At 37.0% G+C, this 72,089-nt stretch overlaps 1 protein-coding gene and 1 pseudogene across 1 annotated transcript; one reads left to right on the top strand and one right to left on the bottom strand.

Moving 5' to 3' along the window:
* Positions 1 to 3,189: 3,189 nt before the first annotated feature.
* LOC125812352 (60S ribosomal protein L5-like) lies at positions 3,190 to 6,111 on the bottom strand. Its single transcript, XM_049491855.1, has 9 exons — positions 6,005 to 6,111; positions 5,681 to 5,750; positions 5,507 to 5,598; positions 5,158 to 5,284; positions 4,987 to 5,066; positions 4,779 to 4,895; positions 4,260 to 4,394; positions 3,937 to 4,106; positions 3,190 to 3,535 (listed from the first exon to the last, which is right to left on the bottom strand). The coding sequence occupies exons 1-9, from the start codon at positions 6,005 to 6,007 to the stop codon at positions 3,424 to 3,426; spliced, it is 906 nt and encodes a 301-aa protein (XP_049347812.1). The 5' UTR covers positions 6,008 to 6,111; the 3' UTR covers positions 3,190 to 3,423.
* A 52,063-nt stretch (positions 6,112 to 58,174) lies between these two features.
* On the top strand, positions 58,175 to 68,866 carry LOC125812362 (uncharacterized; annotated as a pseudogene).
* Positions 68,867 to 72,089: the final 3,223 nt, after the last annotated feature.

Raw genomic sequence — 72,089 nt, 5'->3', positions numbered from 1 at the left:
TTCTTTTTATTGGGTGCTACACTAAATTGATTTGCATCCGCTGTTTCATCCATGTCAATGATGATTTTTTCTTCACTTACTAACATCGTGATTTTCTCCTTCAAGATAAATCATTCACTTGTCGGGTGGCCAAGAACGCGATGGAACTTGCAGTATTTAGTATCACCAACCTTATTGATTTCTTCGGGCCTCTTTGATTCTGGAAGATCAATGACTTTCGTAGCTAGCAATTCATCAAGAATTATAGGTACGTCTGAATCTGGAAACGGGTAGACCTTGGCCTCTAACTCTTTCAAGGTTGGACGTCGCCTCTCCTCCTTCAGATATTAACTTGGGGCTTCCTCCTCTTTTAGTTTCTTCTTGGTGGTGACCTTTACAGAAGTTGTTTTCACCACCATAGATTCCTTTGTCTGGATTTTTGAGGTCATACCTTTCTTGAACTCCTTCTTTTCTTTTGTTAGATGAGCAATAGGAGATGCCTTCCCATGACTTGCGGTGCTTAACTCCATGTCATGTGCTCGTGTAGTAAGTTCCTCAAAAGTTTGTGGTTTGATTCTTTGTAGTATGTATAGAAGTCCCCAATGCATACCTTGAATGCATATTTCCACAACAGATATATCAGAAAGACAATCTTTGCAATCCAGACTCAATGATCTCCAACGGTTGATGTAATCCACCACAGGCTCATCCTTTTTTTGCTTAGTGCCGGTCAACTCTATCATGCTTACGGTTCGGCGAGTACTGTAGAAACGATTGAGGAATTCCTTCTCGAGTTGCTCCCAACTATCGATGGAGTCGTTTCCCAGGTCGATATACCAGTAGAATGCATTCCCTTTCAACAAACGAACAAACTGTTTTACCAAAAGGTCACCATGTGTTCCAGCATTGCTACAAGTTTCAACAAAGTGGGCGATATATTGCCTCAGGTTTCCCTTGCCATCAAATTGTTGTAGCTTTGGTGGTTAATAGTTTGTCGGCATTGATAGGCAAGTAATCCGTCTGGTATATGGCTTGGAGTAATACAAGGAACTTTGTGGTGTTCCGCCATATTGATCCCTAATAGCGTTTGTTATCATGTCTTGCAACAGTTGGATAGATAACGCTGCAACTGAAGCAAATTGTTTCTCATTTTGAAATTTTGACTTCGCTAAAGATTTCTCAACGTCCTTGTTTCGTTGATCAAAACTAGGTGGAAAAGTGGGGATATGACTTGACTCTCCAAGTGTAAAGACCTCCAACTTGTTCATAAGTTGAGCAATATGAAGATTTTTGTCATCAACAGATTTCTCAAGGATTCAATGGTTTGCTCCATCATTGCAAACTTCTCGTCCATGTCAATTGAGTCAGCCATCAAAGCATTGACAGTCATTGAAGTTGGAGAATCCATCGAATCATCAGATTCACCAAAGTTGGAGCCAATTTGAGAAAGTTCTCCAAAGAACACGGAAGCAAGATTGGCCCCAGTTGTTGCAGTTACAACCATCGTATTAGAGTTGTTGTTTTTCATCTTCTCCAAAGAAGTGAAGTATTCATATCTATCCAGCCCACTGTTCTTGAACTTACGCCGAGTAATCAGTCCAACATGACTGAGATCAGCAGATACGACATCAGTAGATTCCTTGTATGAAAAATCACTACTCTTTCTAAAGGCCATTGCAGTAGTTGCCTTTGGAGTTTCTGATTTGCAAGAGAAAGAGATGAAGAGCAGAATAGGTCCCACTGAGCGTGCCAAATTTGTTCGCATCAAATTTCCTTAAGCGCTAAAATTTAACTGCAAACAAAATAAATAAAAGAAAAATGTGATTTTTATTAATGAATCATTGTGAGTACAATTATGTTGTTCTCTTGATTCTTCTCTCCTAAACTTCTCCAAGATTCAAGGGCCTTTAGTAGCGTATTTCTCGAATTGTTGGATGATGTAGACCTCCTTGAGATGTGGTTGATCTCCGGGAATGTCGGGAAGCGCTTCGTCGTTTCAAGTCGATATTCGGGAAGAACTCCGTTGACCACTCCTTCTAAGAGCTATGTAGTTGGTATTGTACCTTCCACTAATGGCAGAATATTTGTTGAAGAGTTTTCTTAATGCCCTTAGAATGTCATGTACGAGACTATTTATAGTTGTAGGGGGTGAACAAGGTTGCATATGATTGGCAAAAGGATGTCATTTTGACATTTGGCGGATTGTGATTGGTTCTTGTACTTGATTGGGACTACCACCTCATTTGGACACGTGGCGCCACCTTATTGGTCTTGGATGCCTAGTCACTGTGACACATGGCATGAGTTTGGGCTTCAAGGTGAAATGAACCTTGAATTTGAATTTAATAAAATGACTTTATTTATTTGTAAAGCCCAAATGAGCATGGATTTAATTCAAATTTTGTATGAATTGAATTCAATAAAATTTATGTATCTACACTCGAACATGAAGAACGTAACTAAAAAAGACCATACTTGCATAGGCAAATTCGAACCGGTAGGAGTGAAAAAGAAACCTCCACAGTATCAAGCCACGAGCCTATTCTTGTTTCCTTCCCTACCATGGTCAGAATTTACTAACATTGGGTCTAACTCGTCTACTCTTAATTAAACTGTCTACTCAAGAACAGGAACAAGACTAAATTGAGGCCTGCAAGATTTCAGTTACTCTTAATTAAACTGTCTACTCAAGAACAGGAACAAAACTAAATTGAGGCCTGCAAGATTTCAGTTACAGAGGCCAATCTAGTCTTAAATTACAACTAATCAAAAATTTCATCTTCGGAAGGCAAACAATGACAAGTAATCCAAAAACCATCTTTACATTGTTAACTTTAGAGAAGGACTAGATGATGAAAAGATATTATGCATTGATACTTCAGACAAGACCACATCAACAACGTACTGAGGAAGGTAAGACGTACAAAGATCATACTCCTACCTTTGCAAGGAAGAAGTTGTTTCTAGTAAACCCTCGACTCAAAGAGAACCAAATTATTTGAAGCAAGGTTGCAAGTAAAATATGACAGGAAAACATAAAATAAATCGTAAATTATAAGACCAGGAGATTAGCAAAGCCCAAGTACCTCAGCCAAATAGCATTCTTCAGAAATTTGGCACAGTTATCTCCCCAACATTAATAATGTGAACTTCATAAATCCTTGATTTTCATCGATAAAGAAACCAACCATTTCTTCATAAAAACAAAAATAATCAAAAAACATTTCACACTGCATTTGTAGATCCAGAGAGATGAGTTAAGGTTCCAAAATTACTGATTGCTATTCATTAGTGTGCTTGATGGGATTAGTGCACACTTGCAAATCTAACCTCCACACTGTCATACAGTAAGAACAATTGTACTAACGCATACAGAACTGAGATTTCTGCCTAGGAAGAAACAACAGTATCACAAAACTATAAGCACCAAAATTTTATAAGTCTTCACTCATCATCATCCTCATCATCATCATTTCCAGCAGCTGAATTCAAAGCATTCAGTCTTTCAATCAACTTAGCCTTCCTTTCCTCATAAGTCAGCTTCTTCAAATTGTACCTGTAATAGAAGCCCAAAGAATTAGATGCATGGTACGAGCATAAAATAAAGAGACAACATAGAAGTGAATCAGTTGAAATGGCTGATAATCAGCATTCTAATTCGTCTTGCCTACTAACATTACATATAATTAGACACTGATAATCATAGAGCATTTTAATTGGTCCAGTCAGTTAACATGATATATGGCACTACAGAATTGATAAGATTCACTAGAACACACTTAAAAAGAAGTCCCGTGTTCACATAACATAAACAGGAAGTATAGATCCTTCAAGCACACAGGAAACAAAGCCAATGCGCCTGAGGACTTAAAAACACCTGACATTTGTGCACTTCAATGCATTATAAACAAAAAATAATGGCTTATAAGGTTAAACAAACTAAACGTATAATCAGACCTCTTGTGCTTCTTGGGAGGCTGCTTCTCAGACTTCTTTGGGCTTGGTTCAGCACGTATGGCAGCATGAACCTTCTTGTACATCTCTTCAAGATTATCAGCCTCAAGACCCCGCTTAATGTACTCACTAAAGTGAGACTGATATTTCTCAGGTTCATCTTCTATCAAAGTCTGAAAACACACACCTTCAACATTTTAGAGATGGACAATAGGAAGACACCAGAACCCATCAAAGATGAACCTCACTAATCCAGATTAGCACAAAATATTGTCCAAGGATTTCGTTATGAAAAAACGATTCAAATATAGTCCTTTTTGTTTCACCTTCATATATGTTGCAACATGGCCACCATAGATATACTTGCGGTGAACATCAGCATCAAGTTGCTTGGAGTCTTTGCTGAATCCAGCAAACCTCTTCTCACCATGAGGAATATCAAGTCCACCATCCAATGCACCCTGGACAGAAGCAGAGAATAGAAAATGTGTATAGAATGAATAATCAGTCAAATGGCAAGACAAATCCTTCAGAGACAGGATCCACTACAAGAGGAAAGAAGACTTGCAGTTGAAGGCCATCTGCACATCAAACAGACCAACTAACCCAGCAGTATTTAAATTGACAACCAAGAACTCTTTAATTTCCACAAACAATGGCAACCATTGTTTGTAATATCATTTTATGGGTTTGTGCCAAGTTGAAGCCGCCATTCATTAAAGGTTGAAGGAGGTTGGAAGAAATAAACAAAGGGGCTGTTTCATCAAAAACTTCTCCAAGCCATAACTTAATCCAATATGGAGTTTAACAGAGTAAAAGAGAATGAACAGCAAAGCATTAGTTACCTTGAGAGCACCAAACACACGATTTCCAGTAGTAGTTCTAATAAGACCAACATCCAAGAGAGCACGGAAAGGTCTCCTGCTTTCAGCAGGTTCAACTGAGTAATCCTCTCCACTGGCCTGTAAAGATTCATAATACCCATTACTAAATAAAAACTGGTACTACAGACAACAAAACCGCATGCACCTTGATATTGTAGCTGCCACTTACCTCAGGGTTCCCTTGATACTCCTCATCCATTTCGAGTTTTTTGAGAACTCGTCTTGCCAAGAGAAGTCCGGTACAGTATGCTAAATTAACATTGAATCAATTAGCACAGATCCGATAAGAGGTACACAATTTGAGGTGAGCTGACCCAACAAGAAGAGGTTATGTAAATACCAGCAGCATAATTTGTGAGTCCAACTTGAAGGCCAAATTGAGGCAGCTCACGAGCATATGCAGAGGCAAGAATCATGTCACCAGCTATGCTAGCAGACACAATTTGGGCAATTATGTCCTTATTAGTCTGAAGGAAGGTTAAGGTAAATACAGCAATATAGGACAGTAGATTTCAGCCCTTCCTGCATTACACACTAACAGGAAATGATTAGGTGTAATAGTTCAGACATCTGAGATCTTTTTATTGTTAAAACATGATCTTGAATTGGATAAACTGTCAAAAATAAATACAACATCCCCATAGATCAAAGTCAAAGTTTTTAAATATAGAGAGGGAGTATTAGGATACAAATCGGACAACAAAACGATATTTTGGAGTGTTGTACTTGTTTTTGTCCTGATTTATCAAGCGATTCCTGGCTCTGTAGTCAGTCTTTCCCTCTGCACAATAGAATAGAAAAAATTGATGAGCTGCAGAGAAAAGAGGTGTGATAGTGAAAAATATAATGGATAAAGAACACACCTCTCCTTCTCTTGAATTTAACCTGGAAACGCTTAAAGTAAGCCCTAGTCTTCTGGACTTTGATGAATGCCTGCACACAATTTTAGATTAGCACAAGTGAGAAAAATTTACACCCAACAATATTGAGTAATAAGGAATGCTTCAATTTTGGATATGTATTTCAGTGTAACGTTCTAGTAAAGAAGAAAGAGATTATTTCTTCTATTAACTTCAATTCCTAAGACGTTTGTTTTACTACCATTATTAATGCTTAGCAGTGACTAGACTGACAACATTAGAGAATTAAAGCATCGAAGGGGAAAATGGCAAAGCAGTATATGTTACCATTGTTCCTCGTGGATTAGCTTCCGACGGCGGTAGGGAAATGAGAAGAAGCTGCTTGTGAACAGAACAAATACTGCTGCCTCAAATACATAATCAAAAACCCTACTACGTCCATTCTAATAATATGTTTGACCTTATTACCCTTCCACCATACCCCTATTCCTTTCAATTTGCCTTTGTTTTAAAACAAAACCAAAAAATAATCCTTATTTAAATATTTCATTACATACCAGTGAAATTGAATAAGACAAAATATTTATATTCAAGTTAGTATAATGTTTATTATGATACATCATTTCAAAAAAAAAAATTGTTTGTTATGATAGATTTTCTCATCTTCTTTTAAGCATATAAAATATATTTAAAAGAAATTGAATTTCTTAAGAGCAAACTATTCATATGTATATACTAGAATAAAACATTTATCAAAGTGAAGTAAATTGAACAAAAGATAATACTTTGAAATAACAATATATTGTATTGTTATAAATATTTTTACCATTTCATTACCACTATATTTTATAGAAGTACTGATTCTCTAAACAAATTTTGATTTCGTAAAAAAAATTGAAGTATTGTTTCTTTTTATTACATTTGTCTATTATATTTTTTTAACATAAATCAAATATTTATAAATATTATGAAAATGAAACATACAAAAGTTATGAATAATATTTGTACTTGTTCCTTTGAGTCGAGTCTTCATTCTCTTCTTAATACCATCTATCTAAGCCTCCATTAATCATTGAGAGATCCAATATATATCCTAATCTTAGCTCTTAAATTCACATTTTCAAATCAAAGTAAAGTCAAGAGGAAAGTTCAAAGGTTTTATTCAGGGTTGTGTATCGGTTGGTTTGGTTCGATTTTGAAGTTTAATGGTTTAGCTTATTGGTTATCCATTTGTAGAGATGCTAAACCGTTATAAAACCATTAAGATATTGGCTTATCGGTTATTGGTTTATCATTATTTGATCGTTATCGGTTCGGTTATCGGTTTAACCATTAAGATTTGACACAAAAACAAAACATTGAAAATCACTTAGAAACAAGGTGACAAACCAAATAAATCATTCACGTGAGTTTACAAGTTACATCTTACTCAAAAGCAAACACTTTTACATTGTAGAATAATCAAGTGTTTGAGACAACCAAAAATAAAAGTAGGAAATCAAACTCTAAGTCAAAGACTTTATATACAAAATGGTATAAATATAATTATTTAATTTACTATCGGCTTATTGGTTAACCCGTTAAGAAAAAATCTCAAACCATTAAGAATTGATAACCCGATAACAAAAAAAATCAAAACCGTTATCAAAACCGCTAAACCAATAACTCAATACTAATAAACCAATAACTTTTTTTCAGTTCAGATTATCGATTTCGGTTCGGTTTTGAACAACCCTAGTTCTACTTCATAAACACTTATGAAACCTTTCAAATGTCATATATATATATATATATATATATATATATATATATATATATATATTATACCTATGTGTTGTAAAAATAGATGGTCATGTAAGCTTCACATTGTGGCAAAATGATGACCAAGTAAAAATACTGTAGAAAAATTCCTTTTTCAACTAATGTATTACCCTTTTGTGTCTATAAAAGACAATGGACATGGTTAATGAAGACACACCTAAAATAGTTACTACTCTTATTTCTACTCTTTATTTTCTTCTTTCTTTGCTCCTTTTATTTGATTTTTAGTATTCTATCTATATTTTATAACACGTTATCAGCACGATTGTTCTTTTTATTAAGAAATATGTTTAAGCAAGTTGATCTAGACATATAATTTAATAAAAGATTTTTTGCTTTAGAATGACTATAAATCAACAAATAAGTTTGATGCATAAATTTGGTGTTAAGAGTCTTACTTAGCTTAGGGAGCTCGCTGTTAATGGAAATCAAAGGTATAGGCTAGTGAGGCCAACATCCCTTGCTAGGGAAGTTGTCAAAGATTCACTTCCGATACTAGATTTAAGAGGCAAACAATCAGACTTAGGATTAATGGATGATTTAATTGTAGAAGGTCATTATGAATTATCATACCATGTCTTTCTGAATCTCTATCATCATGGGTAAGTGGAATCTTATTTTTGTTTTTGAGAAAATTGAAGGTATGTAATATGTTGCAAGTATATATTGATAGAGTGTTTATCACTTTAAAATAATAGTTTGTCAATAGAACATATATGTGGATTAAAGACAAAAAGCACTTGTAGAATAAATGTGTTCACATAACAAATTGTGAATAATGTTTAGTTTTTCTGCGGTTAAAACTCCGATCATTTTTAAATTAGATGAAATTTATTAAGTTCCAAATTAATGGTTACTAGTTACTAGCCTTTAACAATGATGTTAGTATCATTAGTCAGAGAAAATCAGATAAAACATATCAATACTATTCCATTTTTCTAGATCTATGAAATTCTTACAACTTGAAGCTTGATGTTTTGATATGAAGTTTGAAGTAATTTTGTAATTTAATTATGAACAGAAGAAGAGATACAATGCAATTTATTTGACTATAATTTGGCTAATACATATTAATATTGTTAGAATGGTGAGCATTTTTCATGATCTACAATATGTATCATCTTGATCTGAAAATATTTTGTTCGTTATTCATAATACATTAGTGACAAATGTTATATGATTTGCTACTGCCATTTGATACATACCAACAATAGAATTATCGGTTGCTTTAATCACTCATTTTATTTTTAAGCTTCATGGATCATTAAGAGTTTATGTCATTTATACTAACAATATTTTCTTTGTTATTATTATATATGGTTGATTTGTTTAAGGATTTCAAATATGAATCCTTAATAATGGTGGTTACGATAAAAGTTTGACAAAACTCAAGGAAACACATGATTGTCCATAATGATAAATTAAAGAAGGCTTGGTGGTTAGTTTTGATGTACTTTGACATATTATGTCATTGAATGATGGTAAGACGGTGAATTCAAGTTTCATCGCACCAAAAGGGTAAGACATCGATTAAAGTCTCGATGCGTCATGATGATAAGATTTTGGGTTCAAGTCCCATCATATTTTGGCCTAACACGCCTTTATATGAATTAGAATTGGGTTAAAGTCCCAATGCAATATATTGATGATATAATGATAACTGAGCAAATTGATATTTTCTTGATAAAAAAAAAGAAGTGAAGCCCATCCCATTGAATATGCTCCATTCTTTGAGGTGAATGTGATAATAATACATTAAAAGTCTTAAAGATGACCAAAATAATTTTATGATTAAGCATATGAATATGAACGTGAAGGGACAAAATTATAATAGTCATCACTGTGAAAATTATAAAAGAAAGAACATCATGAGTCTCCAAATGGCCTTTTAAAGAGTGGAGGTAGTTTTTTGTCATCAAAATGATATGAAAGGTCATTAGAAACATGTTTGTTATGAGACCTAATAATTTGATAATTTTATAAATCCTCCTTCAAAGAAAAGGATGAAAAGGTGGTGATACACTTGACTTTCAAAAGTGATGTTGAGGTATTTCATATGAATATGATAAATTTCAAAGCATGACAATGAACTTCTAATGAAAGGAATAATTATGAAGCATGTGTATATGATTATAGTCAATTCCTTGAAGAGAATGTGACTTGTGATAAGTATCATAAAAAGTCGATCATTCTTGAAAGTGAATGTGTCAAGAGATGATGAAAATTATAAATAAGGGCATACTCATGTATGATTTAATAAATACCACAACTCACCCCTAAGGGAGGTTAGAGAGAAATAAAGAAAATTTATTTTGGTATAAAAGATCATTGGTCAAGTACTTTTAGTACATCACAAATATTATGATATGTTTTATTATGTACTACCGAAAGGGCAAAAGAAGGAAATATATTTTTGCCACAAAAGAAATTGTCATTGATTATGTATCTCTGTATGCGAAAAATATTTTGTCAAATATTAAATAAGAAGGGAGGAGATACTAATGACAAAAGTAAATCAAGAAATCAATTTTTGCTTGTAATGATTTTGACCATGACAATAATGATATAAATGTCTCCTTAAAAGATATGTTTACCACTCAAACAATGTTATGAAGTATGTGGTAGTATCCAATGTTAATTGTGAGCTTTGGTGAACTACTGTGCTACTACTCAAAGAAATAAAATTGCTCATGATATTGAAATTGTAGCAAGTCTCGAAAGAAACTTTTTAAGTTTCAAAGAAGTAGTCAAAGAAAAATAATAATATTGAGACTATAAAATATGGAAAGATTTAAGATCCTTATATTACTACAATCAAAGTGGATTATAAATATTTATGTGAAAGATTACCTATTTTTTCATATTGTTTGTGGTAACTAAATATGGGCATGATGATGGAATCACATGCAAAATAAACTAGAAGTTTATTGAAATAAATATCAGTTGGCATAACGGGTTGACGACCATCCCCATTTAAATATGATACGAAAATAAATGAAAATTTATGTGGTTATATATATATATTGAAGAACTAATAAATTCTTTAAGAATTTTCTATGTTGTTTGTTCTCGTGATAAAATTATCGTTGTACCAGCTAAGGTTGAGATTGTATCTCCTGAAATTTTGAAATGTATAAAAAGGTGAATATGGGCCCGTTCACCCGCCATGTGGATCATTTACTATTATATAGATGCATCTATGTCATGGTCACATGTGCTTTATTATCAACTTGCAATTTGATTGTTACAAAAGTTGTTTGCTCGAATTCATAAAACAAGAGCACGTTTCAAATTATAAAACTATATTGATAATGTTGGTATATATCCAAGTGGTTTAAGCAAAAATTATATGCCTCCAATTATAGTTATACCATTGGTTATGAGAACAAAACTCCCGAAAGAAATTTGGTATGAGATGTGTTATTTAAAGTATAGCAACACTTGTATGTATCAAGCCAACAAGGTTCCCCTATCAGAATTGGTTCAGGGTTAGGAACCAAATAATTCTCATCTAGAAATTTAAATGTGCGGTATATTATCGCTCCACCATTACACAATGCGCAAAGATGAGTCCCCAAATAAGGTTGGGTGAATGTTAGATTCGCTAACATTAGGGGGGATAAGCAACTGAAAAATAAGTTATATATAATGAATTATCATTGGTATGATCCTCATTAAAGAGATAATTTAAGTCAATTATCAGACGCATTCGCTGATTCTATGTTATAATCTAGTTATAAATGCTCCAGTGAAAAGTCCTTAAATGACATCATTTATGGCACGCATGAAGCGTGATAGATAAATCGATTCGAAAGATTAAAACTTCTTGCAGAAGAGGAGCAAATGACTAAGATGGTCATAATAATGAGGCAAGTGTTTTAGAAAGAGAACCATGGCATAATACTTCATAAAACTTTGGCAAAGGTTCAGGTACCTGAAAATGATGAAAAATAAAGAGAGTTTGATAAGTTATGTCACATTAAAATTGATATTAAAATAAACCGTCGACGATATCTTTAATATAATAAAGCGCTCAAAATTATAAATGGTGACAAGGATCTTGATATTAAATCTGTCGAGAGTTGACAGATAAATGATTGGCCAAAGAACATACAATTCAAATATATTTTTTTTAAAAATGATGTTTTGGACTTATTTTGTCCATATACCAAGATATAATGTCAGTGGGGGTACAAATGAATTATTGTACGATAATAAAGTTATAAAATATAAATCATGACTTGTTTATTTGAAAATAAAGTTTCGCAGAAGTCCTGACATTATTTTACGGAGATGTATTCTCCTAAGGTGGATGCAATGAGGTTTCTTTCAGTCTGACAATATATGAAAAACTTGAATACGCATAATGAATGGTTATTATGTCTAGCTAGATAGTAAATATTATATGAAAATCCATGAAGTATTTAAAAGGTTATAAAGCGATTTCATTGAATAGTACCCCAATGATTGTAAGATCGCATAACATAAAGATCAATTTTGATCTCATTAAAGTTGTTAGAAAGTACAATGACATAGTACAATTGGTGCGCTTATGTATCCTGTTATTATTATTCATGGTAATTTTTTTTATTAATAGGCATACAAAGTATAACATCACTCTTATCGATAGAGATATTAGAGTGAATCAAATATCAATATAAATTATTTATTATGTTCAATTGTGTCAAGGTTTATTGACCATGAAATTGCAGGAAATTATGAAGTTTGATCTCAAGAAAGTTATCTATTTTCATTTGAAAATACTGTCATATCAAATCTTTCCACAAAGCAGTCAATTTTATTGAAAGTGTCTGTTAGTGATGTGTTATTGTTGTTGACAAATCAAACGAGCAATTCGTCTACACCGACAAGAACACAAATTGAGTGATTATCAAAAATATATTCGATTGAGATCAATAAACATATCCAGAAAATATGTGACATTTCTTTGAAAAGAGATATTCCAACAACTTTATATGAAGACAATGTTGCATGTATAACTCAACTAAGAGGAAGACACATCAAAGAAGACTGAAAAATATATATTTCATCAAAATTCTTCTTCTTATTCATGATCTTCAAAGGAAGGATATAGCCAATGTTCAACACTTCATATTTCCCAATGAATTATCAACTTCAACCTTTGAGAAGCTGAGATAAAAGATTGGAATGCGTCATTTTTGAGTTGTTAAGTGATGTTTTAATCAGGGGGAGTATAATGCGCGCTGCACTCTTTTTCCCTTAGCCGAGGTATTGTCCCACTGGTTTTCCTGGTAAGGTTTTTAATGAGGCAGCTCTCAATGCATATTTACTAGATATGTGTACTCTTTTTCCTTTACTAGGAATTTTTCCCACATGGTTTTTTCCTAGTTAGGTTTTAACGAGGCACATTATCTATTGATGAACTCCAATGAGTAGTAAATACATCATATTGTGATACCATTACACAATATCCCTAGATAAGCATAAAATCAAGAAGGCGACTTACAAATAGATCCGCAAGCAAATACCTCTATACAACTTAGAAGAAACTCCGCAAACTGATTCCTATAAGTAGCTCACACAAGCAGGTTTTTATAAGCAGCTTACAAATAGGTCAACAATTTTTTGACATGGACATCCAAGGGAGAGTGTTGTAAAAATGGATGGCCATGTAAGCTTCACATTATGGCAAAACGATGAACAAGTAAAAATACTGTAGAAAATTTCCTTTTCCAAGTAATGTATTACCTTTTGAGTCTATAAAAAACACTGCACATGGTTAATGAAGACACACCTAAAATAGTTACTACTCTTATTTCTACTCTCTGTTTTCTTCTTTCTTTGTTCCTTTTATTTGATTTTTAGTATTCTATCTTTATTTTATAACACTATATTGATTATTGGACTTGAAAGATAAGTTCATAAGTGCATGTTCTCAAGAATGTAAACACGTCCAATGTTTCGAAAAATATTTCAATAAAGTAAGAAGTCCATTCCTTGTAATGGGTGAATTGAGAATAAAGTTAAACAAATTATTTTGGGAGTAGTATCAAGCACCGAGTTGGGTTAGAGTCTCTTATGATTCGGAAGTCCCATAGAACTACGTAACCAACGTAGGATAGGATAACATTAATTCTTCATGCAACTCCTCACTGCCTCTGAAAAGGCCAATTAGATGGATTCATAGTCATGATAATATCCTATGCCACGACAAAGTATATGATGGCCCTTGAAACATGAGGCGAAACGTTGTATCATTGCTAGGCATATGGTAATGGTTGTCGGTTAGAGAAACTCCCCACAAGTAAAGTATATTATTTTCATATTGTTTTCATTGTACATTATGTTTTAAAGCATAAATGGTTTCCATTTCATATTCATGTATTGATCCAGTTATGTTGCTTTCAGTCATTCAAGCCAGTAAGTTGTTTACTCTAACCTTATCACTTACCAGTACATTCAATGTACTGACGTCATTCGACCTACATCATTTCATGATGCAGATACATGTACTCAAGATCGTCAACAAGTGCTTTGTTGAGATCACTATTCACTCATGTACAGATTTTGGTGGGACCTATTTACTTCTAGGAAACTCCATTTCACTTCAGGTAGTAGCTTTTGGAGGTGTCACGAGTCTTGTATCGACATCTATCTTACAATGTTAAAAGCTATATATACAGACAAAAGTAAATGTTCCCAATATTTTTCTCAAGATGTTTTGTTTGACTCATGATTCATGTTAAGTATTTTGCAAGACATTATTGTTAAGACTTTCTTAAACGTATGATTGTTCACCTATTTAAGATTCCGCATATTGTTTAAAGTCATGTAGTCATGCCAATGATTTCCTTGGGGGGATCAGAAATGGTTCTCAAGTGCCAGTTATTCCCAGGGTGTAGACTTGGGCGTGAAAAACTTGGTATCAAAGCCAGAGTCCAAGAGTCCTAGGGTTTCTATGAAGCCATGTCTATAGAGTCCTGATTATCGGTGTGAAGTGCGTCACATATATAATTATGAGGCTACAACATTTAGGAAACACTTCACTTTCTTCTACTCTTTTTTCATGCGATAAAGTTAAACTCTATATAAGTTTCTTTCTAATTCGTGCTTGCACGTATCTTTCAAATCATGCCTCCACGAAGAGTTGTTCAAGGACGTCCTACTAGGAGAAATGTCGATCCTCAGAACAAGGGATTCCTAATGCATCGAAAGTGCAACCACCTCAGGGAGATGTCACCAATATTGAGTTCAAAAATGCAATTAAGATGTTGACTCAAGTGGTGACAGCACAGGTTGGTCGCCAAGGAGCCGGACATCAAGATGGGAATGATGCATCCAGAGTCCGAGAATTTTTTAGGATGAATCCCCCGAAGTTCACTGAGTCAAAACTCATTGAAGATTCAGAAAATTGTGTGGATGAACTTCAGAAGGTGTTTGAGGTCATGCATGTTGTTGATGCTGAACGTGTGGAGTTGGTTGCTTACCAGCTCAAGGGAATTTCTAGAATATGGTTTGATTAGTGGAAGAAGAACAGAGTCAAGGGGGCACTGCAATTGACTTGGGTCGTGTTTGAAGATGCTTTCTTAAAGCGTGTATTTCCCCGCGAGCTAAGGGAAGCGAAGGTAAGAAAATTTCTGAATCTGAAACAGGAATCTATGAGTGTGCAACAGTACAACCTCAAGTTTACTCAAATATCTCTCTATGCTCCGGAGATGGTGGCTGACATGAGGAGCAAAATGAGCTTGTTCGTTTCTTGACTATCCCACTTATCTAGTAAGGAAGGTAAGGCAGCTATACTGATAGGAGACATGGACATAGCCAGTAGGTTGAGGAAGAAAAGTTGAAGGACGTGGAAGAGTTCCATAACAAGAGGGCTAAGACAACAGGTCATGAGTCTGGTCAACAGAAGACTGGAACATGGACCAATCGTCTTTTCAATAGAGATCATCTGGACCTACTTCATCGTTAGCTAGTATGCTTGCACCAAGGAACAAGAATGATTACAGGTATCAGAACTCCCAGAATTTCAGAGTTTAAGGTTCTTAGTCACAGGGAAGTGTAGCAATAGGGTTCCCTCGCAATCCACTCAATGGTAAGTGTGGTAAGCTCCATCCGGGAGAATGTCGTGTTGGTACGAATCTTTGCTACAAGTGTGGGAGGATGGGTAACTTTTCTAAGGAGTGACCCAAGAATATGTAGGGTAACGGGGGAAATAAATCCTAATCTTCAGTAGCTCCAGAAGATAGAAATACCTAGAGATGAGCTACTTTAGGAACATGCAGGGGGGTACAAATCATATGTATGCTATAGCTAGTCGCTAGGATCAGGAGAACTAACCAGATGTGGTCACATGTATTCTCAAAGTCTTTACTTTTGATGTTTATGCATTACTTGATCCTGGTGCGAGTTTGTCATTTGTGACTCCCTATGTAGCCATGAAGTTTGACATTTCCCCGAACAACTTCTTGAGCCTTTCAGTGTTTCTACACCGGTTGGTGATTTTATTCTAGAGAAAAGAGTCTATCGTGGTTGTACCATATTTGTCAATCACAAGGACACCATGGATGACTTAGTTGAGCTAGATATGGTGGATTTTGATGTTATTGTGGGTATGGACTGACTTCATGCTTGTTATGCCTCAATTGATTATAGAACTCGAGTATTCCAATTTCAATTTCCTAATGAGCCAGTTATAAAGTGGATGAGTAGTTAAGCAGTGCCTAAGGGTCGATTCATTTCATACCTTAAGGACAGAAAGTTAGTCTCTAAGGGGTTCATCTATCACCTAGTCTGAGTTAATGACTCTAGTGTTGAGACACCGCTTATTCAGTCAGTTCCAGTTGTGAATGAGTTTCCAGATAATCTTCTCAGAGTCTCTCCTGAGATAGAAATAGACTTTGACATAGAAATTCTTCCTGATACTCAACCTATCTCCATTCCTCCATATAGAATGGCTCCAACTGAATTAAAAGAGATAAAAGAGCAATTGAAAGATCTTTTTGATAATGGTTTCATCCGACCTAGTGTCTCACCTTGGGGAGCTCTGGTCTTATTTGCGATGAAGAAAGATGGTTCCCTTAGGATGTGTATTGACTACCGCCAATTGAACAAGGTCACTATAAAGAATAAGTATCCTCTTTCGAGAATTGATAATCTTTTCGATCAATTTCAAGGTTCCACTTGCTTTTCTAATATATACCTCAAATTTGGCTATCATCAGTTGAGAGTAATAGAAAGTGATATCTCGAAGACAACATTCAGGACCCATTATGGTCATTATGAGTTTCTTGGTATGTCTTTTGGCTTGACTAATGCCCCTGCAACGTTCATGGACCTTATGAACAGAGTATTTAAGTTGTATCTTGACATGTTTGTTATTATATTTATTGATGACATACTGATTTATTCAAGGAGTGAGGAGGATCATGCTAGTGATCTCAGAATAGTCCTTCAATGTCTCAAAGATAAGGAGTTGTATGCCAAATTTTATAAGTGTGAATTTTGGCTTGAGTTTGTGGCGTTCTTAGGCCATATTGTATCTGGTGAGGGGATACGAGTTGACACTCAAAAGATGGAAGCGGTGCAGAACTGGCACAGACCCACATATCCAATGTATATTAGGAGTTTCTTGGGATTTGCTAGTTACTATAGGAGGTTTGTCGAGGGGTTTTCATCCATTTCATCCTCATTGACAAAGTTGACACAGAAGACAATTAAGTTTCAATGGTTTGAAGCTTGTGAGAAAAGCTTTCAGAAATTGAAATACCGGTTAACTATTGCCAGTGTTGACCCTACCGGAGGGTCCACAAGGTTTTGTTATGTATGTGATATGTCCAGAGTTAGACTTGGTTGTGTATTAATGGAGAATGGTAAGGTTATAGCCTATGCCTCCAGACAACTTATGATTCATGAGAAGAATTACCCAATTCATGATCTAGAATTGGCTGTTGTAGTATTTGCTTTGAAAATATGGCGTCACTATCTTCATGGTGTTCATGTAGACGTGTTCACTGATCACAAGAATCTTCAGTATGTTTTCAGTCAAAAAGATCTTAATCTCAAACAATAAGAGGTGGTTAGAGTTGGTCGAGGATTATGACATGAGTATCCTTTATCACCCAGGTAAGGCTAATGTTGTTGCTGATGCTTTGAACAGGTTGTCTATGGGAAGTACTACCCATATTGAGGAAGGCAAGAAAGCATTAGCCAAATATGTGCACAGATTTGCATGATTGGGAGTCAGGTTGTTGGATTCCAATGAAGGCGGAGTGGTGGTGATGAATGGGGTTGAATCATCACTAGTGTCTGAAGTGAAGGAGAAACAAGATCAAGACCTCGTTTTACTTGAATTAAATGTGAATGTTCATAATAAAAAGCTGATGGATTTTGAACAAGGCGGAGATGGTGTGTTGAGGTATCAAAGTAGATTATGTGTGCCAAAGGTGGATGATCTCCAAGAGAGGATCATGGAGGAAGCTCATAGCTCCAGATATTCGATCCATCCCGGTTCCACAAAGATGTATAGTGACTTGAGGGAAGTCTTTTGGTGGAGTAGTATGAAGAGGTGTATTGCAGAGTTTGTTGCTAAATGCCTAAATTGCCAACAAGTCAAGGTAGAGCACCAAAGGCCTGGTGGTATGAATCAGAATATAGATCTTGCGGAATGGAAGTGGGAGATGATCAATATGGATTTCATTATCGGCTTGCCGCGGTCTCTTAGGCAACATGATTCGATTTGGGTGATTGTAGATCGAGTGACTAAATCAGCCCATTTCTTACCGGTAAAGACTACTTATTCAGTAGAAAATTATGCCAAATTATATATTATAAGAGACAGTCAGACTTCATAGAGTTCCGGTGTCTATCATTTCAGAAAGAGGTGCACAATTCACTACTCAGTTCTGGAATTCCTTTCAGAAGGGTTTGGGTTCGAAGGTAAATTTGAGTACTACAGTCCATCCTCAAACTGATGGTCAAGTGGAGCGTACGATTCAAACTTTAGAGGATATGCTGAGGGCTTGTGTGATTGATTTCAAAGGTAATTGGGATGAACACTTACCTCTCATAGAGTTTGCTTCAATAGCTATCACTATAGCATCCAAATGGCTCTTTATGAGGTCCTTTATGGGTGAAGATGTAGATCTCCTATTGAATGGTTTGAAGTTGGTGAAGCTGGGTTGATAGGACCAGACTTGGTTCATCAAGTTACAGAGAAAGTGAAGATCATTCAACAAAGGTTGAAAACAATGCAAAGTCATCAAAAATCCTATACATATGTTAGGAGAGGAGACTTGGAGTTTGAGGTGGATGATTGGGTTTACTTGAAGGTTTCACCCATGAAGGGTGTTATGAGATTTGTCAAGAAGGGGGAATTCAGTACCCGATATATTGGTCCTTACAAGATATCCAAGAGAATTGGCAATGTAGCTTATGAGTTGAAGCTACCGTCAGAGTTAGCAGCAGTCCATCTGGTATTCCACATTTCTATGTTGAAGAAGTGTATGGGTGATCCCCACTTATTATTCTCTTCTGAATACCAGCTATCTAAGCCTCCATTAATCATTGAGAGATCCTATATATATCCTAATCTTAGCTCTTAAATTCACATTTTCAAATCAAAGTAAAGTCAAGAGGAAAGTTCAAAGGTTCTATTTCATAAACACTTAAGAGTTTCAAATGTCATTTATAAATATATATATATATATACCTATGTTGATTATTGGACTTGAATATTAAGTTAATAAGTGCATGTTTTCAAGAACCTAAACACATCTAATGTTTTGAAATGTATTTCAATCAAGTAAGAAGTCTATTCCTTGTAATGGTGAATTGAGCATAAAGTTATACAAATTATTTTGGGTGTAGTATCAAGCACCGAGTTGGGTTAGAGTCTCTTATGATTCGGAAGTCCCATAAAACTAGGTAGCCATCATAGGATAGGATAGCATTGATTCTTCATGCGACTCCTCATTGCCTCTAATAAGGCCAATTAGATGGATCCATAGTCATAATATCATCCTATGCCCCGACAAAGTATAGTATGGCCCTGGCAACGTGAGGCGAAACATTGTATCATTGCTAGGTTCATGGTAATGGTTGTCGGTTAGAGAAACTCTACACAAGTAAAGTATATTATTTTCATGTTGTTTTCATTGTACATTATGTTGTAAACCGTGGTTTTCATTTCATATTCATGCATTGATCCAGTTATGTTGCTTTCAGTCATTCTGTAACACCTCGAATTTGAGAAAATAGAAAAAATTGCGGCTTTCTAGACCTGGTGCAAGAACCACGGAAGCCACCGATGGTCTGTGGTATGACACACGGTCCATAGGTGGGGTCCATCGTTGAGGACCAAATATTTATGGTCTCTGATCCCACCCACGGTCGACCAGTACGGTCCATGGTTGGACTTACGGACCGTAGGTGAGGGTCAGCAGCCAGTTAGAGGGAAATTGTTGTTGGGTCAACTTCAAATGGTCATAACCCTTAGCACAAAAGGAATTAGGTGGCCTATGACCTACCAAATGATATATAAATGAATCCTCTTTCCAACGCCACCGAGTTTTCTAAAATCTCATCTCTGAGTAAAAAGTTATGCTCGTTTTAGTGAAGCCTTGTCGGGCAGACTTGACCGATGACCCCACCTACTGTTGGTAGGTCGACCTACGACCAGTAGGTCCTTCCGTGGGTGGCCTTTGGTAGATTTTAAGTTAGGCATGCGTTAGGCACTTAAACTTCGTCGTTTTATTCCAAAACTACGTCGTTTTATTCCAAAACTACGTCGTTTTACTCGGTCTAAGCCTAATAACTTAGTCAAACTTACCCAAAACCCTCATTTACCTAAAATCATCCAAACTTGGAGAAAAAAGAAGAGGAAAAGTCGACCAAAACTCCCAAGAACAAGCAACAGGGTTCTTCAAAGTTTCAGCCCCGAAATTGAAGGATTTCACCGTAGATTTCGTCACCAGGTGTGTGAGATTTCACTGGTGGATTACTTTCGTCCACTAGGTCCAAGATGATTCCTATATCTTGCTTAGACTTAGGGTTTTGATATTAGTTGTGATTTAGCTATTAAAGTATTCCTAATCAGGTTATCATGTTTTCGTATAATCATTGCTTAGTTCTTTGTATGAAACTCAGAACCCTAATTGTGTAGATTCTCTTAGATCATGAATTACACATGGGGCGTATACATCGAATAATCATGCCTTTATACCCCTAGCAAGGTATCTTGGGTCCTCTCGATGGGGCATATACATCAGACTCCACGTTTAGTTCACGTGGTTTTATGTCGATTAATGGTAGCTCCCACAGTCAGACTTCAGTGCATTTGACCAGGTCTTCAGTTTTATTTTAGCATTCAGTCTCAGTATGTCATGTTCAGGATTAGTACTTGGTCATTGCATTTAGCTCAGCCTTCAGTATATTTTGACATTTACATTCAGTTCAGATTATGTTATTGCTCAGTATGCTTTGTTCAGTTATGTATTTTATTAAGCTATACTCTATGTCCTGCATGCTCAGTACATTCCAAGTACTGGCGCATACTCTACGGTACTTCCTTTCATGATGTAGGTTTAGGTACTCAGCATCCAGATCACGTATAGATCGGTTCCCGATCTCCAGTTCAGCAGCTTCAGTGGAAAGTCCTCATACTTCGAGGACAATAGACATGCGTTACACTTTAGTCTTTTTATTTAGCTTTCAATTTTGCTAGAGTTAGCTGGGGGCATGTCCCAACAACTTTAGTCAGTTAGAGGCTTTTTCATACATAGTACTAGATTCATTTTTAGTTTTGAGTTTGATCCTCCAATTGTTATTAAACTCATAGTCTTTTATATATTCAGATCAGTATTGGGTATTCCCCACTTTTAGTTATCACTGTTTAAGCTTTCGCAGAGTATATTTATTCAGTAATCTTTTAGTATACTTATGATATGCCAGCTCAGTTTTAACCTGGGGTCACTCATGATCCTAGGTCCCGTGTTTACGTCCAGGGGGTAGCCTCGGGGAGTGACACATTCAAGCCAGGAAATTATTTACTCTAACCTTATCACATACTAGTACATTCAATGCACTGACGTCATTCGATCTGCATCATTTCATGATGCAGATACAGGTACTCAGGATCATCAACAAATGCTTCGTTGAGATCACTATTCACTCACAAATAGATTTTTGGTGAGGCCTCCTTGCTTCTAGGAGACTCCATTTCATTTCAGTTAGTAGCTTTTGGTGGTGTCGCGATTCTTGTCTCGACATCTATCTTACATTGTTAGAGGCTTCATAGATAGACTGAAGTAGATGTTCCCAGTATATTTCTTAGGATGTTTTGTTTAACTCATGATTCATGTTAAGTATTTTGCAAGACAACATCGTTAAGACTTTATTAAATGTCTATTGTTCACCTATTTAAGCTCCCGCGTATTGTTTAAAGTCATGTAGCCAGGCCAAGGGTTCGCTTGGGGTTAAGAAATGGTTCTCAAGTGCTAGTTATGCCCAGGGTGTAGGCTTGGGCCGTGACAGTATGTCTCTAAATCATATACATAGCTTTCCAAATGTTGATATTGGTTGTGTCTTTGTGACCAAATAACATTCCTGAAGATGTTGTATTTCTTGAGCTTATCCAGATATATCATTTTTTATCTCTTGAATATGTTGAGTTAAGCCAAATACATCCTTGACAATCACTTAGTTTGTGACCTCGTCGGTGTAGACAAATTGCTCATTCAAATTGTTTGTAGCAATAGCCAAGTGACATAAACTTTCATGATAATAAATTGTTTGTCTTGTAGAATGATATGGCAATATTTTCACATGAAAACATATAGCACTCTTGAGATCAAACTTCATATAAATTAAATGATTTCTTGTAGGTTCATAATCAATAAACCTTGACATGACTGGTTAGAATAAACAAAAATCAATATTTGATTCACTTTGATATTTGTATCGAGAAGAGTAATGTTATATTTTTCATGCACATTAATAAAATTACTATACCATGAATAATAATCACAGGGTACATAAGTGCACATATTGCACTGTGACATGGTACTTTCTAACTATTTTAATAAAATGAAAATTGATCCTTATGTTAAGCGATCTCATAACCAATGGGGTACTATCAGTGGAGTCGCTTTAAGACATTTTAAATCCTTATGAGATTTTCATATAATATTTACTGTCTAGTTAGACATGATAATCACTCATTATACGTATTTAAGTTCTTCATGTATTGTTAGACTAATTTTTTTTTCATTACATCCACCATAGGAGAAAACATCTCCATAGAAGAATGTTAGGACTTAGGCAAAAAACTTTATATCCCAAGGCACAAGCCGTACTTTTTATTATACGATTTTACTTATCGCAGAATAATCCATTTGTACCCCTCACTGACATTATATCTTGATATTGTGGATGATAAGTCCAGAACATCACTTTTCCCAGTGAAATAAAATATACTTTAATTGCATATTTTCTTTGGCCAATCATTAATCTGTCGATACAATTTGACATATTTGAATTTAAGATCCTCGTCATTTACAATTTTGAGTGCTACATTATATGAAATATATCATCGACGTTTATTTGATATCGAATATAATATGACATAACTTACCGAGCTTTCTTTATTTTTCATCGTTTTCAGGTACCTGAACCTTTGCAAAAGTTTTATAAAGTGTTATGTCATGGTGCTCTTTCTAAAGTACTTACCTCATTATTATGACCATCTTTATCATTTGCTCCTCTTCTTCTTCAAGAAGTTTTATCTATCACAGGTGTGCCATAAATTATGTCCTTCAATGATTTTTTATTGGAGCATTATAACTGAATTATAACATAGGGTCAGCAAATACGTCTGACAATTGACTTAAATTATCTTTTCAATGGGGATCATATCAATGATAATTCATTGTGTATAACTTATTTTCCAACTGCTTATCAACTCTCCCCCTTGTATTAGAGAATCTAACATTCACCCAATCTTATTTGACGACTCATCTTTATGCATTGCATAGTGATGGACCAATTGAATAATATACCACACGTTTAAATTTCTAGATGAGAATTATTTGATTTCTGACCCTGATGGGGATTCTTGTTGACCTGATACGTACAAGTGTTGTTATATTTTAAATAACACATCTCATACCAAATTTCTTTTGGAAATGTTGTTCTCATTACCAATGGTTAAGCAATAATTAGAGGCACATAATTTCTTTTTAAGTCACTTGGGTATAAACCAACATCATCAATATAATTTTATAATTTGAAATGTGCTCTTGATTTAACAATTTGAGCAAACAACCTTTGCAAATATCAAATTGCAAGTTAATAACAAAGACCATAACATAGATGAATCTATTAAAATCAGATAATGGTAAATGGTCCACATAGCGGGTGAATGGACCTATATTGTAACACCCCGTATCTTAGACAGACCAGAATGCAGATTCCAGAAGTTGCAGGTGCCACCGACGGGCACCACCCATGGACCATAGAGTGACCCATGGGCCATAGGTGGGGTCCGTGGATCGCCACCTGCAGCCCCTCCCTAGAAAGCCCAGAAAATTTGGCTAAGGGTAGACCCACACCAGGAACTATGGACCGTAGGTGGAACCACAGTTTGTGGTTCAGACCCGCTGATTTCCATTCTCTAAAGCCAACGACGGTTGACAGGACGGACCGTGGGTCAGTCCGTTGGTTGGCCCCTGTCACGACCCAGGGGTACCCCCTAGTTGTGACACGGTGTACAAGACTCCAAAAAGTCTCATACAAACCTCTTAGCGTATCATAACATAAGATAATAGAAAATGGTGCGTAATTTTAAAACATTTTTCAATACAATTGAAGTCTCATAAAATGAAGCGAAAGTCTATTACACTTGTATCAAGCCATCTAATACTTGAAAAGAGTTAGGGACACAGCCCATACAAAAGTCTAAACATAAAAACAAAGACATAAAAGGAAAGGGTGATCAAGTCCTCGATGCTATGAGGACTTACCAAAGATTCTCTTCTTGATCTACTATGAACCTAGCCACGAGAATGGACCATGTGAGTTTACATGGAATCCGGTGTTACCCACAGCGAAAAGGGTTGTCCTACTTGCATAAGGAAGACCATTATTTGTTAGCTTTAGGTGGATCCACTAGCTAATTATCCTATGGGGGCATGTAGTTTATGGGATAAGGAGATTGCTACTAGAAACCCGACCTTTCTCACAAAAGAACTTCCATCTCAAGAGATTGCTTCAAGGAACCCGACCTTTCTCACGGAAGAGTTCCCATCTCACATCAATATCCACTCGGTGCTAAGCATCATTCCCACAAAGTACTTATTAAGTCATAACTTGATTCATGTCTTATGGAAGGATATCCTTGACAATCAATCTAAAAGAGTTCATTAGGATAGCTCTTAGATCATGTGTGAGAATAACCTTTCACCGTCCATGTCTACATTTAACATTACATTAAATTAGGGGAGAAAGCCTTTCAACCTAGAATCTTCATCATGTGAGAAAACCTTTCACATCATGTTCATTATGTGTTCATGAGAATAGCCTTTCAAGCAACACAACAACATTATCAAAATCATGGACACTTCATTCATAGTCATGCATAAATGTGTATGTGCGAATAACCTTTCAACAACACCACAATTACATCATAGTAATAATCACTTTATCCTCAAAGTGTTCTTAAAGCATATACATAACCTTCATAAAACATGCATAATATCATATATTGCCCTTTCAAGGGTCAAAGCTCATATCAAACCAACATATTTAGAATGACTACATTAGACATGGATATAATCACAATTCAAGTAATCAAATCACTACATGCATAATATCATATACTCATAATATAGGTCATATGGGTAAAGTCCTTCCACTATAATATCATATACAAATCAACATACATAATAACTTCACTCTTAAAGCCTTAACATTCCTAGTTCATTCGTATTAGTTTTTACCCTCAAAGCCCTAGAAATCACATTCATACTACAAGCCTTACTCTCAAGCAATACTTCACATGATCATCATATATGCCAAATTATCAAGACAATCTAACCACGTGCTTCATTCTTAAGCAATTCTAATCATATATCATCATATAAACTCAATCTCAATCACCACACATCACGATTCATCATACAAGCCCTAATCACATTCAATTCATGTCTATATACTTTACTTTTAAGAAATTCATATCTAGGTGCTCTAATATCAAGCAATTCATAACGTAATTCATCAATCTTAGAAGGTCACATCTAAGCCCTCAATTTCCCTTTTCATGGCATAAAACCAAACTATATCAATTTCACCCTAGAATCTTAGGTTAATCAAGAATACATGTATAATCATACTAAAAACATGTAATTTCATCATAAAAAATCATAAATAACCATTTTCCACTCGATTGGATCAACATACAACAATACACACAATATAGAAAGGAACCCTAACTAGAATTGGGGATTCACCTTCACAATTGGGGGAAACATGGGGGCTTCATGGATGAAGGGAGTCCATGAATGAATAAGCCATCATACCTTGATTATAAAGCCTAGAAAGCTTGAAACAATGGAGTATTGACTTGACCTAGCTTGACCATCTTCTTCTTCTTCTTCTTTTTCTTTCTAGAGAGAGGATTTTTTAGAGAGAATTGGGTTTCTTTTGGGGATTTTGAAATAATGATTTAGGATGACTTAATTAAGAGTATAAAGTCTTTATATAGGTTGCCTAACCTAGGGTAAAACAACGTCACTTAATACTTAATTAATTCCAGAAAGTTCCATTAATCCCTCACTTAACTGTTTAAAACTACCTACAGCCTCACCCACGAGACCACGCCCACAGCCTGTGGGTGGATCCATAGGGCGTGCTGGTCAATCGTGGGTTGATTGGCTGGGGCTTTTTTTGGGACCCTTACCCACGACCCCTCACTTACGGGGCGTGGGTCCCTCCGTAGGTCTACTATTTTTGGGGCAGATTCTAGGGTCCTTGGTTGGTTCTTGAGGGGTTGTACCTTGACATTCTAACCCGAAACCCTTCACTTTAAGTACGGGGAGTTATTCATGACTCTAACCCTCACGTCAAGATCTAGTTTAGCCTACTAGTTTCTGGGGTGTTACAACCCCGACAACTTTTAAGTCAGGGTCGTTTTGATCTTTTCCCTATGCGTTAGACACCTAAACTATGTCGTTTAACCCTTAAGCTACGTCGTTTTAGTCAGTTTTAGCCTAGTAACTTAATTTGAATTTACCCTAGTAAACTCATTCTTCAAAAAATTATCAAGTTGAATGAGAAAAGGGAGAAAGAGTCGACCAACCCTCTCCAAGAATGCAACAAGGTTTCCTCCAGTTTCAACCCTGAAATCAAAAGATTTCTCTGTGAATTTCATCACCAGGTATGTGAGATTTCACTAGTGGGTTCCTTTCACCCATTAGGTCCCTAGAATTCAGCTAGATTCTAGATTCTCTATATCATGTTTAGACCTAGGGTTTCTAGAACTTTAGATTTATGTTGTGATTCAACTCTTAGAGTAATCCAAATTAGATTATCATGTTTTCCTAGAATTGTTGCTTAGTTCTTGCATGAAACTCAGAACCCTAGTTGTGTAAATTCATTTAGTTAATGAATTAGACTTGCTAGGTCAGTTTATTCAATTATACATGCTCAGTTAAGAATGTTTCATCAACAGTTCATTAATGTTGCATTTTCATTTAGCATGTATGTATTTTGAGCTATTCAATATTTACAGAAATTCAGTTATAATGTGTTACTTACATAATTAGTTGGGAGTAGGCTTAATATCGAGTGGACTAAGGGTCAGTCACCCTCATAGTCCCTGAACTATGTGCCCCCGTAGGATAAGTCCCCTCTGTGGGCAACATATTTAGTGATCACACCAATCACGCCTCTATACCCTGGCAAGGTATATTGGGTCCTCTCGATGGTGCGATACATCAGACTTCACGGATAGCTCTCATGGTATTATGTTGGTTCCCATAGTCAGACTCTAGTGTATTGACCAGGTTATCAGTTATACTTCAGTATTCAGTCTCAACATGTTTATACTTGGTCACTGCATTCAGTTAACTTAGTATTCAGTATTTTTCAGCATTTACATTCATTTCATATATTATCATTTCTCTTATTGCTTTGTTCAAATATGTATATATTGTTCAGCTTGATTCTATCCTGCATGCTCAGTACCTTTCAAGTACTGACGCATACTCTGCGCTACATCTTCTCGTGATATAGGTTCAGGTCCTCAGCATTCAGATCACGCATAGATCAATTCTCGATCTCCAATTCAGCAATATCAGTGGTGAGTCCTCATTCTTCGAGGACTATAAACATGTTTCCCTTTTTACATTCAATTTTTCAGTTTCAGTTTTGCTAGAGTTAGCTGGGGGCATATCCCATCATCTCTAGTTAGTTAGAGGCTTTTATTTAGACATAGTTAGATTCAGTTTTAGTTGAGTTTGATCTTTCAGTTGTCATTAAACTCATTTTTATATATTCAGATTTAGAATGGGTATTCCCTATCATTTTCCCCTTTATGTTATGTTTTAAGCTTTCACACATAATTATCTTATTTAAGTTATCTTAGTATGCTTATGATATGCTAGTAGGGTTAGCTTGGAGTCACTCGTGATCCTTAATCTCGTGTTTACGTCTTGAGGGTAGCCTCGGGGCGTGACAAACTTGATATCAAAGCATTAGGTTTAAGAGTACTAGGATGTCTGAAAAACTGCACTAAGTAGAGTCCCTTTCATGAGTGTGAAGCGCACCACATTTATGAAGGGGAGGCTACGAAGTGTTTTAGGAAAAACTTCACTTTCTCGATATTCTTATCGTGCGTGGTATGATCTTCTTTTCTAACTCGACGTTATACGTTTCAGATCATACCTCCTCGTAGAGCTTACCCCAGGAATGCTAATCCACGCAACGCTAACGTAGTTCTTCCCGTCCCAGATCAGGAAGTTTTGAATGCAGAGTTTCAGAATGCCATTCAATTATTGGCCTAGATGTAGTTAACCAGAACAATCAACAGGTTCCAGTTCCTGCAAATGCTAGTGGTGGAGCGACGACATCTAGGGTCCATGATTTTGTTAGGATGAATCCACCTGTGTTTCTAGGGTCGCAGGTTGGTGAGGATCCCCATAACTTCATTGATGAGGTCAAGAAAATCTTTGGAGTAATGCAAGTGACATGAAATGATAGGGTAGAGTTGGTGTCCTACCAGCTCAAGGATGTGGCTCACATTTGGTTTTCATAGTGGAAAGACAACATGGGTGAGAATTTAGCTCCTGTGACTTGGGAGTGATTTACTGGAGCTTTTCTGGACAGGTTCTTTCCAAGAGAGTTGAGAGAGGCTAAGGCTCAGGATTTCATGAATTTGAGGCAAGGTTCCATGACAGTCCAAGAGTATGGACTTAGGTTCACCGAACTCTCCAAGTATTCTCCACACATGGTTGCCGATTCCAGGGCTCAGATGAATAAGTTTCTATTTAGGGTATCTGACTTGGTAAGAACAGAGTGTAGAAATGCTATGTTGTTGGAAGATATGAACATCTCTAGGCTCATGACTCATGCTCAGCAGGTTGAGAGAGATAAGCTTATGGAACATGCTAAGGATAACAAAAGGGATAGGACATGCAACTATGAGTAGTCTCAGCATAAATCGGGTGGTGGAAATCGCTCGCAATTTCAGCAAAAATCTTCAGCTCTAGCACCTTCATCAGCTAGTGTTCCATCCTCCAAGTAGGGCATCAGGCTCTAAGTCTTAGGGGAGTGTTTTAGGTACTAGAACTTACCCAACTTGTCCAAAGTGTGGTAAGAACCATCTGGGTGAGTGCCTTGCAGAGAAGGATGGATGTTTTGGGTGTGGTCAGACTGGTCACATGTTGAGGGATTTCCTTTCTTCTAAACAGGGAAAAAGAGGTAACAATGGTAGGGTTCAGTCTACAACTTCAGCAGCACCAGTAGGTCACCTGACTCAGCAGGGTAACTCATCTGGTACAGATGGCGGTCAGCGCCAGAACATGTTGTATGCTTTACAGGCTCGCCAGGACTAGGAAGATTCTCCTGATGTGGTTACTGGCACATTGCGAGTCTTTCATTTAGATGTTTATGCTTTGTTATATCCAGGGGCTACTCTTTCCTTCGTAACTTCTTATATAGTAGTAAACTTTGGTATCAGTCCAAAAACTCTCTCAGAACCCTTCTAAGTCTCTACTCCAGTCGGTGACCTAGTTATAGCTAAACGGGTATACAGAAATTGCCCTATCACAGTCTCTTAGAAAGTCACCTCAGCAAATTTTGTAGAGTTAGAAATGGTAGACTTCAATGTCATTGTAGGAATGGATTGGTTACATTCATGTTATGCCTCAATCGATTGTAGAGCTAGTATCATTCATTTCCAGCTTCTACACGAGCCAATCTTAGAATGGACGGGTAGTAGCTCAGTGCCTATGGGTTGATTCAAATCTTACCTTAAGGCCAGAAATGTGATATCTAAGGGGTATCTCTATCATCTAGTTCAGGTTAAGGATTCAAGCTCTGAAACCCTAACTCTTGAGTCAGTTCTAGTAGTTAATGAGTTCCCTAGAAGTGTTTCCAGAAGATATTCCCAGAGTTCCTCCCGAAAGGGTATTTGACTTTGGAATTGATCTCCTTCCAGATTCCCAACCTATTTCTATTTCTCCTTACAGAATGGCTCCAGCTAAGCTTAAGGAATTGAAAGACCTTCTAGATAAGGGCTTCATCAGACCCAGTATTTCCACATGGGGTGCACCAGTGTTGATTGTGAAAAAGAAAGATGGGTCGCTCAGGATGTGCATTGACTATCAGCAGTTGAATAAAGTCACCACCAAGAATAAGTACCATATCCCCTGAATTGATGACTTGTTCGACCAACTTCAGGGTGCTAGTCATTTTTTCGAAGATAGACCTCAGATCTAGTTATCATCAGCTCAGAGTCAAAAATAGTGACATCCTAAAAATAGCCTTCAGAACTCGGTATGGTCATTATAAATTTGTAGTTATATCATTTGGACCAATCAATGCTCCTGTTGCTTTCATGGATTTGATGAACATGATGTTCAAGCAGTATTTGGACTTGTTCGTTATCGCCTTTATTGATGATATCCTCATTTACTCTAGGAATGAGGAAGAACATGCGACTCATTTGAGGGTTGTCCTGCAAACTCTCAAAGATCGCCAGCTATTCGCTATGTTTAGCAAATGTTAGTTTTGGTTGCAATCTGTTGCTTTCCTTGGGTATATAGTATCTAGCGAAGGGATTCGAGTGAATTCTGAGAAGATAGAGGCAATTAAACAATGGCCCAGACCTATCTCTCCTATAGATATCAGAAGTTTCTTGGGTTTGGTTGGTTATTACAGAAGGTTCGTGGAAGGATTTTCATCCATAGCTTCTCTATTGACTAAGTTGACTCATAAAAAGGTTAAGTTCTAGTGGTCAGATAATTATAAGAAGAGCTTCTCAGAACTGAAAACTAGGTTGACTACATCTCCTGTTTTGACTCTACTAGAGAGTTCAAATGGTTATGTGATCTATTGTGATGCATCCAGAGTCTGCCTAGGCTGTGTGTTGAAGTAGTGAGGTAAGGTTATATCATATGCTTCTAGATAGCTTAAGGTGCATGAGAAGAACTATTCGACTCATGATCTCGAGCTTGCAGCCATAGTATTTGCCCTTAAGATTTGGAGACATTACTTGTATGGTGTTCACATAGATGTGTTCACAGACCATAAGAGCCTTCAATATTTGTTCACCCAGAAAGAGTTGAATTTTCGCCAGAGGAGATGGCTTGAGTTCCTTAAGGACTATGATATTAATGTGCTTTACCATCCTGGTAAGGCGAATGTAGTAACAGATGCTCTTAGCAGACTATCTATGGGTAGTGTCACACATATTGAGGAAGAAAGGAAAGAACTAGCAAAAGATGCTCACCAGCTTGCTCGCCCGGGAGTTCGCCTTATGAGCATATCAGATGGTGGTGTAACAGTTCAGAATGGGCTAGAATCTTCATTGGTAGTGGAGGTTAAGGAAAGACAAGACAGTGATCCTATATTGCTTCAACTGAAGGGTGCATTTCATCAGTAGAATGTTGAGGTTTTCTCCCATGGGGGAGGTGGTGTGCTTCGCTATCAGGGTCATTTATGTGTCCCTAAGGTGAGCGAGTTGAGATAACAAATACTTACAGAATCCCATAACTCCAGTATTCTATTCATTCAGTACCATTGGAAAGTATGGCTGTGAAGGATAGTCTCACTTATGAGGATGTACCGGTTGAAATTCTTGATCGTCAGGTTCGAAGGTTGAGGAACAAAGAAGTCGCTTCAGTTAAGGTTTTGTGGAGGAGTCAGTCCGTAGAGGGAGCTACTTGGGAAGCAGAAGCAGCCATGAAGGCCAAGTATCCTCATCTTTTTCCTTCTGATTCCATTCCAGCTTAAGGTAATAGTTCCTCTCCATTCTTTCAATTATTCATGCGTAAATTCAGTCTTGGTATCTTGTTTCTTCAGTTATAACTGCATTTCAGCGTATTTGCATATTTTGGGAACTTAGTTGAGTCAGATTTCGGTTTCAAGTACTTAGTGGTAGGGTTTGCAGCTCTTTCCCTCCATTTTTTCCCCAGCTAGTTTAGTCTTTATTCGAGGGCGAATGTTCCCAAGGTGGAGATAATGTAACACCCCGTATCCTAGAAAAACCAGAATGCAGATTCCAGAAGTTGTAGGTGCAACTGACGGGCACCACCATGGACCGTAGGGTGACCCATGGACCTTTGGTGGGGTCCGTGGATAGCCACCTGCAGCCCCTCCCCAGAAAGCCCAGAAAATTTGGCTAAGGGTAGACGCACGCCAGGACCTACGGACCATAGGTGGGACCATGGTCCGTGGTCTAGGTCTATGGCGTAGACCCCTATATTTCCATTCTCTGAAAGCCAACTACGGTTGGCAGGACGGACTGTCGGTTGGCCCCGACAACTTTTAAGTCAGGGTCATTTTGGTCTTTTCCCTATGCGTTGGACACCTAAACTACGTCGTTTTAGTCAGTTTTATCCTAGTAACTTAATTAGACCTTACCCTAGTGTAATGACCCTAAAAATGAACTAGTGAAACTAGAGCCTCACATGTGAGTTTGGAGTTGAGAACTTGATAAAATGATGAGAAATGACTGTGACGTCCGGAAACTAGTCATTTGAACTAGTGAGTTGTAAGGGTCAACTTTAAATGGTCATATCTTTTAGCTCAAAATGAATTAGGTGGACCTTTACCTATCCAATTAAAGGTCTTTGAGTCCTCTTTCCAACGTCACCGAGTTTGCCCAATTCCGATCTTGGAGTAAAAAGTTATGCCTGAAATATTAAATCATTGTCAGGCTGAAGAAAAGGGCGAACTAAGACGAGAAGGGGCAAAAAATTTTAAGTTAAGACTTTATGGGTCCTTAGTCCTTTTCCAAAATTGACCCTATGCTATTTTATTCTTTTCCTAGCAACTATAAGACCTTTTTATGACTTAATTCCTTTCATTTAAGTCACTCCTCTTAGAATTAAAAAGAAACCATCTCCTTTCATATATTTCTTTCAAGTTTAAGGAAGAAGAAGGGTGAAGAACTAGGGTTTCAATTGGAGGCTTCTTTCATCGATTTTCGTGGGCTTTCTCAATATTAAGGTATGGGGACTCTTTATCTTTGATCCCTTTTCAATCAAAGAGCTAATTCAAAGTATTTTCAAAGTTCTTCAAAAATCCTAAAGTCCTAATTTCGATTCTAGCATGGGTTCTTGCATAAAAAGGGTTTTAAATGATGATTTACATTGTTATTAATGATTATTAATGGTGTTTAGAAAGATATCCCCATGAACCCATGTTTTCCCAAATTCTCTAAATTTCACCATAAAGTGGGTGTATTGATTTTGAGTAGATGATTATAAAAATTGTGTTTAGTATGATATGGGCTGTTCATATATGGTATTATATATGTGAATTGTTAAGAATCTTTATTGAATTGAAGGATGTGGGATGTTGGCCTTGAATGGGCAAAAATTGTGAATTTGTCTTCATGTTGATTATGGGCTTATGCTTAGCTTAAATGGTATAGTTGAATACCATGATTACCTATGCTTTCTATTGTGAATTGTTTGATAATGAGAATGGTGAAGGTGGCTTGGAAAGGATGGTAAGTTGACCTACTTTATGAATAATGTTGAATTAGTAGGGAATTGAGTAATGTTGGTTATGGCTTTGGGGAATGGTAAAATGGCTTAATCTCTTAGTATTGGTATAATTGTTATTGATTGGTTTGATCCACCTTTGGTGGAGGTGGTTATTTGTTGTATTATTGTGAATTGAGGCCATGAAGGGCATTATATAAATGTTATTATATTGTTGTATTATTATACAAATATGAGGCTATATGTAAAGTCCTATATGAGGCTATATGTAAAGTCCTATATGAGGCTATATGTAAAGTCATATATGAAGCTATATGTAAAGTTTTATGTGAAGCTATATGTGAAGGTATGATGTGAATGAGTTTTATGTGAAGCTATATGTGAAGGTATGATGTGAATGAGTTTTATGTGAAGCTATATGTGAATGTATGATGTGAATGAGTTTTATGTGGAGCTATATGTGAAGGTATGGTGTGAATGAGTTTTATGTGATCTTGTGATGATCCTATGTAAAGTGGATAGCATTGTGAGTTAAAGTATGACTTCTCATGATGTATACATGAAATGATGTTGGATTATGAAGTATCCTTAGATGATAATGATGTGACTTGGTTGATAGACTAAAGTGTCTCTCCTTGTTACTTAAAGTCTTGAATGCATGAATGTGTGAAGTGGGCTAGAACTAAGAAATGGTGCCTTTTCTATAAATGCTAAAAGAGGAATTCTAGGCCAAGACTTGAATCGGCAAAACTAAGAAATGGTGCCCTTTCATAAGTCTAGCTTTCCTAAGTAAATGTAAAACCATGAAATCGGTAGACCTAATGGTGGTAGCCCTTCTCATGTGTGAAATGATGAACCTTGGACCGGTAGGCCTAAGGCACCCATAATGGAAAATCGGTAGGCCTAAGGCACCCTTCCAGGGGGATTTAATGAGTTATCCTTAATGAACCTTGATCGGTAGATCCTTGTGGTGCCCTTCTTGCTAGATGTGCTATGGGTCGGTAGACCTAATGATGGTGCCCTCTCTAGCACATACATGTGAATGAAATTACTTTATGGGAACTAAGGCTAAGCACCGAGTGGATATGGTTAAGATGGTAGCTCTCCCGAGTATGAGGCAAGAGTACAATGAATATCTTTGGATATCCCCTAAACCATGTGCCTACATGGGATGTGTCCTAGTTCTACCCTTGGCAAGTAGAACACCTTCCACGGTGTAGGGTTTTATGACACCGGATTCCATGTCTAGCTCGCATGGTCTATGTCGGTTAATGCCTATTCCATCATGTGGGATGTGCACTCTAGTTATTGGATAGGTTCTACAACGTGTAGGTAGTAGTATGGGATGCTATCTACACATGTCACGAGTAGGCTTTGAAGATACTAAAGTGAGTTCCCTAAGTCTAACGACTATTATGTGAAAGTCCCCTTATGTGCTTGAATGTCTCCAAAATGGTTTCTTAAAGAATGTTGGTCTATTGATGTTAGGTTGTGAAGGAAATGTCCTTATCTAAGGTAATCTTGGGGATCACTTAAGTGTGCTTGAAGAGGTTGTATGGGCGGTCACTTCTTGTCTCACTCAAGTATGTCTTAAGATTATATTAGGTAGAGGTCCTATGGTAATGAAATGACATGTGTTCTTTTAAAGTTAAGCATGGGTTGTATATGGACATATGTTGAGTATATGTATGGTTGGCTATGGTCTTATATGTTAATGTTGACTTGTATTATGTCTCTTATACTTGTAAAGGAAAGGTTTTATCAAATGATATGAAAGCATTTACTTCCTTGAAAATGTCCTTGTTGGCATGTTTTTGCATGGTCTCCATACTTAGTACTTAATTGTGATAACCCCTTTCTTTCCCTTTTTGGACTAAAGTGTAGGGATTTGGAGATGATGACATGTCATGGCTATTTGATAGGTTTCTAAGTGTTGAAGATGAAGACTTGGTGAGTCCTCATATATTCGAGGACAATACCCCATATGTTCTTTTATGTGTTTTTAGTATTGTTTAAGTTGTGTATGGGATTGGTCTCGAATTTTGTACTCTAAAGTATTAGATGGTTTTGAGACATCATGTATAAAGTCTAGAAAGTCTTCCGCTTGCTATTTTTTTTTTTTAATGAAATGTTTTCTTAGTAAAGAAAGTTTTTAATTCCTTATGGTTTTAATGTCTATGCGATGAATGAATGCTAAGAGGCTTGTATTAGACCTCTTCGAGGTCGAGTACGCCGGTTACGACTAGGGGTGATCCCGGGTCGTGACACCTAGTCAACTCATTCTCCAAAAAATATCAAGTTGAACGAGAGAAGGGAGAAAGAGCCGATCAACCCTCTCCAAGAACACAACAAGGTTTCCTCCAGTTTTAGCCCCGAATTCGAAAGATTTCTTCGTGAAATTCGTCACCAGGTATGTGGGATTTCACTAGTGGGTTCCTTTCACCCATTAGGTTCCTAGAATTCAGTCAGATTCTTGATTCTCTATATCATGTTTAGGCCTAGGGTTTCTGGAACTTCAGATTTATGTTGTGATTCAGCTGTTAGACTAATCCAAATCAGATATTCATATTTTCATGGAATTGTTGCTTAGTTCTTGCATGAAACTCAGAACCCTAGTTGTGTAGATTCGTTTAGTTCATGAATTACACTTGCTAGGTCAGTTTATTCAGTTATACATGCTCTAGTTAAGAATGCTTCATTATCAGTTCATTAATGTTGCATTTTCAGTTAGCATGTCAGTATTTTGAGCTATTCAGTATTTACAGATATTCAATTATAACGTGTTACTTACACAACCAGTTAGGAGTAGGCTTAATACCGAATGGACTACGGGTCAGTCACCCTCATAGTCCCAAAACTACGTGCCCCCGTAGGATAAGTCCCCTCTGTGGGCAACATATTTAGTGATCACGCCAGTCATGCCTTTATACCATGACAAGGTATATTGGGTCCTCTCGATGGGGGGATACATCGGACTCCATAGATAGCTCTCGTGGTTTTATATCGATTAATATTAGCTCCCATAGTCAGACTCTAGTGTATTGACCAGGTTATAAGTTATGGTTCAGTATTCAGTCTCAACATGTTTATACTTGATCACTACATTCAGTTAGCTCAGTATTCAGTATATTTCAACATTTACATTCAGTTCAGATATTATCGTTGCTCTTATTGCTTTGTTCAATTATGTATATATTTTTTTCAGCTTGATTCTATTATGCATGCTCAGTACCTTTCAAGTTTTGATGCATACTCTGCGCTATATCTTCTCGTGATGTAGGTTCAGGTCCTCAGCATTCAGATCACGCATAGATGGTTCCCTATCTCCATTTCAGCAGTATTGGTGGTGAGTCCTCATTCTTCGAGGACTATAGACATGTTTCCCTGTTTACATCCGCTCTTTTAGGTTTGTTAGAGTTAGCTGGGGGCATGTCCTAACATCTCTAGTCAGTTAGAGGCTTTTATTCACACATAGTTAGATTCAGTTTTAGTTGAGTTTGATCTTTCAGTAGTCATTAAACTCAGTTTTATATATTCAGATTTAGAATGAGTATTCCCTATAATTTTCCCCTTTATGTTATGCTTTAAGTTTCTGCACTGAATTATCTTATTTTCGTTATTTTAGTATGCTTATGATATAACCACATGAATTCTCAATTACTTTCGCATTGTATTTGAATAGAGGTGGTTAACCAGCCATGCCAACTGATATTTATTTTAGTAAACTTCTAGTCTATTTTGCATGTGATTTCATCATCGGGTTCATATTTAGTTACCACAAACAACATGAAAAATATAGGTAATATTTCTCATAAATATTTATTACCCACTTTGAATGTAGTAATATGAATATATTAAATCTTTCCATATTTTATAGTCTCACTTGTCACGATCTGAGCCTACACCCTGGACGTGGCCGGCACTTGAAGACCATTGCTGGTCCCCAAGCGAACCCTTATCCTGGCTGACGATTCAAGCATACAAAGCTTAAAAACTGAAATAAAAGTTCATAAAACCTAAATACAAACTTTAAGTCCAAAGAAAACTATGTATAATAAAATATATACAACTCGCCATGAAAAGGCAACTTTAGTCTTTAAAACATTTAATAAAATAAATGATACAGACTTCTCAGCTATACTGACTATTTATGAAGCCTCTAACTAATAAAGATGGAAGTCGGGACAAGACCCACGACATCCTAACAACTGATATAACTGAAAGGTAAATGAAATCCTTCGAAAGCAAGGAGGCTCACCATAGCTAACTCGAACTCTCGGATGTATCAACGAAGCTCATGTTGATGATCCTGAATACCTGTGTCTGCATTATGAGAAGATGTATGCCAAATGGCTCAGTACGTGGAATGTACGAGCATGTAAGAGGAATTCTAAATCATAAATATAAGCTTAAAACTTGATAGAAATGAAACATACTTACCTCTTCTCAAACTTACTCAACTCAAGGAATACTCAAGGGTACTCAAAACTACTTAAACTTACTCAACTCAGAAGTACTCAAGGATAAGATACTCAACTCCGAGATTAGATACTCAACTCAAGGATATGATATTCGACTCAAAGATATGATATTTGACTCTGGATACTCAACTAAATATGACTGAACTCATTTCAATATAAAGCAATTTAAAACAAGTGCAATATAAAGAAACAAACTTTTAAAAACATGCTATCAAATCTGTGTGTATGCAATGATACAACATAACTCTGAAATGTATATAAAAATACAATAAACTGATGTATATAAAAATACAATAACTTATGTGGGAGTTTCTCTAACCGACAACCATCACATAAGAGCTATAGTGATGATACAACTATCTACCTCACGCTGCCAGCACATCCTATACCCGACCAAAGGTATAGGACCTGAACTGCCTAATGGATCCACTAGTCTATGTGAAAAGGGTTCATCTAAAAAGTATGACCCTTTTCTACCCATGATGGCTACATGGTTTATGGGGACTATGAGTTGTCTGAACTCTCCCCTATATCGGTGCTCAAAACTACTCCCAAAATATACTAGCTCTCATGTTTTAAAAACATACTTCTTTCTGTTGATTTGAGATAATTGCTCAAAAACTTAGCTCAAAGGCTATCTTGGAAATCTCAGTTTCCTCTCTTGCTTCATTTAGAAAGCGATTACTCTTTTCTAAAAACTAGCCCGAAAGCTCTTTGGAAATCTCAGTTTCTGTTCTTATTTAAATGTGAAAACATTTTAAATCTCTTTGGGAATACTTAGTCCCCATATACTTTTGAAGAAAAGAACTTCAGCTCTTTACTCTTTGCTTAACTCAAAACTTAAGTCTTAAAACAAACTTAAAACATTTGTAAAAGACTTCTTAAAATATGGTTTATGCCGAATTATGGACGTGAACAACTCAATGCAAGATTTTCAATAACCATAGATAGAACTCAATACTTGGAACTCAAGAACTTCAATAATACTACTCATTTCAAGAATGCTCAACTCAGAGGATTCATGCGAAATTTATGAGCATGAACTACTCAACTCAAGGACTCAAAGATACTTCTCATTTTCAAGACTGCTCGACTTATAGGGTTCATGCGAAATTATTGACATGAATAACCCAACTCAAACTTCATGGGTAACATGTAATAGTCCCATGATTAGGAATGTAATCTCAAATGGGTTAGAAACTCAATACTTAAGACTTAGGGCATGGGGATACTACTCCTTTCAAAGATACTAAACTGATGGAGTTCATGCAGAAGTTATGGGCATGAATGACTCGACTCAAGGGTCAAAATATCAATATGGAACTCGCTTATACGACTCTTCTCATTCTCTTACTTACTTCCTCAAAACTTAGTTCAAATCGATAGTTGATCTCAAAGGATTCATAATTGAACTCAAAGACTTTCTTGAACTTTACTCTTAACTCTCTCTTGAATGTGAATTATGAATTCAAGATTTATGATTCATGATATGAAGGATCTCAATAACAATGTAGCTATTCGATAATTAGGAATAGAACTTTTAAAAGAAACGTGAATTCAAGAACTCAAAATCAACTTATCTTAAGAATACTCAAATCTAGGGAAAGTATCCTAGATTACTCTTTTACTAATCTGAAAGTAGATGTAGGGCGTGAGGACGAACTAGTCCAACACTATGATAGCCTTACATACCTAGAAACAACATTCTTGAAGAATCTATAAGAATCTTTAAAAATCTTGAAGAATCTTGAAGAAGAACTTGATTAGAAGCCTTGAAACCCTAGCTTGAAGGTAAACAATCAAGAAAACCTTTCTTGAGAATCTTGAATTAGTTTCTTGAAATCTCTATGGCCAAGAATTATGATTTTCATTAGTGAAGATGAACATCTGATTGTTTTGAGCCTTTTATTAGTCAAGAAATTTGTTTATGGTTTTCTTGGAGGTAAAAAGACAAAAACTTGGAGGTAAAAAGACAAAAACGACTCTTTTTAATATTTTCCCGTCGGCTAATTCGTAAGAGCACTGTATAGGTTACTAAAATAGTCATAACTTTTTACTCAGAAATTGGATTGACATAAATTTAGTGGCGTTGGAAAGTAGATTGAAATACCTTTAATTGGATAGGTTATGCCTCACGTAGCTCTTTATATTCTAAGAGATATGATCGTTTGAAGTTGACCCAAGTAGAATCTTACATCAAAACTTAATGAAACTTCAAGAACACTTATCAAGAACTCATCAAGAACTCTAATCTTTAAATTTCAAGAACGATATTACACTGAATAAATCGTGATTGGTGTGTGGGTGAAATAACCCAACACTATGGAAGCTTACATACCTCTTAGGGATCAAACCCGTGGCGACAATCCGCAACAAGATGCAAGAATCTCGACGAACGCTTTCATCCTTTCTCTTTTCTCCTCTTTTCTCTTCTTCTTTTCTCTTCTCGAATTCTCAACTAAAACCCTAGGCGTATTTTAGGATTATAAAACTGAACCTAATAGGATTAGACTCCTAAGATATTACTAAAAATGAATTAAATCTGATTGGGCAAGGAAAAGACCAAAATACCCCTCTAAAATCCGGTTTTGACTTTCCTTAACTGGCAGCCTGACTTCAAAAGGCCATATCTCACTCGTCCGACCTCGAAACTTAGCAAACTTGGCGGCATTGGAAAGATAATTCAAATTTCCTTCTACGGTATCTGGTAGCACACCTAAATCATCTTGAGCTAGGAGTTATGGTCCTTTGAAGTTGACCCAAAACTCATACTTAGCTTAACATGCAAAATTTTAGATTTTGCTATTTCCAATTTAATTATTTTTGGAACTCAAGGTGCTACATCTAGTGACCTTAACACTTAGGAAATTTTTAATGTCTTGGCAAAATCTCACGCACTACGATGAACGGTTCGAGTCTTAGTTTGAAAAAATTTCTTGGGTGTTACATCACTATATGTATATATATATATATATATATATATATATATATATATATTCTCTTTGACTCTTTGAAACTTAATAAGTTCCTTTCAAGACTTACTACAATTTCACTATCATGAGAAATTTTATTTTTTCGGACAGTAGCACATTAGCTCACCAAAACTCACAATTAACATTGTATACTATCACATATTTTGGTTGACTACAAGCGGAAGACTAACAAAAGCATACATAAGCATCAAATTGAAAGAAATGTTTAAAAATAGTTTACCAAAATCTCAAAACTTCGCTGAATATACTAAGTATAAAACATAAGTTTTAAATAAAGCATCTGAATTAAAAAAAAAACTCTCCAAAATTATCTATCTATGAAGCCTTTACTATACAAAGATGAGTGTCAAGACAAGACCCACGACTCCTTAAGGGAACTACTACTAACAACTCATCAAACTGGAGTCCTCTAGAAGCTAGGAGGTCTTACTCAAAACTTGACGAGCAGATGAAGTGATCTCAACGGACTCTTGTTGAGGATCCTAAGAACATGTATCTGCATCATTACAATATGCAAGTTGAATGACATCAATGCACTGAATGTACGAGTATATAATATAGCCAAATAATAAATAACTGAATGAAAAGCCTGCATTAGATATAGATATATACTCAACAAAATGTAAAAAATAAAGAACTGAAATCATTAAAACTTTACAAAAATACTTACTCATCTCTAAACCCAACATATTAAGTGATATAATAAAAATACACTTTTAACTCTTTTTGGTAGATTCTCTAACCGATAACCATTACTATGAGCTACGTGATGACACAACATTTCGCCCACGCTGCCAGAACTATCTTATACCTTGCCGGGGTATAAAACACCTCAACTAAGTGAATCCACTAAGCTCTGCCCAAAGACACTAAGGATTCATCAAAAAAATATGATCCTTTACTCATGTTGGCATACATGGTTTATAAGGATTTTGAGTTGCCTAAACTCATTTACATATCGGTGTTCAATACTACTCCCAATAATATATATATACTCATGCTCAAATGTATAAAACATACTCCTTTTCTAGTTTGAGGTAATTGCTCAAACTATCCGATTAAAAGAAGTAATTGCTCTGTAGTATCTCTGAATTCATAAACTCATTTAGAAATGAAAGTCTCTTTTCTCAAAATAATAATCTCTTTCTTCATGTAAACAAATGAAACATTTGGGAAATACTTAGTTTCCTTATACTCTTTCTCAAACTCCTCTTTACTTCCTCAAAACTCCTGGGCTGTTACAATATCTCCCCCTTGAGATCATTTGTCCTCAAATGACGGCTGGACTAAGAATGGAAAGGGTTAATCTTACTATCTTTCTACCTTCTGAACTTGCCTACTAACATAGGCGAAACTGATTCCTACTAAGAGTATGGAACTGTCTATGGCACATAGGTTAATGACGATCTGAGTTTGAATATGGTCACGCTCTATCTGAAGCTATTTGACATAAAGCAAGGATATATGGGAACGAAGTAAGAATACAAATATTATGCCTTGAGTGATATGACTGGTATCTTTAAGCTTAGCAAAACTTCTCAACTATGCATACCTTTCTGAATACCGCACCTCATTAGCCACAACTCATAATACCTACAAGGGTTTGCGACTACCCTTACCAAGGTCTAAGTTAAACTGTCTGATCTTAATGTGTTCAAGCCTAATCTCTAATTCGCATGATGCTAAACATGAGATGTTTATACTAATATAATTCACAAGATTCAGGTTTTATACCTCTATAAGGAATCTCATCCCAAGAATACTACTCCTTACCACTACATTCAATAAACCTTTGAGTCCTAGTCAAGAGGCATCTAATGCCTCATGTACTCATCCACATGTGACAACACCACATTCGTGCCTAGTACTACAGTCAATCGATGTACTCTTACTAACCAATCCTCCTAATTCCTCCTCCCCTCGTCATTTGTATCAATTGAAATTTCACGCATTACTATTAGGAGCTAACTAACTACTCTCACCTAACTAGCACTCGTAGTAAAACCTCATTCATTATTCTTACACTTTTATAACCTTAGATGGAATAAGTAGACAACTGCTACCAACATAAGAAACATCAACCTTCTCCTTCTATCATCACTTAACTACTATCATCAACATCACTCCCTAACTAAAAAGGATCACTGAACGAGCTTTAGGACAAACAATCATAAGCACGATTCATTTGAGAATTCTAATATAAGAATATGCATGACATTATGCTGCTAGCCATTGAGATCAAATAATGAAATTGTGATACTAAGCATACTATGAGACATCGCTTATATGAATAAGTTCATGCAATGAGGCTAATATCCATAACTTTATAGAGTAAGATTTAGATCAATGGGTTAAAATATTTTCCCATCATTCTGGAAATTGAACATAGATGTGAATATCTCTGAAGTGTATGAGCATAGCTCATGAACACAATTCTGATATAAGAGACATTAACATAATGTTGTAAATACTAACTTTAAGGGATATACTAGAGTATGAATGAACCGATATATCACTTCAAATCTTTCTGAACACATTACTATCTGATTCTCAACAATTGATTTGGTTTCTCATTTTATCATCTCCCCCTTAGGTTTGAAGCCGACACTTCAAAGCTATGGATCTATTCCATCATCTCTAAATTAGTCTATATTTGCTTTACTCTAATACTCAGAAAATGCTACTCTCATTGCTACTAAACTCTCCACGCACATGCACTAAGATTCCTTCTAAGGCTTCTTTCTGAGATACTTTTCGTAACTTCTTTCGGCTTCTATGAAAGACTTTCTATAACTGTTACCCGCATTAACTTATAAAGCTGCTTAATAACTCTTAAGGAAAATAATATTACTTACATCAGTCTATTCCATATTGATAGATCAAATATACTATCTAGGCACACATGAAAAATCATAAACTTAATTGGAACCTCGTTTGACTATATACAATCTCCGGTACACCTCTTAATGCTCTTGTTACTCTAATGACTTAGCCACACTTTATTGCTCTCATCTAAAAGTCAGAATCCCATACTTGTACCACTTACACTCATTGTAACTAACACCTTAATTCCTCACCTACTCTATGTCAAATCTACCATATCAGATCTCAAAATTAACATCCTCACCCTCATGTTGCCATCTTCTTCTTTTTTTATCACTACACTCATCTCAAATTCAAGCTTAGTGTCTAGTACTAAATACAATTATCATTACAATTTCTCACATACTATAACTTATGAATACTAGATACAATTAAGAAATACTTGCTCACTAAGACCTCATAACAAGTAGTCAATCTTTATCTCTCTGTCTACATACTTATAATTACTGTCACATTCAATTTCACAACTTAAGTCCTACTTACCCATTCACTACACATCATTGCCCAATTAGTTCTATAAACCTCTAAATACCATGAGGTTCTCCCTTCAAAATTTATAAGCCTATCGTAGATCTCTCACCTCATGAATACTTTTGCTCTTCTATTCAACACCTGTAGCTGGTCGTTACTAACACATTGACACATCATCATAAACTCTTTTCTAGTTAAAGTATGTTCTAACTCATCCTAACTTGTAACTATTCCTCTACCCTCTATCATGAACTCTATACGAAATTATTATTCCTTAGTCTACACATAAGGAAACCTCATCATTAATGACTTACTAGGTACATTTTACTAGGCACATGGCTACAACTTACATACTCTACTCAATAATTATCCCCATTTATTAGGTTACTACACCTTTAAATGAATACTTCTAATTCATGTATTTCTACTACTACTGACTCATAACATTGCAACTCATACTATCTTTTGGGTGAAAAATTGCCCAAACATTCTAAAACATACTCTCCTCTTAAAGGTCTCGCTTGTATAAGGTTTAGAAAACAAAGTCTGGGAGTACATCTCGCTTTAGCATGAACGCACGATTCATATGAATAAGAGTGCATTCTTTCGAATCTGAACACTTAAGATCACTCATGGGTTTCTCTCTAGCCCCTCTGTAGTCTCATGAATTTCTCAACACTTTTGCTGAGAGTAACTCATCGATAAGGAACTGACTTTGGATTTAAACTACCTTAAGTATGAGGGGGTAGTCAATTGGATTTTAAGAAATGCACGAGTATTAATAAGTTCCTTAGGACATAGTACTAGTGCAAAATTTAGAGTATGAAAGAAGGAAAACTTCTCTTAAATGTTAGTAGTCCTCATTTATACAAGTGGGGCCTTCACAATCCTAAATAAGATCCTACCGACACGGGTTCATAGAATACCTAGGACACTTGAACTCTGTGCTCTAATACCAAGTTTGTCACACCCCGTGCCTACACCCTGAACGTGGCCGGCACTCAGGAATCATAGCTTGCCCCCAAGTGAACCCTCATCCTGGATGAATACAAGCGGAAGACTAGCTCAAGCATACATAAGAATTAAATTGAAAGAAACATTTAAAATAGTTTAATGAATCTCAAAAGTTCGTTGAATATACTGAGTATGAAAGATAAATTTTAAATAAAACATCTGAAACATAAAGACTCTCCAAAACTGTCTATCTATGAAGCCTATACTATAAAAAGATGAGTGTCGGGACAAGACCCACGACTCCTTATGGGAACTACTATAACAACTCATAAAACTGGAGTCCTCCAGAAGCAAGGAGGTCTTACTCAAAAGATGACAAGCAGATAAATTGATCTCCACAGACTCTTGTTGAGGATCCTAAGAACTTGTATCTGCATCATTAAAAGATGTAGGTCAAATGGCATCAATACATTGAATGTACGAGTATGTAATATAGTTGAATAACAAATAACTAAATTAAAGGAATGCAGTAGATATAGATATATACTCAACTGAATGTAAAGAAATAAATAAGTGAAATCATTCAAACTTTACAAAAATACTTACTTATCTCTAAACTCAACATATTAAGTAATATAATAAAAATACACTTTTAACTCTATTTGAGAGATAATCTAACTGGCAACTATCACTATGAGCTATGTGATGATACAACGTCTCGCCCACACTGTCAGAACTGTCTTATACCTTGTCAGGGCATAAAACACCTCAACTAAGTGGATCCACTAGGCTTTACTTGAAAGCACTAAAGATTCATCTAAAAAATATGATCCTTTAACCATGTTGGCATACATGGTTTATGAGGATTTTGAGTTGTATGAACTCATCCCTATATCGGTACTCAATACTACTCCCAATAATATATATACTCATGCTCAAATGTATAAAACTTACTCTTTCTCCAGTTTGAGATAATTGCTCAAACTATCCTCTTAAAAGAGGTTTGTAATATCTCTGAACTCATAAACTTGTTTAGAAATCAAAGTTTCTCTTTTCTCAAAATAATACTCTCTTTCTTCATGTAAAAAACGAAACATTTGGAAAATACTTTGTTCCCTCATACTCTTTCTCAAACTCCTCTTTACTTCATCAAAACTCTGTTTAAACACAAATGTTGACTCTAAAAGATTCTCAAAAGTCATAACTTAAATAGGGTTCATGCTGAAATATAGACATGAATGAATCAACTCAAGGATATCAATAACAATATAGAAAACTCAATACTCAGAACTCATAATACTAATTATTTCAAGAATACTCAATTCATAGGGTTCATAATGAAATATAGAAATGAACAAATCAACTCAAGAATCTACATGCATATCATATAACACTTTAATAATTAGGAATAGGATTTCAAAAAGAAACAGGAAGTCAAGGACTCAAAATCAACTCAATAAAATCTCTTGAACTTTTCTCTTAAACTCGCTTTAGTTTTGAATGTGCATTAAGACACGTGATTAGAACATGTCTCAAAGGTAAATGGAGCCTATAAGAGCTAATACGGAGAAGGGAAATGTAGCCACGACTCAAATGAACACATCCGGATGAAACATGGAAGACATCGGCCATGCGACCCCTAGCACACTGTTGGCGCGGGGCGCCAGGCACCAAACTTCAGCCCCAGGTTTGGGGTGCATTGCTGGCGCAGGGCACCAGGCCCCAAACTTGTGGTAGCCAGCTTTGGCACCTTCGTGGCACACCGCCCCATACCCTTGCCTAGCAACCCGACTAATTTTAAAGCTAAAATTAGGACCCCCACTAGTTTAGAATCGGGAAAATTTCTCCTAAACTCTTCTTGATTCTCAAGCCCAACCCGAATACATGAGAAATTTCATACAATTCCTTTGGAAACATAACTCCACCAAAGATTCACAAAACAAAAGAATCAAAACCTTCATTGTTAAAGAATTGAACTCAAATCAAGAACTACGAATGGATCCTTCAGATATAATGATTTCTTGACTAAATTCAGATGTAGGGCATGAGAACAAACAAGTCCAACACTGTGAGAAGCCTTACATACCTGGAAAGAACAAAGGTTCTTGGCGAAATCGATGGAAACTTGAAGAACGCCTAAACCCTATCTTTTTCTCCTCTTAAAACCTTGCTCTAATTCATTTAACCATTAAAAAACATGAAGAATTGTTTTAGCGCAGCCTAGACCTTTAATTAGGTGAAGAAAAATGTGGCTAGACTTAGTAGGGATGGGAAAAGACCAAACTACCCCTCTAAAAACGATTGAGGTGTCTTAAAATTGAGGTTTCACTAAAACAAGCATATCTTTTTACTCCAAACTCAAAATTAAGCAAACTTGGCGGCGTTGGAAAAAGAACTAAAAAACCTTTAATTTAATAGATCAAGGGCCACCTTTTTTTGTGTGCTAAGAGATATGATCATTTGAAGTTGACATAAGAAAAATCTCATATTGAAACTCAATCGGTAAGAAAGCTTTCAACTCAACTTTGTGCTATGGGATTCTAGTGACCTTATTTAATCTTCGAAATCATTCCCACACTCAAGAATTGACCTTAACACCTAACAATAATTTAAAATCACTAGGTACAGTCTTATTCACAATTGAAGAATGGTTCGAGTCTTAACTTAGAAATTTTTGGGATGTTACAATAGTATCTTCTCCTCCCTTTTAAAAAATAAATATGGAAAAATATCTTTGACGTACATAGATACATTACTAATGATAATTGTTCAATCAATAATTTTGATTCTTGGTCATGGTCATAATCTTACATGCAAGAATTATTTCGATCTTCTGACCTTTTGGTAGTTTATAATAAAACATACCACAATATTTGTGATGTACTAAAAGTACTTTTATCAATGACCATTTATTTCAAAATAAAATTTTCTTATTTCTCTCAAACCTCATGTACAGGTGAGTAGTGGCAATTATCCAATCATATATAATCACATTATTATTCTTAATTTTCATCATCTCTTGACACATTCACTTTCAAGAATGATCAAGTATTCATGATGTTTATCAAAAGTCACATTCTCTTCAAGGAACTCATGACTACAATTATATATACATGCTTCATAATTTTTAATTATAAGCTTGTTGTCATATCTTTAATATTTATAATATTTATATGACACACTTGAACATCACTTTTTGAAGTGTACCACCACTTTTTCTTTCTTTCTTTTGATGGACGATTTATAAACTTATCAAATTATTAGATCGCACAATAACCATGTGTCTAATGACCTTTCATACTATTTTGATGACAAAAACTTACATTCACTCTTTGCAGGACCATTTTGAGAACTCATAATGTTCTTTCTTTAATAATTATTAGAACGATGACTATTATTATTATTTTGTTCCTTCATGTCAATATTCATATTTTGAACCATAAAATTATCTTGTCATCTTTCAAATATTTAATCTATTGCTATCACATTCATTTCAAAGAAAAGAGCATATTCAATGGAACTGGCTTCACCATTTTTTTTTATCAAGAGCATATCGATTTGCTCAGTCATCATTATATCACCAATATATTGCATTGGGACTTTAACCCATTGTCTTATCTATATAAAGGTGTGTTAGACCAAAATATGATGGAATTTGAACCCAAAATCTTATCATCATGGTGCATCAAGACTTTGATTGATGTCTTACCTTTTGGTATGATGAAACTTGAATCCAATGTCTTATCACCAATCAATAACATAATAGAACAAATTGTACAAGCACCCTCGAGCCTTTAATTTAAAACTTATCACTTTATAATTATATGCTATTGGAAGTGGTACAAAACTACCCTCCATCAACCTATTGGCTCCCAAATACCCATGTCATCCACCTATTGGTTCCCAAATACTCATGTCATCCACATTTGGGTCCACTATTGACCACTTTTATAACATATTATCATTTAAATAATTTTTAAAAATACGTGGCGACCATATATTAGTTACAATTTAATTACTTAAATTAATTTACAAACCCACCTATTACTAATTGTACCAGACTCATATTAACTACAGTAGATCCAAATTAACTACACCCGTCCCCAATTACATTTATCCCATCGATTAAAACAAATGCACCCTTCATTCCCAATATTTCACTTCATCTTCCAACTTTCTGCCCCAGTATATTAGCCTACAATCTCAAAAAATACTACCTAAATACACACATGTATCACCATAAAAATCACCAAAACACTCATGATTTTTTATGGTAATATATGAGTGTATTTATGTAGTGCTTTCCGAGATTGTAGGCGAATATATTTGGAAAAGAGGTTGGAAGAGGAAGTAAAATGTTGGGAATGAAATGTGTATTTGTTTTAACTAGTGGGGCAAATGTAATTTGAGGCGGATGTAGTTTATTTGGGTCGGGTGTGGTTAATTTGAGTCGAGTGTAGTTATTTTGGGTTGGGTATAATTAGTAATGGGTGGGTTTGTAAATTAGTTTAATTAATTAAATTGTAAACAATAGACGTATTAAAAAATTATTTAAATTATTTAAATTATAATCCACTATAAAAGTGGTCAATATTGGATCCAAATTTAGATGAAGGGGTATTTGAGAGTCAAATAATGGATGACATGGATATTTGAGAACCAATAGGTGGATGAAGGATAGTTTGTACCATTTTCAATAATTTGAGAGTATTTTAGGCCCTTTTCCATTTATAAATTAACTATCAAGATATACAAACTTTTCGTTTCAGTACTCTATGAAAATTGTAGCAAAGTTGTGATTCTTGGTGATCAAGAAATTGGGCATCTCAAATATTTTTTTCTTGAGAACAATTACATGCTTTTAAAAAATATTTTAAACAAAAAAAATGATAACATTAAATTTCTCTAGTACATATGTGATGATTTTCGATTCAAAAGTTTCATCCAAGTATTGATTTTTTGAGACTTCATTCTTTCAATGAGAAACAATCGGTAAAATAACTTAAAGCAAAGTGAAACATTTTAAATGAATTTTAGTAGCTCTTAAAAAGGAGAATGAATAAATAGGAGCTAGTGCGTTATTATTATTATAATACTTTTCTTTCCGCCTTTCTTTTCACATAAGCTTCATAATATAGCTATTTTATAAGCCTTGAAAACTTGGAGACAAATCTTACTACAGTGTCAATTCTTAGACAAATCTTACAACATTGTCAATTCTTGGACTTCAATCTTACAATGTATGAATCATTTAAAATGTTTACCATTCTTGGTAAAAGTAGACTTTATAATTTAATAATAGCAAAATACAAGATGCTCATTTCACTATCGAAAATTTTAAAGTTGAAATACTAAAAACAACTTGAGAGTTATAAAAACATTTGTGATAAGAAATTACTTTGGTTCTTTTTTGTTACTATTTAAAAGGTGCCCTTTCAAATGAATATAATTTGAAAGAAAATAAAATAAAGGTTAGTAATCTGATACAATGCAGTGACGAATTAGCCAACGGAAAAATATTAAAACGGTCATTTTTGTCTTTTTACCTCTAAGAAAATACTAGGCAAATTTCTTGACTAATTAAAGACCTAAACCAATCAGATTTTCATCTCTTAATCCAATATTCTCTTCTCTCTCAAACCCTAAGAAAAAATCCTAAAGAAAAATCAAAGTAGAAAACTTCTATTCAAGATTCTTTCAAATCTTTTTTCAAGATTCTTCTTCAAGAGATGTGATGAAACTAACTCAAGAATCTCAAGAAAGGTTTTCTTGATTGTTCTCCTTCAAGCTAGGGTTTCAAGGCTTCTAATCAAGTTCTTCTTCAAGATTCTTCAAGAACCTTGTTCTTTCAGGTATGTAAGACTATTCATATAGTGATGGACTGAGTTCGTCCTCATGCCCTAAATCTCAATTCAGTTAGTAAAAGTTTAATCTAGGGTTATAGCCTTAGTTTTGAGAATTCCTGAGATTAGCTTGTTGTTGAGTTTTGAGTTCTATTCCTAATGGTTGAGTTGCTATAGGTTATGCATTTAGATTCTAGATTTAATTCTCTCATGTCTATATTTCAGCATAAACCCGATTAATTGAGTATTCTTGAGATGAGTATTATCGTTGTGTTTTGAGTATTGTGTTTTTCTATATTGTTATTGATATCCTTGAGTTGAGTTGTTCATGTTTATATTTTAGCATGAACCCTATTTTGAGAATCTTTAAAGCCGACATTTTTGTTTTAAACTGAGTTTTTGAGAAAGTAAAGAAAAGTTTGAGAAAGAGTTTTAAACACGATTTGAGCAAGAATATAAGGGAGCTAAGTATTTCCCAAATGTTTCATCTTTACGTGAAGAAAGAGAGTATTATTTTAAGGAAAGTAAAAGAGTTTTCTGAAAGATTGAGTATAGAGTAGTTACCTCTTTTAAGAGGATAGTTTGAGAAATTATCTCAAACCAAAGAAAGAGTATTGTTATACATTTGAGCATGAATATATATTATTGGGAGTAGTGTTAAGCACCAATATGGAGATGCGTTCAGACAACTCCAAATCCTCATAAACCATATTTTGCCAACATGGGTATAAGTTTATACTTTTTAGATGAATCCTTATTACTTAGTGGATCCACTTAGTTGAAAGACTCTATACCCCAACACGGTATAGGATAGTTTTGGAAGCGTGGACGAGATGCTATATCATCGCGTAGCTCATAGTGATAGTTGTCGGTTAGAAAATCTCCCAAACAGAGTTGAAGTATATTTTTATTATATCACTTAATATGTTGAGTTCAGAGATGAGTAAGTATTTTTGTAAAGTTTTAATGATTTCACTTCTTTTTTTCATTACATTCAGTTAAGTATATATTTATATCTATTGTAGTCCTTTAATTCAGTTATTTGTTATTCAGATATATTACATACCATACATTCATTGTACTGATGTCATTCGACATGCATCTTTTAATGATGCAAATACAGGTTCTTAGGATCCTCAACAAGAGACCGTTGAGATCACTTCATATGCTTGTCAACTTTTGAGTAAGACCTCGTATCTTTTGGAGGACTCCAGTTTTATGAGTAGTTAGTAGTAGTTCTTTTGAGGAGTCGTGGGTCTTTGTCCCAACACTCATCATTGTACAATAGAGGCTTCATAGATAGACAATTTTGGATAGTCTTTCAGTTTCAGATGTTTTATTTAAAACTTATGTTTCATACTTAGTATATCTAGAGAATTTTGAGATTTACTACACTGCTGATTTAGCATTTCTTTCAGTTTGATGCTTGTGTATGCATGAGTTAGTCTTCCACTTGTAGTCAGTCAGGTTGAGGGTTCGCTTGGGGGCCAACTATGGTTCTCGAGTGTCGGTCACGTCGAGGGTGTAGGCTCAGGTCATGACAAACTTGGTATCTGAACACAGAGTTCAAGTGTCCTAGGGTGTCTATTAAGTTGTGTCAGTAGGATCTTATTTATGGTTTTTTAGGGCCCCAATTCTATAAATGAGGGACTACAGACATTTAAGAAAAGTTTCCCTTCTTTCATACTCTAAATCGTGCAGTAGAACTGTATCATAAGGAACTTATTCATACTCGTGCATTTCTCAAATCCATTCAATTACCTCTTATACCCAAGGTGGTAGAAAAGTAAAGACCACATCCTTATCGATGAGTTACTCTCAGCAAAAGTCTTCAGAAAGTCATGAAACTGCAAAGGGGATTGAGAGAAGCCCATGAGTGAGCTTAAGTATTGAGATTCAAAAGAATGCACTTTTATTCATATGAATCGTGCGTTCGAGCTAAACATGATATGTACTCCCAAACTATCTTCTCTAAACCTTGTGTTAGGTGAGACCTTTAAGAGGAGAGTATGATTTAGAATACTTGGATAGTACTTATCACCCAAAAGCAAGTATGAGTTGCAATGTTAAGAGCTAGTAGTAGTAGAAGTGCCCAAATTTAGAAGTATGCATTTGGAAGTGTAGTAACTTAAGAGATAGGGATAGTTATTGTGCAGAGTATGTAAGTTGTACCCATCTACCTAGTAAGTCATTAATGAGGAGTTTTCCCTTGTGTGTGGGCTTGTGATGACCCAAGGAAGACCCTAGGTGTAACATGGCGTATAGGACCCCAAGAGGCCCTACACAAGCTACTTAGCATTCATAAACAAGATTTTTGAAAAGCAAGAGATTTTAAAAACACAAGTCATATCAAAGATTTTATAAAATGAAGTAGAAGTCTACACAGTCTCAATAGCCATCTATTACATCAAGAGTGACTGAGACGTAACCCTGGCATCATGTACAATATCTGTAAAGTAAAGATTGAAAGTGATAAAAGGTTCAGTCCTCAGAACATGAGGACTCACCAATACTAAGTATAGCCAAAGTGACTTCAAGCCATAGAGATGAGAACCTGGAGCGTCGGACCCTACATTTGGGGAACATGTAGGCAAGAGTATGCATTAGTACAAAAATGTACCAAGTATGATAGCAATGCATAAAGTATGAAAATCATGCTAAAAGGTAACTTTTCATAACATGAAATGACCAAGCTAAAATATGAGACAAAGGAGTTAGAAAACATAAGTCATAAAACATAGTCAATGCAAGATAACATCTTTAAAACAATCGTGAGATACTTCTTGATGTAATCTTGATTCATTAGTGTGGAAGATTTACCTTTAAACAACATTTAAGACCATGTGAGCTATCAACATGGAATCTGGTGTCTACCCCACACCGAAAATAGTTGTTCTCACTTGTCAAGGTAAGAACCATGAACTTCTAGCTTACATAGATTCACTAGCTAATGTCTATCTAGATAACCTATAGTGGCACATAGTTTATGAAACATGGGTAATCGCCACTTGTCCACTCGGTGCTAAGCATAACTCCCACGGAATATTCACCAATCGTATTCATCTTATCTTTAGGGAACATGTGTAATCACCTCTTGTCTTTTCATTAGAGGACATGGGTAATCGCCACTTCCCTCATCATTAGAATAGCTCCTTGACTTTGATTCATTTTAGGTGAGAAGACCTTTCAACCTTAGAATCCTTATGTGAGAAAACCTTTCACAACAATCAACCAACAACAACATCATTTATGCTTAATTCTCAAAGCAACTTATATCATATTTCATCAATATCATAAGAACATGCATATTTCCATAATTCACCTTTTATAGCTCAAAACCCAATTTCAATCATAAAAATCTAGAAAACATGGGTTAAGCATCGGTTCATGGAAATTCATCTTAAGATCATGGAATTATATCAATTCATGCAAAATAGTTCATAAAACATTCAAATAAATCAATATTGAAAAGAACCCATAACATAGAAAAAACCCTAACTTCAAGTGGAGATTTCTCAATTCGAAATTGGGGAATTTAGGAACTCTATGGAGGAAAGAGCTTCATAGATGAAGACTATCATACCTTAATGCCAAAAGCTTGGATTCAATGGCGGAATTGGAGACTTGCTTGAAAACCCTAGTCTTCTTCTTCAAGCTTCTAGAGAGAGAAATATTGGAGGGGATGAACTTGTTCTTCTTTTAGGAATTTGAGAGAACAAATAGAATTAGGAGATTTTGGGGGTTAAAATATTTATATAGGGTTCCTAGCAGGGGGTAAAACGATATAGTATTGGGTTAGAAGAATTAGAAAAAAAATCAAAAGCCCTCTTAAAAGTAACTGTCGATCTCATCGATGACCTGACCTATGGTCCGTTAGTCAGACCACAAACCATACCAGTTGATCGTCAACGAGTTCAGAGACCCTCACTTTTTAACTCCTAATGACGGACCCATGTACGGTCCGTGGGTCTACCTACGAGCCATACATGCCAGTCGTGGGTCTCCACTTTTGGATCTAAAATTTCTCTAAGTTTTGGACTCACCTACGAGACCTACATACGGCTCATGCATAGGACAATGGACCATCCTAGTGAACTGTCAAAAAGTACTAAAATTTGAACTTTTTTTAAAAATTAGATTGGCCATTCACGAAGCTTTGTACAAACTATGTGTCAGTATACGGTCCATTGGTGGGTTCGTTGGTACTGGCACCAGACCCTGGAAAAGCTGTAATTTCCTTTATCTCGAATCTAAGGTGTTTCAATATCTCCTTCTTGGGAACATTCATCCTCGAATGAGATTCAAGACATCATAAGGAGGGTAGGAACTTAATCTAACAGCCCATTATGAAAGCAATTACGCAGAGTGCACACATCCAAGGAGGAAACATCAACTCCAAGCTAAAGCATGTTCAAAACATCATATTATGAAGCCTATATGCTGCTAATACTCAAATGCACATTAACATGCAGAAATCCATCAAGTTAACTCATTTTCTCAAAATTTAAGCTTTTCATAAACATACATAAATGAGAAAATTATGGAAATATATAAGACAAATGACACTTGATATACCGTTAGTTTACGGTATTTTTAATACATTTCACTTAAGAGTTGTGTGTGTCTAGGGCCATTTTGTATTAGAACTAATGTTTATTATGCTATATTTGCAGGAAACAGACTTGGACGAGGTCGAGAGAGAGACAACTGAGATTCTACAGAAGTGGCCACCCACAGAAGTGACCTACAGACCGTAGGTCTAGTCACGGTCCGTTGTTGGGCTGGCATGGAATGATCCTCAGGGAAATCTGACCAAGTGTGGAACTACGAAAGAGAGTGACGGATCGTAGGTTGACCCACGGGCCGTCCTGCATAACCGTCGATTGATTCAGAGATTTAGAGTTCCAGTACCTGAGGAAAAGTTCTAAGTGTGAAGCCATGAAAGGGGACCCACAGACCGTAGGTCGACCTACGGTCTGTCCTGCAGGTCCATCGTTTGTATCTGGAAGATTTAAGGTTCCAGCTTCTCAGAAAATGTCTAAGTATTGAGCCACGGAAGGGACCTACAGACAGTAGGTCAGTCCATGGTTTGTAGGTCAGCCTTGTCGATCGAAGCCGCGTCCAGAAGTTTTATTTCATTATTTCATTTCCTTTTTGTTTAGGACATATTTTTCTATAAACAGGGTATGTAAACCTCATTTTTTGGGGGTTAGACATTGTTCTTAACTTTTAGTTCTTGATATTTTCTTGGGAATTAACTTGCAAACTATAGCAATTTGATTTCCTAATTTCGGTTTATAAAGATTCTTTCTTTGAATTTCAATTGGAGATTACATGTTTCTTCTATTCAATACGTAAGTTCATGAATTCTTCTTCTACAAATATGAATTGTGTTCTTTCAAGCATGAGTATCTAAATCCACAACTAGAGTAGTGGGAACCATGAGGAATTAACAACGTATGAATAATAAATAAGTAATTCTTGACTAGTGTTGATGCATTTATTGGTACTTCTTTCGCTTAGAAGTCTTTTTAACGAGTGCACGTGTTAAAACTCGCTTTGTTGCTACTTGCCGGACCAAGGAGGTAGTTAATAAGAAAAGAATTATCAATAGAGATTTAGTGTGATACTATCTAATAGTCTAATGTCAATTGGTGTGAGGGTAAAAACTAAGTCATACATTGATGTGATGTCTAATCTGAGGTAAAGGTAAGGGTCAGTAAATTATACACATGTAGCCGGACTAAGGTGCGAGGGGAAATTTCCTATTTGGTGGACCAAGCACTTAGGGATACATAACTTACCACTTTGCATGTGATACACTAGGAAGGGATTGCTATTATTAGGATTACCAAGTTAATAGATTATGTGTAACACATACACCCTAGTTTTTCTCTCTCATTGATAACAACAAAAGTTCAAATCTTGCTCACTTATTACTTAACAATCAATCAGTTATTTGTTTCACAAACCCCTTCCTTTACTTACTTGTCTCAGAAATATGTTGACTAAACGAATATAATTGTAAGTTAAAATTAAGTCTAAACCATATTCCTCGTGGGATTGATCCCAACCTACAAGTTGGGTTCTTTACTTGATAACTATCGCTTATACTTCTTTAGGGAGCTGTAATTTGAGCGTATCAAATTTTGGTGCCGCTGCCGGGGAATAAGGCTTTTAGATTAAGTTTAACTACATTATTGAACTTTAGTCAATTATTTCCTAATTTTACTTTTATTTTTTGTTTTTGTTTTCTACAGGTTTCTACTCTAGTGTATGTCAAGTACACGGAGTTGAGGCGAGCCATTGACCCCATACGATCAAGTGTTAAGCAGAACTTTAAGAAGGATGAATAATCAAAGGGTCCAAGTCAACCCAATCAGTGGGAATCTAGGTGATGGAGTTGAGTTGCAGCCTCATGTGGTTGTCAATGAGAATGCTCAGGTTCATGATGATAATCTACTTGGAGATGCATTGAGGGTGCAAAATCCGCCAGAACCAAGGCTACAACATAACTACAGGGTCAAGTCTAATACTGTTGAATCTGAAGGACCCATTGTTCTCCCTCCACTACCTCCAGGACATACATTCATAATGACTAGCAGTTTGATGCAGATACTTACAGCGATGGGTTTGTGTTTTTGGATGGCTTCAAAAGATCCACATGGCCACATGGCCAAGTTAAGGAGTGTTTGTAAGAGTTGTGTGGGGGTGACCGGAGTTGGATATGAACATCATAGGGTTGAGAGTCTTCCCTTTATCATTGACTGGTGATGCCGCTGTATGGTTTTCTGAGCTTTCGTACAACTCAATTCATACATGGGACCAATTGCACAAGGTGTTCATGGCCAAGTACTTTATGTTGTCAAAGAAGCTGAACCACAAATATAAACTCAACAACTTTGTGGCACTACCTGGAGAGTCTGTGAGTAGTTCGTGGAACAAGTTCACTGCATTCATTAGAAGAGTTCTAAACCACCGCATTGATGATGAGTCACTAAAGGAGTATTTCTACAGAGGTTAAGATGACAATGGTAAGGATGTGCTTGATACTATCGCTGGAGGATCATGTAGTGAGTGCACTTTTGAGGAGATCGATGAGAGACTAGAGAAGATTTCCCAAAACAATAAAGCATGGAGCACTCAAAAGTCTTACACTGGAAGAAGAACTTTGCAGTTCAAGTCGTACCTAGTCAATCTGCCGATGACATTCGTGAGGAGATGGCGCAGATAAGGACATAACTTTGGTTAATGCAGTGAATTACTTGACTAGGACTCCACCACCACCGGAGGAAGAATGTTACTATGAGGAGGATGCTTACTTAGTGAATGATCAAACGGGGGGGGGTGGGGGGTGGGGGGTTCTGAGCCAACGCCCAAGGTTCCAATTTGGATAATTGGTGCCAAGGTCAAGGAAATCAAGGTCGGAACTATGGTAACTACAATCGAGAGGTTCAATATGTCCATGATGGGAACTACAATCATGACAACAACTACAACCAAAACAACTATGGCAACAAGAACGATAGAGTTGGGCCTTATGTTTCTCCACAAAATTAGGAATCTGGCAATAGAAAAGTTGGGGGTAGTATGTCACGGATTGAGGATATGATGCATAAGATAAAGAAGAGGTTTGATTTGACTGATAGAATGTGAAGGAGATGCGGAATGACTTTTTTGGGATCGATCAAAAAGTTGATGCCTATGCAATGTCGATCAAGCAACTTGAACATCAAATGAATCAGTTGTCCACGACAGTCAACCCACGTCAGCCTGGCATACTTCCTAGCAACACCATCCAGAATTCGAAGAATGATGGGCATTGTATGGCAGTCACTACTTGAGGGGGTAAGCAGACCATTGATCCACCTCTGAGGTTGAGAAAGATGATGATGAGATGGAGGTTACTGGAGAGTCCAAGAATGCTACAGAGAATGAAGCGGAGATAACCCAAAAAGTTGTTCCCATGCCTAGACCTCCACCTCCATTCTCACAGAGGTTGGTAAAGAAGAATGAAGAAGGGAAATACTGCAGGTTTATTACTATGTTGAAACAGTTTTCCATCAATGTTCCGTTGATAGAAGCTTTGGAACAAGTGCTTGGGTATGCAAAATTCATGAAAGATTTGGCGACGAAGAAGAGGGTCGTGAGCTTTGAAGATGATGATAGTATGCAACATTGTAGTGCTATTGCTACGAGGTCACTTATGTAGAAGAAGGAGGATCCTGGTGCCTTCACTATTCCATGTACTATCGGGTTGTTGCATTTTGCTAAGGCGTTGTGTGATTTGGGTGCTAGCATTAATTTGATGCCATTGTCTATTTACAAGAAGTTGGGTTCAGGGGATCCAAAGCCGACTGCGATGTGATTGCTCATGGTCGATAGAACTATGAAGAGGCCCATTGGTGTGCTCCAAGATGTACTTGTGAAAGTGGAGTCTTTTATATTTTCGGTGGATTTTGTGATACTTGATTGTGAGGTTGATTTTAGGGTCCCCATCATCCTTGGGAGACCATTTCTTACTACTGGTCACGCCTTGGTCAAAATGGAGAAAGGGCATGTGAAGTTTCGATTGAATAGTGAAGAGGTAACTTTCAATATCTGTAGGTCCATGAAGCTACAGGAAAGTGATCTCAACTTAGTGTCAATGGTGACTCATATTTTGGAGCAAGGTTCTGATGTGTCTATTGAAGAGTGGTTGGGTGTTGATGCACTTGTAGCAGTAATGATGAATTTTAAGGGTGACGGTATTGAAGACTATGATGAGTTAGTTGCCTCACTTGATAGGTTGGAATTTCGTTCCAAACATAAGAGATTGTAGTTAGATATGAAGAATCGTGACTCTCCTCCCGCAAAATCGTCTGTTGAAAAGGCTCCAAAATTAGAGCTTAAAGCCCTACCATCACATTTGAGGTATGTATTCTTGAGGAGATATGGTACTTCACCAGTCATCATTGCAGCCGATTTAAATGCGGAACAAGTTGAGGCTTTGGTTTTTGTGTTGAAGAGGTTCAAGTGGGCTATTGGGTGGACTATTGCGAACATTATTGGGATTCCTCCTGGCATTTGTTCTCATAAAATCCAACTCATGCCGGATCACAAGCCTAGTATTAAGCACCAAAGGAGACTAAATCTACCTATGCAAGAGGTAGTGAAAAATAATCATCAAATGGTTAGATGCTGGAGTTATTTATCCCATTGCAAATAGTAATTGGGTTTGTCTTGTTCAGTGTGTGCCCAAGAAAGGTGGGATTATTGTGGCACCTAATGCGAGAAACGAGCTTGTTCTGATGCGGCCCGTGACTGGATGGAGAGTATGCATGGACTACCGGAAATTGAATGCTTGGACAGAAAAGGACCATTTCCCTATGCCATTCATGGATTAGATGTTGGACCGCCTTGCTGGTAAGGGTTGGTATTGCTTTCTTGATGGTTATTCGGGCTATAATCAGATCTCCATAGCTCCGGAAGACCAAGAGAAGACCACATTCACTTACCCTTATGGGACTTTCGCCTTCAAACGGATGCCATTTGGGTTGTGTAATGCTCTAGCGACCTTCCAGCGTTGCATGATGTCGATCTTTTTTTATATGGTGGAGGACACCATTAAGGTATTTATGGATGATTTCTCTGTGGTAGATGACTCATTTGATGGTTTTTTGGATCATTTGGCCGAGGTACTTAAACGGTGTGAAGAGTGCAATCTTGTGCTCAATTAGAAAAAGTGCCACTTCATGGTGAAAGAGGGGATCATTCTGGGTCATCAGATTTCTGAGAAGGGTATTGAGGTTGATAGAGTAAAAGTCGAGGTAATAGAAAAGCTTCCACCACTTATCTCTGTTAAAGGTGTTAGAAGTTTTCTTGGGCATGTAGGCTTTTACAGGAGGTTTATCAAGGACTTCTCCAAAATTGCACACCCATTGTGCAAATTGCTCGAAAAGGAGTGTAAGTTTGATTTTAATGATGCTTGTCTGAGAGAATTTGGAGAGTTGAAGGAAAAGCTAGTTTCCGCACCTATCATTATTTCACTGGATTGGGGGCAACCGTTTGAAGTGATGTGTGATGTGAGTGGAGTGGCGCTTGGTATGGTATTGGGACAAAGGCGAGAGAAGATTGTTCATCCTATTTACTATGCCAGCAAAGCTCTAAATGTGGCTCAAAAGAACTATATAGTGACTGAATAGGAACCCCTTGCTGTGGTTTTAGCATTCGAGAAATTTTGATCCTACTTGCTTGGTACTAAGGTCATAGTGCATACTGACCATTCTTCATTAAGGTATTTGATGGCTAAGAAGGATGCAAAACCGAGGTTGATTAGATGGGTATTGTTGTTGCAAGATTTCGATTTTGAGGTGAAAGACAGCAAGGGGACAGAAAATCAAGTTGCCGATCATTTGTCTAGATTAGAGGAGGAAGCTATGCTTAATCTAGGAGATGGGGTTGAAATTAATGATGTTTTTCCAGATGAACAGTTATTAGCGGCTTCTCATGATCTTATTCCTTGGTTCGCAGACTTTGCTAACTACTTGGCAAGTGATCTGGTTCCATCAGATTTGTCTTTTCACCAAAGGAAAAAGTCCATGCATGATGTGAAGAAGTTCTTTAGGGATGAGCCTTACTTGTTCCATCTTTGTGTTGATTGGATTATTCGTCATTGTGTTCCTGAGGTTAAGATGATGAGTATACTAGAGGCGTGTCATTTTTCTCATGTTGGTGGGCATCATAGTGGTATTCGGACTATGCATAAGATTTTGCAGTTGGGTATTACTGGCCTACCATCCACCAAGATGTTCATGATTTCGCCAAGTCTTGTGATCGTTGCCAAAGAGAAGGAGGAATTTCAAAGAGGCAAGAGCTACCTATGAATCCGATTTTGGTGATCGAGTTGTTTGATGTATGGGGCATTGATTTTATGGGTCCATTTGTAAGTTCACATGGGATGAAGTTTATTCTTGTTGCAGTTGATTATGTGTCGAAATGGGTGGAAGCAGTTGCGCTTTCAAACAATGAAGGTAAAAGTGTCACCACATTCCTGAAAAATATTATCTTCTCCAGATTTGGTACATCTAGGGCGATTATTAGCGATGGAGGTTCCCACTTCTGTAATAAGTTGTTGAAAGTGTTGCTACAGAAATATGGGGTCCGTCACAATGTAGCCACTTCTTACCATCCGTAGTCTAGTGGGCAAGTTGAAGTGTCCAACAGAGAGATCAAGCAAATTCTTGCAAAGACTGTGAATGCAAATGGAACTGATTGGTCAAGGAAGCTTGATGATGCTCTATGGGCCTATTGCACCGCATTCAAGACTCCCATAGGTTTGTCCCTCTACCAACTTGTATATGGGAAGTCTTACCATTTGCTGGTAGAGCTAGAACATAAGGCTATGTGGGCGCTAAAGAAGTTGAATTTGGATTGGGGCGCCGCATCGAATCAAAGAGTGAATGACATGAATGAGCTTGATGAGTTTCACCTAAAAGCTTATGAAAGTTCAACCATGTATAAGGAAAAGATGAAGAAGTATCACGATCAAAAGATTGAAAAGCGTGAATTTGTTGTGGGTGATCTGTTACTTGTATTCAATTCAAGGTTACGCTTGTTTCCTGGCAAGCTCAAGTCCAAGTGGACCGGGCAATTCATAGTCACTCAAGTGTTCCCACATGGAGCGGTCGAGCTCGAGAACGAGGAGGGAACAAGGTTCAAGGTGAACGGGCAAAGGATCAAGGTCTACATGGGGAAAGAAGAGAGTGTGCAAGAAGTGGTTGAGGCCTACTACCTTGATGAAGTCTGAGTAATCAAGGGGCTTGCATCGTGCCGCGACGTTAAATCAAGTGTTGCTTGGGAGGTAACCCAAGATGTACAATCTAGCGAATGATAGGTTTTTCTTTTCGATTTAGGATATTTCTTTATTTATTTGAATTTATGTAATCCTTTAGATAGGTGTTTTATTTTTGTATTAGTGTTGGCTAGATATAACATAGGGTCCATGTCTAAAAAGTGTCCAGAAAATGTAAAAAGAAAGGCTTAACAGTTGCTACATGTGCATGGACGAACAACTGTATCTATAGAAAATAGGCTATGCAGAGGTCTATGGACCCCATCGATGGTTCGTGGGTCCATCCACGAACCTTGAATGGTGTCCGTAGACCCCAGGTAAGTCCTCAAAAATTTCTAAGTGTAAGAGTCACCTACGGACCGGACCTCCTGTCCGTAGTTCGACCCACGAACCGTAGACGGGGTTTTGTGGGTCCAAATTAGGATTTTTGGAGACCCGACTCGGACCCCCTTTTAATAAAATCCTTTCATTTCAAATACTCCCCACATTACCCAAATTCCCTCCTAACCGTTTCTAGCCCATCCAAATCCCAAAACTCCCTCATTAATCCCCCAAATCACTCTCATCTTCTATACATATCCTCCCATTCCCATAATTCTCTTCCTATCTCCAAAAAAATCACCCCATTTCTTCTTCATAAAGAGTTCTTGGTTCGGGTTCTGTGTCAAAGGCTTGTCAAAGGGTCTAAGGAGTCTATTGGATCACACAATCACCCACTTCCATTACTTGTAAGGTAAACGACTTCACATTAACACATAATTTTGCTGTTCATTATTGTTTTATGAAGTCACGAAGTGGATCTTGACCTTGGGTGGTAAAATGTTATGGGTAAACAATGATTTTCAATACTGAAAAAACTATTCGGACGATAGAATGTGATTGTGTTGTCCATTTAATCGAATAACTCTATGAATATGCTCTAAATGGAAGTTTTGACTTAGGGTTCCTAGTTCAGTGTGTTAAAATGAAAAAATTACGAGTAATTGGAACCCTATGGATGACAAACTATCATAAATTGTGTTGAAATGCATGATTAGACTTAGGTTGATTGTTTGAATTGTTGAAAAATGGGTACAAGAATGAGGCAGTCTGATACCTGGTACAGACCTGACCCACGAGACCCCTTCCATGGACCGTAGGTCGGGTCCGTGGGTCTGTTCCACTTGAATTATTCACTAAGTGTGGAACCATGGAGGTGGACTACAGTCCGTCATTCCATCGACGGACCGTTCTGCACATCTGTGGTTCCATCAGGGACCCAACTTCTGGGCACTCTAACCTACAGAGGGGACCCACGGGACGTAGGTCCACCTACGGACCGTAGGTACCCACCGTAAGTGGTCACTGCTGCTACTATCTAATTTTTTTTAGTTTTTGTTTTGAGTCGTTTCTTGGTCTAAAAATTTTCCAAGTGTGTTATTGGTTTGTTTTAGTACTAACTAAGCCTCCACAGGTACCATGGCTCCCTAGAAAGCTTCGGTTTACGCCGCAAAGGGCAAGTCAAAATCAGTGTCACCAACTTTTCGGCTAATCGATGAAGATACTGATGTAGAGACTGACCCTGCATATTTCCCACCCACTACTAGGACATCCCCAACGGCACCACACACGACAAAGAATTAAACTCGGTAGGTGATTTCTGACGTGGTCACTGCCTTCCAGTTTGATGAGGGGGATACACCGATCGGTTCACCAGCTGGCTCTAAGTCTGCTTTCGGCTTCGGCTCTGCATCCGACTCCAGTTCGAATGGCGCCAACGCCTCATCCTTTGAGGCTAATAGTTCAGATGACATTCCAGTGCCTCCAAGTATAGATCCTGCACCAGTCCATGGGGAGCCCAACAGATGGTGCATGAGTGGCCAGTAGCAGATATACAGAGATGCACGCATGCTGACAGAGAAGGAGATGATGGCTTGATTGGTTACCAAGGAGAGCTGGGTACTCACAGGCAGCCATCATACTATGCCCGACATCCATTCTCTCTTCCAAAGGCACAAGTGTGAGTGGATAGCCCATAGCCCAGGGTCCTTCAGCGAGGAGATTGTTAGGGAGTTTTACACTTCTTATGCAGCCACCCTCCGAGGTTCCATTGACAGACGGGCCAAGCCCACCGCCCAGCCTCCACTCAAGGCTACACTAGTGCACAGGTTTTCAGTTGATATTTCTGAGACCACTATCCGGAGGTTCCTCTACGGTCCGGGCCACACTCTGCCAATCAACGCAGCCGAGTTTGACTATCGCTGGGACATTGTTCGGAGTGGGGCATTCCAGAGGAATGCAGATCAGATGGAGACTATATTGCGCTAGTTAGCCCGTCACCTTGCTATAGACGAAGAGCGCGCTGAGTGGGTGAGCACCCCGAGCTTGGGTATCAAGAAGGCTACTCTGACTTTTGTGGCCAAATTCTTTTAGTTGTTTGAGCGGAACCGGGTGTCTCCTACTCAGGCAGATAATGTACTCACATGGGACCGCGCGATTATGGTTGCAACCTTAGTTGCTGGGTTTGAGATGGACTTTGCCCACATGCTGATTGCGGAGATACATGAGAGGGCCTTCAAGGCCACCATCACCTTACCATTCCCATGTCTCATTTTTCAGCTATGCAAGGATGCTGGAGTATCAATTTGGTACTGTGACACACTGGTTCAAGCGACCAAGACCCTTGAAATCGACCTGATTCGGGATGAGGCCAATGTAGTTGCACCACGTAGAGAGCCACAGGTTGAGGTGCGACCATTGGGAGTGAACTTGGTAGTAGATGTGGAGCAGATGCAGGGTGAGGAGCCTGCCCCTCTAACCACTACTGAGGATGCCCCGGCTTCCCATTCTCCAGCCGCTAGTCAGGCCCCTAGCGCCTCCAGAGCCACTCACTCTTCAGGGTCTGCTACAGTGTCTCTTGCCCGTGTCCAGAAGCTAGAGGACCAGATGGTTATACTATCATCATGTGAGGCCTTGGATTTAGCATGTGATTGAGGAGTCCGTGACTAGGATTGAGCAGCGGATGGAGCAGATGATGGACCGTAAGGTTTAGGCCGTTCACCAGTGCCTTGATGCATTTGAGTTGTGCTTCTTGGAGCGACCAACCCCCACCACAAATGTTTCTGCTTTCCGGAAGAAGTTAGCTAGTCTCCGGGCTGATCTTGACACCCTTCTAGCTCCACTAGAGGTTGAGCCTGAGTCATCCCCCACATCACCGGTTGATAATACGATATTGGATGCTTTATTTGGAGATGAGATGCCTCCGCCTGCTTCTTCCCGTCATGCAGGGAAGCGCCCCTTCTCCAATCGGGCATCTGATGATATTGAGGCTGGGAGAGTTAGCAAGAGGGAGTGCCAAGAGACTGAGGCGGCTCGGAAGGCATCCATCATTGATGAGGAGTTGCGGCAGTAGAGGATTAAGGAGATTGGTGTTGGTGCCTCTAGCAGTGTGAGAACTACTGATGGTGCGGCGAGAATTGATATTAGCACTACTAAGGGTGCTAAGACGGTTTATACGGGCACTAATGAGGGTGACCCAATTGTTGATCCAGCGGGCTCCAGGAAACCAGACCCACCCGCTTGTTGAGAGGTCTTCGGCGCTATGTGCCATAGGTTTGCTTCACCATATTCTTTATTCTTTACTTTTTGTGCATTGGGGACAATTGCACCATATTTTTTTAGGGGTGGGGTAAATGGATTGTGAGTGATAGGGTGAAGTCTGAGTAACCCAACTCATAATACTCTCTTAGGGTTTTCTTGCCTGTGTTCTTTTCCCCTAAGAGAATTTTTTTAATTTTTGTTGAACCGGCATGTGTTAGGATTGTATATATAGAAGAATGAGAAAGAATAAAGCATGATGGCATAATTAAGAAAGAAAAATGATAACCGTCCAAAAGTTGTGATATGTGCTAAAATTTGTAGGCTAGAATGAGTTGAATGTGTTGGCTCTTAGTATGACATGATAAAGAACCAATTTGATCTCATGACTTAAGCTAAAACTTGAACTGGGTAATCTAATAATCTGATAATGAAACAATGTGCCAAGAGTGTGTGAGAAAAGTTGAATGTTCAGACAGTTTGTGCCAATCTAGAACTTGCCCCGTTGGTCTTACTAAGATGATCTAGGCTAGAAGTTGGGAAGTGATCATAGGCTCTTGTTCAAATTAGTCCACATAAGCCTTAAAGTATCCAACCAAATGAAATCAATGTTCCCTTTGATCCAACTATTTGAGCCTAAAATTGACCATTTCTTTTGATTCACCTAACTCACCTTTCCTAAAATAAGTGTTTTGGCCCCAGTCCCTCCTTGGACATATGCACCTTGACTTAGGCCAAAAGCCTAAGTTGAGGGTGGCTAATTCAAAAAGTTACCTCAATCTTGGCCCTGGTCGACATCTGATATTGTGCACCTCAACTAATGGAATATCCATAAGTTAAGGGTGTCTATGAAAGAGGAAACAAAGGGTATGAAAAGAGTTTTGTGTTGAAAAGAGAAAAAAAGAAGAATAAGAGATAGAAGAGGATGTGACTTTGTGCGAAAGAATCAGAAAGTTGATAAATAAAAGAGCTGAAAAATAAACAAAACTAAAGTGAAAGAAAAAGAAGAAAGTGAAAAATAAGAGCCACAAAGTCAAAAGTCACATCCATGTTGAAAAGAGTCAAGGGAAAGAAAGTAAAAAGGAAGGATGTCAAAAATAGGTTGAAAAGAGGTAAAAAGCCAATGTAATGTCAAGGAGGGCAGAAAGTCACCAAAAAGTACCCAAATGTACCACACCTAACCCTGAGCCTATGTTAAAAGTTAAGAAAGTCCTATAGTGATCCTAGCAACTAGTTTAGAGAGTCTAAGCAGTGAAAATAAGAGCAAGCCTATGGTATTGAGCACTAACTATACTTGAAGTCACTTTTGAGCGTGAGATTTGAATGAATCCTAAAACTCAAAATTCTTATCTTCTGTGTGAAAAGGATTTCGTTTGAAGTGAGGGCACTAGTTACATTGTCAGAGAGTTGGTACCTTGGTGATTGTGAAAAAATGTATGTTGTGTATCCATTGGTCAATCTTTGTCATATCTTGATCCGCATGAGTTAGCTTGTTGAGACTAAGAGAAAAAACTTGCAATAAAAAAGAGAGTCAAGATAAAAAGCCATGTGATTTCTTGAGTTTGAATGTCTGCTTCTATACAAGTGTCTTTTAGAGTCTTAGCGCATCGCTTGAGGACAAACAACGAATTTAAGTTGAGGGTGTTCATATACCGTGAGTTTATGGTATTTTTACTACATTTCACTTAAGAGTTGTGTGTGTCTAGGGCCATTTTGTATTAGAACTAATGTTTATTGTTCTATATTTGCAGGAAATAGACTTGGATGAGGTCGAGAGAGAGACAACTGAGATTCTGCAGAAGTGGCCACCCACAGAAGTGACCTACAGACCATAGGTCCAATCACGATCCGTCATTGGGCTGGCGTGGAATGAACCTCAGGGAAATCTGACCAAGTGTGGAAATGTGGAAGAGAGTGACGGACCGTAGGTCGACCCATGGGCCGTCCTGCACAACCGTCTAGTGATTTAGAGATTTAGAGTTCCAGTACATGAGGAAAAGTTCTAAGTGTGGAGCCACGAAAGGGGACCCACAGACCGTAGGTCGACCTACGGTCCAACCTGCAGGTCCGTCGTTTGTTCCTGGTAGATTGAAGGTTCCAGCTTCTGAGAAAATGTCTAAGTATTGAGCCACGAAAGGGACCTACAGACCGTAGGTCAGTCCAAGGTCTGTAGGTCAGTCTCGTCGATCGAAGCCGCGTCCAGAAGTTTTATTTCCTTATTTCGTTTCCTATTTGTTTAGGACATGTTTTTTCAATATATAGGGTATGTAAACCTCATTTTTGGGGGTTAGACATTGTTGTTAACTTTTAGTTCTTGATATTTTCTTGGGAATTAACATACAAACTTTAGCAATTTGATTTCCTAATTTCAGTTTATAAAGATTCTTGCTTTGAATTTCAATTGGAGATTACGGGTTTCTTCTACTCAATACATAAGTTCATGAATTCTTCTTCTACAAATATGAATTGTGCTCTTTCAAGCATGAGTAGCTAAATCCACAACTAGGGTTGTGGGAACCATGAGCAACTAATAACGTATGAATAATAAATAAGTAATTCTTGACTAATGTTGACGCATGTATTGGTAATTCTTTCGCTTAGAAGTCTTTTTAACGAGTGCATGCATTAGAACTCGCCTTGTTGCTACTTGCTTAACCAACGAGGTAGTTAATAAGAAAAGAATTATCAACAGAGAATTAGAGTGATACTATCTAATAGTCTAATGTCAATTGGTGCAAGGGTGAAAACTAAGTCATACATTGATGTGATGTCTAATCTGAGGTAAAGGTAAGGGTTAGTAAATTATACACACGTAGCCGGACCAAGGTGCGGGGTGAAATTTGCTATTTGGCGGACCAAGCACTTAGGGATACATAACTTACCACTTTGCATGTGATATACTATGAAGGGATTACTATTATTAGGATTACCAAGTTAATAGCTTATGGGGAATACATACACCCTAGTTTCTTTCTCTCATTGATAACAACAAAAGTTCGAATCTTGCTCACTTGTTACTTAACAATCAACCAGTTATTTGTTTCACAAATCCCCCACCCTTTACTTACTTGTCTCGGAAATATGTTGACCAAACGAATATAATCGTAAGTTGAAGTTAAGTCTAAACCATATTCCTCGTGGGATCGACCCCATCCTACAAGTTGGATTCTTTACTTGATAGCGATCACTTATACTTCTTTAGGGAGATGTAATTCGAGCGTATCAACACTAAAAGAGTAAACCATGAGGAACTCAATACCGTAAGCTAGAGTAGGGATGGAGGGAAAGAGATGAGGATAACGGGACATCATATCGGCCTCGGCCTCCTAGGTGGCACCTTCAACTAATTGATTTTTCCAAAGAACCTTTACAGAAGCAACTTCTTTATTTCTCAACCTTTTAACTTGTCGGTCTAAGATCTCAATCGGAACTTCCTCATAAGAAAGATTCTCCTTAACTCCCAAACCTTCTAAGGGAATTATGGATGTCGGGTCTCCAACACATTTCTTCTACAAAGAGACATGGAAAATCGAATGCATTGATTCCAATTCACTAGGAAAATCAAGTTCATAAGCAACCTTACCAACACGCCTCAAAATCTGATATGGGCCTACATAACGGGGACTAAGCTTCCCTTTCTTCCCAAATCTCATTACACCCTTCATGGGTGAAATTTTAAAGTAGACCCAATTATTTACCTTAAACTCAAGATCTCTTCTTTTAATATCGGCATAAGACTTTTGTCGACTTTGAGCCATTTCAACCTTTCTCTAATAAGCCGAAATTTCTACATAGCCTCATGTACCAATTCAGGACCTATCAAAGCAAATTCACCCACTTCAAACCAACCTATAGGAGATCTATACCTCATACCATATAGAGCCTCAAATGGAGTCATGCCAATACTTGAGTTTGTTGTATGCAAACTCAATCAAAGGCAAGTGATCATCCCAATTACCGTTGAAATCAATTACACATGCTCTCAACATATCTTCCAACGTATGGATAGTACACTCCACTTTCCCATCGGTTTATGGATGAAACGTCGTACTAAGCTTAACACGAGTACCAAGAACCTTTTGGAAAGATTTCCAAAATTGATAAGTGAATTGGGTACCACAATCGTAGATAGTGGACAAGGAAACTCCATGCAACCTAACCATTTCCCTCAACAACTTAGCATAGTCCTCTGCCGAATAAGAAACCTTGACGGGAATGAAATGAGCCGATTTTGTCATCCGATCTACTATAACCCAGATCGAATTATGTTGTCACCAGGTGTGAGGCAACCCAACAATGAAGTCCATATTCAAATATTCCCACTTCCAAGTAAGGATGCTAGTATCTTGAGATAAACCTCCCGGTTTCTGAAATTTAACTTTCACTTGCTTACAATTAGGACACTAAGCCACAAATTCCACAATATCCTTCTTCATCCCATTCCACCAATAGACCTCCTGCAAGTCACAGTACATTTTGGTGGCTCCCCGGTGAATGGAATATCAAGAACTATTGGCTTATGATAAGATTTGTCTCTCAAGTCATGAACATTAGGAACACACAAACGACCTTGATAACGAAGCACACCATCTCCTCCTTGAGAGAATGCCTCTATGGACTTTTTAAGCACCACTTCCTTTAATTCCACCAAAGTCGGATCAAGACCTTGCTTTGATTTCACATCTGCCACAAAAGATGATTATGAACCATTGTGAACTATAACACCACCTTTTCTAGAGTCTACCAATCGAACACCCATCTGGTCCAATCTATGAACATCTCGAACTAACTCCTTCTTTCTATCCTCTATATGAGCAACATTACCCATTGACAATCGACTAAGAGCATCCACCACCACATTCGCTTTACTGGGTTGATAGAGAACACTTATGTCATAGTCCTTCAGTAACTCAAGTCACCTTCTTTGGCGAAGATTCAGATCCTTCTGATTAATCATATATTGCAAACTCTTGTGGTCAGTAACGACATCGACATGAACACCATATAGGTAATGCCTCTAAATTTTCAAAGCAAACTCAACCGCCGCTAGTTCTGAATCATAGGTAGGATAGTTCTTTTCATGAGTCTTAAGTTTTCTTGAAGCATAGGCAATGACTTCCCCATTTTGCATAAGGACATATTCTAACCCGATTCTTGAAGCATCACAATAAACAATAAACCTATTAGTTTTTTCTGATAAGGTCAACATCGGTGCGGAAGTAATCCCATCTTTCAATTCCCGAAAACCTTTTTCACACTATTCAGACCATATTCTTTTGGGTCAATGCCGTCAACGGAGTGGCAATCGAAGAAAATCCTTCAACAAACCTTCTATAGTAACTGGCTAAAC

This window comes from Solanum verrucosum, unplaced genomic scaffold (assembly GCF_900185275.1).
Source record: "Solanum verrucosum unplaced genomic scaffold, falcon-dt-bn FXZP01000145.1, whole genome shotgun sequence".
NCBI lineage: Eukaryota > Viridiplantae > Streptophyta > Magnoliopsida > Solanales > Solanaceae > Solanum > Solanum verrucosum.
Note: the sequence above shows the minus strand (reverse complement) of the source record. Positions and strands in the feature narration are given on the sequence as shown.

What these genes read in the sequence shown, in the direction of transcription:
- LOC125812352 (XM_049491855.1), bottom strand. An exon ending in ACTCACAAATTATGCTGCTG is followed by an intron (nt 5,067 to 5,157) that starts GTATTTACATAA and finishes ATGTTAATTTAG; the next exon opens with CATACTGTACCGGACTTCTC. An exon ending in AGTATCAAGGGAACCCTGAG is followed by an intron (nt 4,896 to 4,986) that starts GTAAGTGGCAGC and finishes GAATCTTTACAG; the next exon opens with GCCAGTGGAGAGGATTACTC.